The sequence below is a fragment of the Zonotrichia leucophrys genome, chromosome 1 (genome assembly GCF_028769735.1).
Source record: "Zonotrichia leucophrys gambelii isolate GWCS_2022_RI chromosome 1, RI_Zleu_2.0, whole genome shotgun sequence".
NCBI classification, from domain to species: Eukaryota; Metazoa; Chordata; class Aves; order Passeriformes; family Passerellidae; genus Zonotrichia; species Zonotrichia leucophrys.
In genome coordinates this window covers 82,755,696-82,817,004 of record NC_088169.1, presented here as the reverse complement: position 1 = coordinate 82,817,004, position 61,309 = coordinate 82,755,696, and the positions used below count along the sequence as shown (strand labels likewise).

General features: G+C 42.2%; 1 long non-coding RNA gene across 1 annotated transcript; it reads right to left on the bottom strand.

The window, feature by feature from the left end:
• Positions 1 to 28,483: 28,483 nt before the first annotated feature.
• Positions 28,484 to 50,208, bottom strand: LOC135441621 (uncharacterized). Its single transcript, XR_010438513.1, has 3 exons — positions 50,143 to 50,208; positions 32,805 to 32,880; positions 28,484 to 31,936 (listed from the first exon to the last, which is right to left on the bottom strand). It is a non-coding gene; the product is annotated as an uncharacterized LOC135441621 (long non-coding RNA).
• Between the last annotated feature and the right edge of the window lie 11,101 nt (positions 50,209 to 61,309).

The following is a 61,309-nucleotide window of genomic DNA, read 5'->3' as shown; positions in this document are numbered from 1 at the left end:
AGTAGCAGTATGGGGACACTGCTTTTGACACAGACAGCACTATCTGCCATCTGCAGAGGACCACGGAGCCTCCGTATGGCTCCGGGAGCCACAACTGAGACTGCAGGGAAAAAACTCTGTCCGTAGGGCTTTACATGTGTGATCACAGGGATGGCTAATCATCTAAACATTCATTGCGATATTTTAGATTTCTCCAGCAGATTCAAAAGAGGGAGAGAATCCAAACAATTGACATTGAGCAGGATCTGTTATTAAAGTACTTCATCCTCTCTCTAGATCAACCCGAGCCAATTCCTGAGACTACATTCCACAGAAACAAGAGAAACTTAGAAAACAATCTTTGTAAAGTGGATTGGAGACAGAAAGTACTTAAAATTGTAGGAAGCTAGACATGCTGTGATGGTCAATTCAGACAGTGGTGGCAAACTTTGCCAGCCTTTTGCCTTGGCCAAGCATAGAGTATGTCCCTAATGGTCACATTTTCTCATTTGTCCCACTGCCTTTTAATGGTTCCTTCACACAGACAGCCAAGTATCTGGATCCAGTTGTCCATTCACGTCCTGTGGTTTGAAAGACACTATCTCCCAGTTTGGACAATTATCTGGGACCAAAGTTACAAGGCAGGTGAGCAGTACAGATACTTCTGCTGTACAGATACCTCCCAGTGCCAAATCCATTTTAAGGAAGTCACTTCACCATGATTTTCAGAAGAATTTAGGTATCTATCTAGCATAAGCAAGTTATTCATTTCACTTTAATTAGAGCACTTTAAAGCTGGCACAATGCAAGGCAATGACATCTAAAGCACCTGAGGGAAAGCAGGGAAATGGTGATGCAGTTCCACAGAGCAGATCCTCTTCCCCATGAGAAATCTGTACCAAAATCTTTATTATTGAAAATTCCATCCTTGAAAGTATTCAAGGTTGGATGGGGCTCTCAACAACCTGGTCTAGTGGAAGGATTCCCTGCCGCCTATGGCAGTGGGATTGGAACTGGAGGATCTTAAAGTCCCTTCCATTCCAAACCATTCCATGATTCTATTGGACAACTGAGGAAGACCTACCAGAGTAGCCCTGCCAGAGCAGGACTCACTAAAATCACGATCACAACCCATCACTGCAAGGAAGGTGACACCACGGCTGCAGAGCATGGACTGCTTGGGTTGGCTGGCTGGGCGTGTCACCACTAAAAGAGCTGAACTGGTCTGCAGATCAGTGTGGAAAGCTGTGGACAAAAAAGCACAGCTCCCCTGCTCAGTGGAGGAGGGCAGTTCTGGACAGCACCCACTGCTCCAGGCTCTTTCTGATGGAGATGGATCCTGCCTGACCCAATGGAGAGCTGATGGTGCCAAATATCCCAGGGAGGGAGAGTGTCGTGCCCAGAAGAAATAAGTCATTTTAGTCAGTGAAAAATTTAATTGCTTGCTGCAGAAGCTCATTAACTACTGTCAACTACTCATTAGTGCTTGATCTAAGCAGAACCAGGTGGTGGCAACCAGGGAAAATTAATTAGGTCTAACATATTATAACAGTGATAGGGTTGTTCCAGCATCAGTAGAAGGCCAATACACAGCTGGCCCCTGCACTATACCAACTGATTAACTAGTGTCTCAGGGCAGGCAAATAGCCTGAGGGCTTCCTCTGGAATGTATGGACAAAGAGCTTTCCCTGCAGCCTCTTCTGGCTTCCCTTCTGATAGGGACTCACTGACACTGCCAAAGGCTTTGCCTTGCAGTAAAATAAAGGAATTAAATGGGGCATCAGCTATAAATAGCAATTTGAAGATGTCTTTAAGCTGCAAAACTCTGGGATGGGCTTTAAATATGTAAGAGAAGTATGAAATGCTGGGAATCTGGAGTAAAATCCATTCCTAACAGCTCATATGAAGTCCCAGTCTGAAGCAGAAACTCATCCGTGGCACCACCAAACCCTGTTTGACCTCTGCCTGACTTGCCTGCTCCAGAAGAACTGTTCTGAGCAAAACTCATGCTGGACTCCAAGGAAACATTTTCTTTAAGGTCTTCTTGCTTCTTTCTTTTTCCCAAGAAAGGATGTTGCCACTGTGCCATCTGCAGTTAAAGCTTATCAGGGCCTGCTCATTACCTTCAAATCAAAGCACAGGGCAAAATTGTACCAGTCATCAGCATATTTAACTACTCCAAGGATCAAACCTATGTCAAACATCCATTCCTTTCTCTTATTTTTTAACACACAGTGTTTTGAACACTGTCAGCCTGATGACTCTCAGAAAAAATCTGAAGGGTCTGAGGGCAAATGCTTGTCTTACACTCCTGTCATCTGAAATGGAGGTTTTGGACAGGAGTTGTAGGATGCAGGAGTCACCAAAGCACCATTTTTCCTCCACTGATGGTGTATTTATTGGCTGTGCTCTGCTTGCCTGGATGTGATTCGCTGGGAGTCAGTTGCTCATTAATGGCAATACATCTCCAGTAAAATATTAGGCAAATATTTTCTAAGCTATTAACTCCTCATCAAGCATATAATCCTTCTTTAACAGCACTGGCATTTGCTGTAGGTAAGTATGCTCATCAGCTTACAATGAAATCTCACAGGCAGCACATCCAGAGCCTCTTTTCTCAACAGACACCTCATCACCCTATTTTAGAGATACCAAATGAGAAAGAAGACACTATTCTGACACTGTGTCTGCTAAACAGGGAAAAGCCCTGCTGATCCCCAACTCCAAAGCAGAAGGCCATTTCCAATTAATTGAGCTTAGATGTTTGCCTGAGCATAGTCCATGGGGAAACTGGATTTGGGGAACAGGTACAGTCTGTAGATGTGAGGCAAATGGATCATGCCTTACTCAGCTGGCTGGATTTGGGGTGGAAAAGGGGTGGTCATTTAGACAGCTGTAGCAGGTGTGTAAGTGAGGCCATGGGCCCAAGACAGAGCTAATGGAGAGGTGTGGGAGTGGGAAGGTCTCGCATTGTTTAGTGCCTGCTTCACTCCATTAACCAGCAGAGTTACAGATGGAGACTAACAGGTCTCTGAGCATAGTTACACAGAGCAAATACCAATTTCAATGCATTGGATAACCTGGAGTAAAACACTAGGGACCAGGAAAGCAGTAAATCATAGCCCTGTAGAAGAAGCCAGTTGCTAATTGAGCCTTTGCTCATGGAGACAAATCCCCAGTGGCCACACATTTCTGCCATAAATACAGCAACTGCCTTCCTTCAAGCAAGAGTTGAGGCACCACAGAGCAATGAGTGCCTGAGAGAGACCCACACAGCCCAAGGCATCATCTCACTGCCCACAAATGCATTCTGAAGGGCCCCTCCACACACGTGTCCCAGCCCATCACCTTAATTCAGCTCCACAGACTCTGCAGAGTAGCTTCAGACTTGTTCTTCCCCACACACACAGACACACACGGGCTCAGACAGAGCACCCAGGGACACAAGTCTCTGACCTGAGCAGCCTGAGAGCCTCAGCATGAGAGAAGCTGCTGTGGCAAGCACTGAGGCAGCAGTGCTGTTATGTCTCTCCCTGGACTGCAAGCGCTGCATTCCCACCTTCAAATCCCTGTGCAGAGCCCAGGAACTGCAATATTGGGTCTCTGATGCTATCACTTAAGATGTTAAACTTTTACAGGGCTGCCCTTCAAGGTCCCTCACATGGGTACTTGGTCAGCAGGCACCCATCACAGTCCAGCCTAGGGCAAGGAATGCATACATTGGATTTTCTATATAGATGCCTTGAGATTCAGTGAGATGAAGCTAGAGTTCCCCTGAACTGCCCAGCCTGGCTGGAAAGCTTTAGAGCAGAAAGGGGAGCATACACACACACTCCATTTCATGGAGGGCCTGCCTTGTTGGCTGGAGCAATGTTGTTGAAGTGCTGTGGAGGTACAGGTTCTTAGGAATTAATTTTCTTTAGAGCAACTAGACCTAAGTCTTCCCAAATTTTTCATAGAAAAATAGCCCAAAAATTTATACTGTCCTTCAGTAACAGTTTCTACCTATTTATGTTATATGATTTGGAAGGTCTCCTCCAACCTGAAGTGATTCTGTGATTCTGTGACTAGGGAATTCTTCTCCATATGATGTGTGCCCACGGAGCAGGGAAGTAATAAGGCCACCTCACACTAACACACTATCTGCACAATCTCTGCTGTGCAAGGACCGTGTAGGCAAGAAATAAACTACAGCACCTTTATTGTTATTTTTTTAGCCAATGGTGCAAGAAGTCCAGGCAGGGAATAGAAAAAAAGTCCCTTATATGTTATGTATCCAAATTCCAGACAATGTTATGGAAACTGGAAGAAAAAAGAAGAGAAAAAGAGCCAACACATCTGGCCTAATTTTGGCCCATCTTAGCATTCTTGAGCTGGAAGGCTGAAAGTTCTTTGGGAATAATTCAGCCTCCATTTCACATGAGTAAAGCTTTACAGGCACTACATTAACAGATTAAATTACAGTCAGAGCAGAATTTGGCCACGACAGTGTGCTAAGCACATCTGCTCTGTCCAACTCTGTCAAGAGATCTCCCTTCTTCCCTCCTTGGCACCTCAGGCTGCTTCCATAGGTTTGCAGTTTCAGTGGCTCGGTGGGTCTTGATGCATTCAAGTTGTCCTGATCAGTCAGGATGAGAGCAGGAGGGGAGAAGTGGTACAAAAATTCAAAGGGTTGGGCTATGAAAAACTGACTTGAAAACAGCATCAAGGCTTCAGTGAGACTTATCCTAAATCCACACCTTTCCCATAACTTACAGAATTTTATCTTTACTGACTACTGACACTGCTGGTCCTGGGACATTTGTAGGAAGCAAACCACACTGACAGAATTAAATAGGAGGAGGATGATAATAACAACAGCAGCAATAACGAGAAAAATTAAGGTTTTCTGCTTAGTTTGAAATTTCATGGGTTTGGCTGCATGCCAAAAGAGATGGCTAGTTGAATGTACTTGAACTTTCCATGAAGAAATAATGCCCCCAAAATGTCAGTACAAAAATATCATGTATTTTGACATTCAGGACTCGGAACAGATCATTTCAGACTGACAGACCACAGCAAACCCATTCTAGCTGCTGGTTATTTTTTAAATGCAAAAACAGCTTTAAAAATATCTGTCTTTAGGTCCAGCTAAGATATTCTGAGATAAAGCAGTGTATAAGGAGAAAAAAAAAGTTTATTCCAGACAGTGTGACCAGCTTTACCCAGACCCCTGAGAGCCTTCCACAGTGGAGATGAATTTTATTATGTGATATGGGCACTCACTTGACAGAGAGAGATTTGTGAGCCATTAGTAAGAGCCCATATCATACACTTAAACAGATCAATTCCCATCCAACAGTGACAGAAGGAGATAAATCAAAAATGTGTTATATAGCAGGGACTGCAGACTTTGACCACTACAATCAAATAATGTTTATTAGACAAGTGAGCTGGAACCAAGTATATCTGAGAAATACTAAGCACCCCAAAATCAAACACCTATAGAGGGTTTTTTCTATTAATTGTATATTTTCAAAGAATCTATATTTATACCAGAAAAACAATAAATCCTGCAGAACTAGAAATGAAGATAGTTCAGGTAAAAATGTTTGGATATGTTCCAAGTTGCAGGAAAACAAACTTAAGGTGACAAAACAGAGGGGCACGTAGAAACCAGCCATTCATGGTGATGGGCCATGTGAGACATGCAGAATGAATTATGAGACAGCAAAGAGGAGTCAGATTAAGGGGAGACAAACAGTAAAATAAAATCTGTAAAATAAGGCTGAGGTCAATTCGTTAGAAACCAGCCCAGTCACAAGAGGAAGGAGTTAGGAGCAGAGAACGAGGCTGCCTAGAAATGGATCTGTTTGAAGAATAACCCCCTAGACAAAGGCAACCAGAACCTTGCTGGGCTGAGAGGACTGGCTGTCAGTATACTGTGAATGCAATCAGTGCCTTCAAAACCTCAGAGGACCCCACACCTGACTGCCCTGCTGTCTAGCAAACAGTGCAAAAATTGTTTCAGAGCTATGAACCTTCACTTGCCCATTTTTTTCTGCTCAAGAATCCAACAGACCTTCCCATAGGCCTAATTCAACAGGCAGTATGCCTAATATCTTGCTACAGATACCACAGTCTGACCCACTTGAAGACACTTACAGCAGCCAAATCTCATTGTTTTGCTTCTGCCTCTTCCCAGCTAAGCCTCTGGCCTCTTACTAATCCTCCTATTTAACATTCACTATTTGCATATTCAGCCCAAAGCTAAAATTTCTTCCAAAATGGGTAAAGGAGCTGTGCAATAGATGCCAAAATATTCATCCCTACCACTTCAATCATTGACAATGACCACTAGCACTAAGCATTAATCACAGATAGCTAAATCAAGGGATTTTTTTTTGTCCATGGTCAAAGCACCCACCACAGGCCCAGTCTCTGCCCTGTCCCATGGCACAAACCCAGGCAGCCACCACAGAGCAGTGGTGACTCTGTGAGGGACTCTGGCTCAACAATTCACCTCAAGGGCATTTAATAAAAATGCGTTTTGTTGGGAAAGGAAACTCAGTGTACACCCCCTCAGCCATCATTGCCTCTGAATTCAGCAGTAAATGTCCTTACACATGAGAGATGTTTCTCCCTGTTCAGCAAAGACTTCCCTTGGGATTTCTCCTCTCTGACTTAAAAACCCATAACTTGAAAACTACACTGCAAAATGGTTCACATTTGCATAACAGCACTAACACAAGCAAATTTGCCTTCCCACACCAAATCCAGGCATGCTCTCTTGGCTGTTTTTTCTTACTCTTGTATTACAGTCATAATAAATAGTAAAAAATAATTGAGAAGACATCTTAAAAATCTAATTTCAAATTTTTTATCCAAGGTCATCCAAGTGGTAATACCAAGGGGAAATACCATAAATTTTGACTTCATAATTTTCCAAACATAAAGACTGGTAAAAGAACGTAAAAGACAACATTATAGTGATATGGTCAGTCAAGCCCTGTAGACTATGAGGTGGTGAGAGATGTCTGATGGGATTTCAGAAGCTTGAAAAACTCTCAAAAAATGTCAGCAAGATGTTTTGAAAGAGAAGAAATTAAAGATGACAGGCATAAAAAATCATAAAAATAAATATCTGTTGAAGTATAAGGTGCCATTTTTCATCAGAGATCAAGTGAAGCTTAGTCTGCAAGTGTTTTTCCTACACCAGTACACTTTTACTGTTTCTCAGTTGGTTTGCAAGTGTAATAGTAAGCTTTTGTTGTTTTCTGCCAAAAATTGCCTGGCAAGCTGCCTTTTCAGCTTGGGAATGCAGCAAAAAACTGTTGTTTACCTATCACACATTTTTAAGATGTGGAATTTTTCGACTGATAATAAAAAGTGTCAATCATATTTTTAGCTGAGGAAACATGGTCCTGATGCATTCAGGTTATGTCTTTTGTCAGTTACTGCTCCCCATCGGTGACATATTAGTGCCAGAGCTGCAGGCACATTTCAAGTTTATTTAAGTTCACCAGTGAAACTTAAGACTAAAAATGGTTGAAATTCAAGTTGCAGGCTAGCAATTCAGGAAATCAATTTTATATTTCTAATTAAATAACTCATTAGTTTAAAGGCAATGCCACTTCAGAAAATCCAAATGCCCCAGTTTGATATGTGATGTCCAAACTCAGTGAGCAGAAGAAAGAGATCTTTCCAGCCATTTATCATAGACTCTATCCTGGCTGGACAGAATCACAGTTCAAGGTGATTCTGTTGATGTTTCTCTCTTGCTTGCTCTTAAAAACATCCAGTCCTAATAAAAAGTCACAAAACACTGGTCAGGTGATGCTGTCACCAGAAAACAAGAGAGGGAAGGTATGTGGTGAGAAGGTAGTGCCTGAAACTCTTTCAGGGATTTATTTGCACTGTACACCGGCAGTGCTGTGTAGTCCAGAGGAATCAATAAACTCAGTGAACAGGAGTGTGCTGGAGCCCCTGGCAGCAATGAGAGGCTATGTGGTTCAGACTTTATCCAGGAGTGTGGCAGCTGCTGTATGCAGAGATACACACTCCCCTGATGAACCAGAATATACTCAGGGGGTTTTGCAGACACCTGCCAGGCAGCCACATAAGCCAGCTTGGCCCCACGGTTCTGGATAATGTGCAGCTGGGCTTGGGACTCCTAGACACTGCCGCAAGCACTCAGCTATGAGTGAGGGGCTAGCAGCTGCATGGCTGAGGGCACAGGGTGAATTAACAATCTGCTGTCACTCATCACACTTTGATTCTATTAACAACAAAACAGGTTATTCCTAAAAAATAGCTGTGACCAGTGTCTCCTCCAAACACCTGCCCAACAGTAAAGATTGCCACCAAACTCCTGGGACTGCCCTTTTGGCAGCAGTGTCAGCTTAATCAGTTGTCTCTCTCAGCCCCTTCTTTTTCTGCCCAGAAGATGGCATTTTGTGTCATTTTTGACATGAAAGGACTCTCTAGAATGGTTCACACCATGAGAAGAAGCTGAGGTAGACTTTATATGGTCTTCAGATAACTACAAGTGGCAAGGAGATCTATCTTTAGACTTAGATATACCAGTGATTCTGAGCATCCAACATTTATGAGTCATTTCCTTCTCTGCAACCCAGACAGACACCCAAACTCACTTTTCTGCAGAAACAAAACATCTGCCCAGAACTTTGTGGATCTCCTCAAAAGCACTTAATCTGCTGTTGTGCTCCAAAAAGTATGAAGACTTATAAAACTAGCCCTAGATGCCCATCTGTTCTTGAACCCCAGGAAAATCAGTTCATCTACAGATCACTAACAAAAGATCCTCTTTGGGGCTGAGCTGGGAATTGAGTCCCATCTGCTGTACCTGATCCTGCAGTTTGGCCAGAAAAGACATCCTTCTGTCTGAGATTTGAGGATGAAGGAAGTTGACCTGATTTCTCATAAATATTCTTTTCCCTCCATTTCCTTTAGAAGATTACACACACCCACTAGTCCTGTGTTTTCCTGCCTGTGCAAGATTTAAGAGAGAAGTGAAAACTCCACCATCTACAAGTTTTTGTATTTATAGGCCACAACATTATTGGAGAAGAGGAGGCATCTAGTCAGAATGAGGAAAAGACATTATACCTATATAAATCAACAGCAATCATAAAACAGCTGATACAAAGAAACTTACTGATGTTTTTGCATGAAATTTCAATATTCCTTCTAACTTCACAAATCTCATTGAATGACATCATACCTGCCAAAGCTGCCTGCTTTCAAAGTGTCTAAAACCCTAATACCTAGTATCTCCATAGGGAGAAAAAGTATTTGAAATTAACAAATGGGTCACAGTCTGCATCTATAGCCTGATCCTGAAAGATGTTTTCATGCAGCATTTGCGCTGATGCAAGTTCTTCTGTAACTTTAGACCCTTCCGTTCATGCAAGCCAACAAACATCCCTGGTCACTTGTTTTCCTAGGACCCCTGGGGCTCTTCATGCAACAGGGTATCTCTTACTGGGTGTTTTCACATGAACAAGACCATGTTCAGTAACTTCATTTCCCAGTGGCCTCAAAAGCTTCTGGCATATCAAGGACTAGTTGACTTTGCAGTCAAGCTACTTTTTTGACCCATCTCTGCAGCAGAGATGTAATTGTGTCCGGCAGGAAATGCATCAGGTAGCATCTTGGTAGGGATGACTCAAAATGCAAAGCACAGGCACTTAGGAAAATAAACAGGATTACAGAAAGCACTTTATGGATCTTGATGAGTCCCAAGAACTTCAGAATTATCTTCATAAAAACATTCATATACAAATTTTCTCAGTTGTTGCAATTGCTATTTCTTGATTCACACAGGTCCTGACCTTGGAAAATTCATATGCATCTTCTCATTGACCTTTTTGGAAGCAGAGCTGATCTGCAGATAGACCATCCAGTGACCAAACCACATTTAATATTAGCTCCACAGAGGTGTCTAAGGTGAAGAAGTAGGTGAGCACTGGTCTGTCCTGCCCAACCCTGGCTGTGCAGTCATCTGTCACCACTGGTTCACCACAAAACTAACAAGCAGCCTGAGGATGGAAAAGATTCAGTGTTGGTGACCCTAACCCATGGCTGTGCCCAAGAATGTGTCAGGGTAGGATTTTATTGGTGTGCTGCTGAGCAGTATGGTCAGAAACAAGGATTTCTTAGGTTTATAGAGCTATTTTTAAAATGGATTAACACAATGCTTCCTGTATTCAGAAGCATTCAAGTTGTCGCTTTTGTTTATTTGTTTGTTTGTCTCACCCAGCGCCCAGAGGATGATGCATCTCCCCTTGGGTGTTTTGGGAACCACTTCTTTTCTCTTGCCTCTGGACATCAATGATCTGATGTTGTTTCCAGCACGGAGTTCTCTTGCTACTGAAAAAGCCCTCTGCCTGACCTGCCTGCCTCCTCCTGTGCTGCTGAAGGCTCAGAGGAGCTAAACCTTCAATCTCCTTAGGCACATGATAAATTGAAACTCGGAATGCCTTGATTCCATTCCAGCTTCTTTCCATGTCTCAGGTTCCTCACTGATATATGATATAGACAAAGGCAAATCCAAAATTATTTCAGGGCTTATTCAGAAGGAATCCTGAGCTTCAAATTCACAGTTTTGTGAGATTATGCTGAGTAAGGACAGACAGTGATTTCTCACCTTCCCTTGGCCTGTGTACCAGACCATGTGCCCCGTGCAACACCCTTGAATGAATACAAACCCAAGTTGCATTTGGTCTCAGTACTTTTCAGGTTTTTATCCAGCACAGAGCAGAGGGTTTTAAAACTGGCTGTCAAAAGCTTATTTTTTGTCCTTCCATGGCGCCATTAACTTACAAAACTAACTCCCACAAAAAATAGTCTCACTCTTCAAACACTAAGCATGTTCTATTTAATATTTATTGGCCAAGCCAACTCAACTGCAACAGATTTGAAATATAATTAACTCTCACCAGATGTAACAATTTTGTTTTCATCTCAGCATCATCCAAAAAAGATAAGAGAATTTTGTCCTTGAAATATTCTGTCCTTGAAATATCACCAAATACAAGCAAAAGCATATGCAAGCTTATTTAATCAATGATAACTCTTCTCATCAGTCTGAGTAGAAGGGGTCGCCTTGGCAAATGTGTGGGGTGGTTTTAGAAAGTAAAAACCTGATTTGAACAGCCAAATAGTTGTTGCAATTGAAGATGAAGTATTAAACACGTTAACACTCACAGTGAGCAGTAAATTTGCAGAGATACAGACACTGAGCAAATAATACACAGCCTGTACACTTTGGGATGCAGAGCAGAACAAAACCAAATGAAATCTTGGGGGAAATTCTCAAGAGCTGAGTCAGCTGGACATTTCCTGCTGCTTTCTCTCAAAAAACTTTTTTTTCCCAAGGAAAATACACAAAGGGGGAAAATAGCAAAGACAGGTGGGAGGGTGTAATATTGCCCTGCTGTGACTTTTTTCCTTATTTGCCTAAGTCCTTATGGAAAAGTTCATGAGAGTCATGCACATTGAGACTGACAGATGATTCAGATCTCTTACTCTACCTGACTAGTAGTTGGGTGCTCATGCTAATTGCACACTTTGGCTCTCATGCTCTTTTCCATTTCCTGCATTGCATTAAGGGAAGCCAAGAGTACATTATGTATGCAAGTGCAATGGCTTCCAGCCTTGGAAGAGCAATGGATATTGCTGTTCCTGTTGGCTGGTGAGCAGGGTGAGCAATTCAGAGGCTTCTGCAGCCTCCCAGCATCTCCTCCCAGGGTGCCATTGAGGGTCCATGACTGGGTGGCCAAGGCCTTTCTGCACTCAGTTTTCACAGCATGTTGGAGACCTCCCATGAAGCTACACATTTATCCAGGTTTGGAAACAAACATGGTGGAGAAGCATACCCAGTGTGCACAGTGTACTGCAGGCTGCAGCGCTGGAATGATGGGACATGGACAAGGAAGTAATGGTAAGGAAGAGGGACAGACCCCCTCCAAAAAACCTATCTTCCCATCATGAGGAATCAATTTCATTTCCATTGTCCAAAGCACTGGAGACACTGAAGCGAGTGAAGAAGGAGGAGCTACTTGGTCATACCTGGGCTCCGCTTGTGCTGGCCTAGGGCAGGAAGTGCCCACAAACTGTCACAGTCCCTCTGACAATAAGATGGACCCTTTAAACTCATTTCCAACCCAAACCACTTGGTGGTGGTGATGATGATGATGATGATGATGATGAGGATGACAATGAGGATGATGATACCCTGAAACCAGACACAGTCAGTGATGATAAAGCAATGAGGATAACTTCTTGCTATCCCAGAAGCCATTTACAACCATGGGAGAAGGACAGAATTAAGATTTTTATAAGCCACAATACCCTGAGATGGCAGTAACAGCCTCACTGCTGACCTGTTATTACTGTTGATCAGCTTTGTGCTTTCTCAGGTACTGATGTGAATCTTGCAGGACTGTTGCTCATGTACATGGGTACAATCAGCAGCAATCAACACTTGCCAGAAGTATCTGATAGGGAGGTTACAGCTATTTTCCAATATTAATCTCCTATGTGCTGTAATGCTTCTATTGATTGCTACCTCATTAGCAGAAGGCAAGCCACAAGATGAGCAAAGACTTGTAACTAGGAAATGGGCGATGTGCAAGCTGGGTTATCTATCTGTAATTCTGCTGTGCATCCCAGAGACACCGATCCTTTACAGAAACACTTTCAATATTTATAGTTCTCATTTCAACATCTAGTTTATTACACATGTGAAAGCTCAAAATGCTATAAGTAAGGCAATGTGACATTTTTATTTTAAAATGTGGTTTCTGTAATTTCATACTGTGCTTACTGACTTTTAAAACCTTTCTTACACAGGTAGAATTTGTGCATTTAATTCCATGTCACTGATTTTATTTTTGAAACAAATCATGACTTGCCCATCTTCCCTTGGGTCTTGCTCTTCGCCACTACCTACCTATGTGTGGCCATCAGCCTGGTTGCATTTCGTTCCTAAGATGAAGTTTAAGGGGGCTTTAGGGCACTTGGTAACATTGTCTGTGCTTTATTTCCTCCACCTCCTCCCTATAAATTGGTGACAGCAATACTAACTTTCCTCATCTCTTTATGTTTAGTTTTCTTATGTAAGTGCACAAACACTGTGAAACAGAGATAAACTTTTAGCACATGTGTTTGTAGCTCCAAGCAGATGCGGCCCTGATCTCTACTGGGGCCAGGAGACAGCACAGAAATGATGTTACAGAAATTATAATGTTAATGCACTGCCTATGGGGGTGTTTTCTCTCCCTGAGAGAGAAAAGGCTTATGAAAACTGGCTGAATTATTATTGCTTTCTTTTCATGTTGCAGCACTGCCTCTATGCTTCGTATAAATGCAGTGGCAAAGGAACATACCCAAGCAGAAGTAACTGGTAAATTACACCAACTTCTTAACCTCAGTTCTGCATCTATGCTTATCTCCTCAACATTTGTCATTCCTAAAGGCTTTTTAGGACACCTGCTCCTCTCAAAGCAATTCCCACCAGTCCATCTCTGATTAAACCCATGCTGCTGGGCTCCTGTGAAGCAGGGAAATTGGTGATAGCTGAGAAGCAACAAGAGGAAATTTCAGTTGTATAATGAGTTTCTTTGAGTTGATTCAATTTCCAGAGTAGTATTGTAGATCAATTGCTTGATTTATTTAAAAAGTGGATTGGATAAAGTAGTGGAAAATGTATCAGAAAAGAATTCTGTTCCTGAAGGATAGACTAAGGAAACTATGAAGCTTGCTTGAACTCTGATGCTTTCTGTTCATTTTCTTATCTTCTTTTCCATCTAAGTAGAGCACTGTTGCTACACTTCTTCAGATGAAGACAAAGAATGAAGAATGCATAAGAAGCACTGAAATCTCTTTTTACTCTGACAATAAAAGCTTCCTAGTGGCCAACCTGGAAAAAGGGAGAGCTTCTGAAAGTGACATGAGCAATAATAAGATTGTATCTGCTGGCCTCATCCAGCACATTAACCTAGTTCTGATTTCCCTGGCTGCCATGGAGTTGTTCCTGATTTAATTCCAGCATAACTAAAATGACTCAGGAGTAAAGGTGATGTATCTTGAATACTTCTTTTACCTGCTCAGAATCCATATGCCATTTCTTTATATTATTGCTCACACTTGGCTATATACATAAAAACAGTGAGGGGAGTCCAGACTGGACTCTATTTGAAACAAAAATATTTGTATTCTTACACTGATATCTCTGTATTCTTACACTGATATCTTTGTCTGGTGATACAAATTAAGTCATCTTTTCAGTCTGATAGCCTGTTCTACATGAGCAGGGAGAGCAAAGGTTTTCAAGCAGATTAATGCTGTGCAAATTGACCTGTGCTGCTCCTCAGCTGAAGACCAATGAGGTCACTGGGGTGATTTTGCACATCTGGTGACAGCCCCACTCAAGCAGCAGCTCCAGAGAAGCACAAGGGCCAAGCAAGATCCCTGTTCCCTGATGTATCCTATAGTGCCTCTCTGGGAGGAAGGGGGTGGTTGGATCACAGAATCATCGTATAGTTTGGTTTGGAGGAGACCGTTAAAGGCCACCTATTCCAGTCCTCCTACCATGGGCAGGGATCTTCAACCAGACCAGGTTGCTCAGAGCCCCATGCAACCTGGCCCTGAATGCTTCCAGGGATGGATCATCCACAGCTTCACTGAGTAACCTGTGGCAATGTCTCACCACATTTATTGTAAACAATTTATCTTATATCTAATCTGAACCTACTACCTTTTAGTTTAAAACCATTGTCCTATGTCCTATACTACAGGCCCTACCAAAAAAAGCAGTCTGTCCCCATCTTTCTTTTGAGCCTCGTTCAGATATTGCAAGGTGCTAAAATTCCTTCTCAGAGCCTTCTACTCTCCACACTGAACAGTCTCAGACCTCTCAGCCTTTCCTTGGAGAAGAGGTGCTCCATCCCTCTGACCACTTCTGTGGCCCTGCTCTGGACCCTCTCCAACAGATCCATGTCTTTCCCATACTGAGGAAATGAGACCTCATTCACCTAAGGCTTAACTCAGCTCAGGACATTGCTTAGGCACACATTCAGCTGCAAACATTCAGCACACATTAGGGGCTTGCAGTAGTGCAACCAGAGAACTTGTAACTGGTGCCAAGGAATGCTGGAGTGAAGAAGGCTCCTAATCCAAAGCTAACCCTACTTCCATTTAGGTACCAGAGAAGAGAGGGGTTAAAAGGGCCAGGCCAGAAGTTTTCACTTCTCTCTGAAATGAAATCCTGTAAATTAGAGTTTGTCCTCTTGCAGTCATGGAGCATGGCAAAGATTTTACCCAAGCAGCTCTGCAGCGCTTCCCACGTGTGGGTGGTAGAGGAAGCTCCTGCTCCTATCACGAGCTCGGAATGACAACCACAGTTCTCAACCTTCAGTTTGTGTACAAGAAGTGAAGAGTAGGTGACGATAAGCAGAATTGCCTGTCAACCCCTTTTACAAGGACATTTCCTTAAATAGGGTTTCTTTTCGGAAATAAAAGGTTCCTCAGAAAGCAGAACGCTTTTGTTTGAAGACAGTTTTGAAAAACACTAAAGCTGTAAGGAAAAATGCCTTGAGGGCAGGAAATTCCAATATTTTTTGATTCAGCAAGCAGAAGTAATTCTATTCTTGCAGATCTTACTGCTATCTCCAGCTACCTAATATAAAATTGTAGGGAAGATGAAGACAGGCTCTTCCAGGAGATGCACAATGATATGTAAAAAGGCAATGAATACAAGTTGCATCACAAAAATCTCCAATTAGATATGTGATTTTTTTTTTAGCACAAAGGTAGTGAAACAGTGTAACTGGGACACAAATAAGACTGAATTTGACAAAGCTACCTGCTCCTCAGGGACTCTTTCTGAGTAGGAGATCAAATCATATGGTGTCCAGAGCTCCCTTCCCACCTAAATTATTCCATGATCCTGTGAGCCTTAAAGTCACATACATTGAAGATATGGGCTCAGTTTATACTTTTTCTTACAGGAATGTAACATGAGGTTCAGGTTCTTGTTTTGCAACTCAAAATTTGATTTTTTTAGCTACCTTTTGCAAGGAACTGTGGAAGCACCTACTTAATCTCTATTGGAGCACTAGCAATTATTTATGTGCATCATTACAGGACTGTTCTATTCTGTATTGCTGTGTAAAGTCTGGGGAAATACATTTCTACCCTGAATTATTTCTATTTTAAGTAGAGAAAGAGAACAAGGAAGAGCCCAAGTAAATTGTAATATGCAGTGTGCAAATGGGGCTACAATCTCAGTGTACAATATCTGTCAGACAAGAATTGGTTCTCTGTGCTTGGCAGCAGACGAGGACCTGAATCACCCAGGGCACATCAAGGAGCCAACACAGCTGCTTGTTGTGACTTTTAAAGCCTCAGGTTTCCCAGAACAAGGCCATCAGCTTTAGAGTGAGACTTTAGTAGGACTGGTTCCTAGGCAGTGGGCAACAGGATCAGATAAGAGATGGACCTGGATCCCCATCCATTGTACTGCTTTTCTTTTTCTGGCATCCAAGTGAGGACTGGGAACACTGAATGGTATCCAAACTGTCTACATTGGTTTCTAAGATTTAGGTGGAGTTTATTGCCTAAATCCAAGAGTGCTTCTTAAATTTATGGCTGCCTGGAGCCCTTCTGACTTATACAGCACATAAAAATCTAATGGCACCCTGGTGCTAATGCAGTACTCATTAAGCACCTGAAGACACCTAATCAGCTAAGTGGGAACCTCCCACCAGAAATCTGCAGCTTCTCAGAGAAAGAAGTGAGCACCTGAGGCCCTTCATCCATTTGGTACATCCAAAGGACTCTTGGTGCACTTGAGCTGCTTTGGCCAAAGGAGGCCACCTCTCCCAGAGCAGCTCAAGGACAAAAATCATTGATGAATTTGAACTTCCAACAAATCAAAAAAACGCTGAAGAAAATGAGTCCTTTTATAAACACCAATGCACTTATTCACTATCAATCACAATACTACATTAGGAGAATGAGAAGATTTGTACCTATTAACTGTGAAAATTACTTATGCAAACATTTCTTTGCTTTATTGTCTTGTTATGAAAAATTCAGCTAAATAAGGAGAAATCTGTTACTGGCAACTTAGCTTCCTTCAGGAAGTGCTTAGAATGGGTCAGGGTATTCCCAGTGCTTGTTCCAGCAAGAAAACAGTTTTGCAGGTGTATGGAATTACATAACTTAGTGGTACTAAGTCAGACAACTGTGGTAAAATTTTACTATAGAATATTTCTGATTAATAAGTAAATCACAATTAAAAATTATCTAATTAGAAGACCTTTAATATAACTTTGGGAATTTAGGACTGGGCTGAACAACAGCAAAATTATGATTCTGACACCCTATCACTACTCCATCTGAAAACAGTAAAAAATGCTGTCTTTGGCTTTCCAGGGAACAGAGCAGGTTCAGAATACTGTCACATGCTAATCTCCTTGACTACATAGAAATCCCAGCCTCTTACCAGCTTCTGGCAAAGAGAAGATTCAATTCATAATGGTCAGGAATCAGTTCTGGGAAATGCTCCAGTCCTATCTTATGCTTGCTTCCACAAATAGATTTTTGAGAGGACTGGGGAACTTTCTGACCAGTAATGTTTAACATGTGGTAAGATAAAGACAGTCAAATCTCTTCCTCCAGGCTATTTGTCTTGGAGTCAAGAAAAAAAAACTCTTCCCACTCATCACTGCACAGCTGGCACATTAAGGATATTTTCCACTATTTAGAAGCATCATTTACTGCTAGGTTTGATAAACTAGTAAAAGATTCAAATTTATTCTCTCATTCACCAGCATATACTGCTGTTAAGCGGTGCAAGAATTCTTCTGTATTGGTAGATAAGAAAAATTAAAAAGACAATGCAACCTTACCAGGGAAGACATCCCTGGTGTCACCTCCTGAGGGATAGGCCCTCATTTCACCCTGATAATGCAAAACTTTACCTTATCTCTTGTGAACAGAGATTGCAGAGATGCTTTCTGGCAGCACAGAGCAAAGCATCGCCATCACCTGCGTCATTCAGAAGCAAAAAAGAGTCTGACTGGCAGCAAAGGAAGTTTCCTTTGTCTACTAATGAAACCTTCTGCCATGACATTTGCAGTAAGTTGCTGTACTATGAAAGCAAAAATTACTTTCTACTCATGATTAACAAAATAGCACACCTGGTATTTTGCTTTACAAACTGCCAATTACATGATTCACGAGGAATCATTGTATATTGCACTGTCTTTCCATTCTGTATAAAGCAGGCTTTCATTCAGTGCTTCTTTCCAGATTCCACACATTGTGACTGTGTCTGCCATCAGATCACAGGATCACAGGATCATTAAGGTTGGAAAAGACCCCTGAGATCACCGAGTCCAACCTTTGGCCAATCACCACCTTATCAACTATACCATGGGATTAAATATCACATCCAGCCATGTCTTCAACACCTTCAGGGATGGTGACTCTACCCCTTCCTTAGGCAGTCCACTTCAATGTTTAACAACTGGTTCCATAAAAAAATTCCTGATGATACCCAGCATATCCAGCAGACATTCCCCACTACTACGTAATGCCTTATAAGCTCTCTGTTCTACGTCCTAAAATTCATTTACAATTTGAACAAAATTTGAAATTCAGCGTCTCAGCGACTTGTGCAACAGAGTTAGAGTTGGAAACAGTCCTTGACCTCCTCTGGGAACATGGAGATTTCCACACACACTATTAGCACACTTTTGCCTCTGAGTAATCTGGGCTGTATGAGACTTTGAGCTGAACCTAGCTTCTAAAGGAGGTTGGGGCAGAAGTTTAGATGTCCACATGGGGGTGGAAGGGTGAGAAGGTGACATTTAAATCAACTACTTACAGCAAAATTTAGGACTCCTCATTAACAGAAAACCACAAAATGTCATGAAAGCTCTATATCATGGGAAACATAGTAAAAATGGTCTGGCAGGGCAATATCTATAGTGAGATCCACACTGGCTCTGAATCACATCATTAGTATGGTAACACAGTTTGCAGCTTCCACACCATGGTAACTCTTCTTCTCAGGAGAGCAGTAGGGAATTGCTGTCAAAATATTTTTGATTAAGAAAAAAATCAGTTTCTGTATAATCTAAGTTTTTGGTGAGATTTTCTTTTCTCACTGGGACCATTAATGCTGAAGAAGTTTTAAAATCTTTAACTGCCTGAGCTGCTGCAGTATCTCTTAAAGACAGTGCAGCTGATTTACCCTGTGGGCTCGATTAACACATTCATAATTCAGCAATGCCTCAGCTCATGCTGCAGCACAATAGCACATCCCAGGACATGGATCCAACAGAATCAAACCCTCTACAACCACCTTTTCTCCCTTGGAAAGTCTTCATTTGTTGAAAACCGGTGAAAGCAAATGTTAAATAATCAAATACTGATATCGATAACAAAATTTCAAATAAAAAAATATCAAATTATTTGCATTTCAAATTCATAATGAAGTAATTTGAATAAAACCTTGAAAACAAAGCTGGGCTTTCCTGAGGGACCAAACCAAAAAAAGCAAGTCAAAATGCTACAAATATTCAAACACAACTCATAAACAAACTATTTCACTGCAGGAGGCTGTGGCAGGTAAGTGTATACTATGGCCAGCTGTACATTTTTCACCAAAATTACTGCACCAAAGGATGAGATGCTGTGGTTGAGTGGAAAATTACAAAGATAATGTGGTAGAGGGGAGACTGAGGCAGCCACTTCTTTTTTCAATATCCAAACTATGATCAAAGACTTTTCCTTGGGAGGTGATGAAATAAAATTGAGTGAGTCTGAAAGAAGGGAGAAAGTTGGCAGATTGGCAGCAAATCAAGACTAGGCAGTAACCACAAATGGTCACAGGAGATAATGGCACAGTCAGTGAGCTTTACTCCCATTCAAGCAAATGTTTGATGCATTGTCACTTCCTCTGACAGATCCAAGGGTGTTTTCTTCCTACATTTTAGCAAAACTTTTGTCACTAACCATCTCAAAAATATTAAGGAGTTGGCAATAACTGAATCTTTCTGATTTTTCTCATGAACCATCACAACAATCTATTTGTCATATTTATTTTTACAAACTTTATTGGCTTGAGTCACAGAGCAAACCACAGTAAATATTTCTGAGAAAACAGTGAATATTTCTGCTTTCATTCCACAAGGGAGTAACTAGGGCTGAGTGCAGGACAAACGATGTTTTCCAGCTACAGTGGTTGTAAGGGAATTTGATCAGGCTCTGGGTTGGTTTTAGGCAGCAGAAGTCAGCTAGGATGAATCTCACTCCATGGAAATAGTAGCACTTTAACCACAACCACAACCCTGAGGATATTTTTCTCTCTTGGGATGAAATGCAAATATGTGAGGAAGTTTGGGCTCCAGCAGCTAAGACATGGGGTTTCCATATGTCTAAAGTGTTTAAAAACAAAACAGTGCTCTTTTTTTGACTTGCACAAACAACTGTGTGTCTGAGAATTGCTGTATCAAATTAATCCCTGCCCACTCGTTGCTCATGTAAAAATGTTGCACGTCTCTGAGTGTAACTGTACTTGAGATTGCAGTGAATTGACTCTTCCTTAGTGGTAGCTAAGGAGGCCCAGCAGACTTAGACCCCTTTGGAAAGGCAGTCTCCACACTGAGAAGCATGGCAGAGAATTTGGCAGACAGACATCAAAGCACTCTGCCTCCACCGTGGTATCATCCTTCTCTTGCCATCATCAATATGATGAGGCTGAAAGGCCTCAGTGAGGAGCAATTTTGTCACTAAAAGATGCTCAGTAGAAAGAAGGAAAGAAGAAAGAGAGATTTGTCTTAAAGAAAAGGACTTAACTGGACACTCACCCATCTCCATTTAGGTGGCTCTACTTTTGGTGGCAGTTTCTCACAGAGAGTTGTCTAGAGTTATTTGACAGTCAGTTATGGTACCTGCTGGCTTCCATATGCTCTGAGTCATGTTATCCAATTCCATGCAGATGTCTCAGACACCCTAGAGTCCCTCAGAGACCAGCAGTATCTACACGTGGGCAACTGAGCTGAGACCTTTAAATTCCCTGGCAATCAAAGAACAGTGATTCCATACAGCCAAGGGCCCCTGAGGAGCGATTCAGATGACCAGATACCAAGTATCTGCTTTGAGATGATTCCTGGAGGAATCCACTGACTGTGTTAGGATTCACTCACTGTATTAACCAGGGCCAGTGTTCAAATCTGCAGGATGCCCTCTGTTACTTCTTACACCCTAGGGTGTCTGAGACATGAAGTAATATGCTGCAGCATTTACACATTTTTGGAACAGCAGCTGGAGGCCAGGTGGGAACTAGTGGGACAACTGAAATGGAGGTGCTGCACACCTATGGATGAGCTGCTGCAATGAGCTCTTGTCACAGAATCACAGAACACTTCAAGTTGAAAGGGACCTTAAAAGGTTCTTCAGTTCTAATCCCCCCTGCCATGGGCAGGATCACCTTCCACAAGACCAGGTTGCTCAAAATCCTTTAAAGGCTTTTTAACCTGGCCTTTAACACTTTCAAGGATAGAGCGTACACTTCTCTGGAAATTTGTTCCAGGGCCTCTTCACCCTCATAGTAAAAGTTTATTTCTAATATCTGTTCTAGCCTCTTTCAATTTGAAGTCATTACCCTATGTCACAGGTTCTTGTGCAAAGTCCCTCTCCAGCCCTCTTGTAGCCCACTTTAGGTACTGGAAAGCTGCTCTGAAGTTGTCCTGGGAGCCTTCTCTTCTACAGGCTGAACAACCCCAGCTCTCTCAGCCTGTCTTCACAGAAGAGTTGCTCCATCCCTCTTATCATCTTTTGACTCTCCTCAGCACACACTCCAACAGGTCCATGTCCTTACACTGTGGATCCCAGAGCTGCACACAGTAATCCTCCACCCTGAATGCTTAGAGACTGAGTCCTCCTGAAGACACAGAAGTGCCTTAGGCAGGAGCTGTGCCCCACCCAAAGGGCCTTACTCAGTTTCCAGCAATCAGCATTTTGTGCCATTTGAGAACCTGGCCTCCAGCTGCAGCTGCCACTCTTGCAGGACATGTGCCTCCTCCCATCCCCATGTCAGGCCTGCCAACCCCATGCAGGTGTCTCAGCATCTCACTTTACAATAACAGCCCCCATCTGGTTAGCTGAGCCATGGAAATATCAGTAATACGCTTGCCTGTACTAACTAAGCTAATGATCTGAGATTTCCTTTATAACCAGGAGGAAAATCGGTGTTTAGGATATATTTCTGGTGGCCTATTTCAGGGATTTATTTTAGAATGAGACATACTGCATCCGGGGGAGCCAATTTCTCTCCATTCTTAATAAACAGAAGGAAGCCAGCTCAGAAGTACAGGCATGCAGCTGAATCCCAGCCCTCAGGAGTTACCCAGACCACAAAGGGAGATCCAACATGAATTCGAATCCACCTCAGAGACACAGAGAATTTACCAAGGCTTGATGGACCACAGTGACATCAGTCAAGAAGCACAACTGGGCTGGGCATTAGTTAAGATGCAAGTTCAGGTTAAAGTCACAGTGCAAGAGGTTTAAGATGATCGGCTGTAACATGCATTTGTGATGAAGCAAGAAAACCATCACAGCCATGCCCACTTCAGCAAGCAGCCAGCTGAGGCACAGCCACTGTGTGCCTGATCCCAGAGCTGCAGTTCTTGCTTTAACCCATCACCACTGTTCTTCTGCTAATATTGCTAAGCTTCTCCAAGAGGTGCCATGGTAACAAGCACCTTGGAACTGCTTCCCAGATTATACAGCACGTTATGCAAAGTGGCCTGGCAGGTTTTCCACTTTTAATATTCAAAGGATTACCTTTGAGGTAGCCTATCAAATCCCTAAATCCCTTGACACCTGGACACATCATATGTAGCCCTAAACATAGCACAATTTTGCTCCCAGATTTCAGAAAATTATTTAAAAGTAGAGCAAGCATGAGCAGCACAAGGTACATCCATCTGACAGAAAGGTTGCAAGAGGCAAACAAATGAAGACAACAGGAAGGAAAATATGGCATACCTACCCAAGAGAAAGGGTCTGGCTAAAGTAAGGCATCAAGTCAGCATCAAAAATCCACCTGTTGCATTCCACAGCAACAGATAACCATTGTTTACCTTCTTTTTCTAGGGCCTCAGCTTCCCAGAAGGGAAAATCCTAAATCCTAAAGAAAGTGAAAAAGATATCTGTGACAGTAATTAGCACTGTGAGAGAAGGAAAAAAACCCAAAAAATAATAGTTTTTCTTCTTTTTTATCTGATTGGTGAATTCTCTAGGGAATGTGGATTTTTTGCATATGCATATACCATATGGACAGGAAAGGACAGAGGCACGGTCTTTCTGAAATCCCTCATGCTCACCTGAATTATGAGCAGTATGGAAATTCAGAACAATTTCAGCCAGTCTCACTCCCAGCTTTATTAAGAGTCACAAAGAGAGTTCTTGAGTGACAGGCAGATTTTCTGCACCAAATGCATTCAGTTGCCCAGATCTGCAAGAGCAAATACTCTAAGAGTAAATACTCTAATTTGTTCAGCCTTCTGTCACTGCCTTTTCCCTCATCCCTGACAATTACATTATCCTCACCACTGGCTCATTGCCTCTTCTTCCCATTATCACTTAATCTACCCATCCTTCTGCATCAACAGCTTAGAATCACCTCCCAGATCTTTTTATCGATCCTCCACACCTCTGCTACTTAAATCCCTCCCAAGGAAGCAGCTTGGACATCTTCTACCTATAAAACTTAAGCTGTTCTCATCCAAATTCCAACAGCTTTCTCCACAAGCTTCATCCACAAGCTTTTTCCACTGCCTTACTTTGCTCCAACACTGGCTTTTCCTCTCCTAAGTGTTCTCATGGAGAGAATAAAAGTTGTTTCAGTGGCCTATTTTGCTTCTGCATGGAGCCTCCTTCCTTCCCCTTTCGGTAAGGGACACTGGGCTCTTTAGTGTTTGGACTGTGTTTGGTGGGCACAGAGAGCAGATGACAACAGCGTTAGTTGTAAACCACCAGTACAGTGTCTTCTCCCTCTAGAGAAAATGCATTTCTAGTGTATCCATGCAAAGGCCCTGGATGATAAAGGATGAAAACCTATGGTTTGGACCTGGATATGTGACAAGGGCTAGCTGAAGAGGCTCTCCAGGGAAATGGCACAATACTAATCCTGCCAGTCCAAGAAGTCCAGTGCTCTCAGGCACATGGTGTGCTTCCCTGGGCTGTCCTGTGCAGGATCAGGAGCTGCACTCTGATGATCCTTGTGGGTCCTTTCCAACTCAAGATATTCTACAATTCTGTGAACACACCTGGCTTGCTGCAATGCTTTTGCTGTTCCCACAACAGAGGGGACGCATCTTTGGGAGACAAATGAAGAACCCATTCCTGACTGCAACTGAAAAACATTAAATTCTCAGGCCAAGTAGCACATGAAATAGCCAAGTGATAAATAATCAAATAAAAGATGTGATGTTTCATTGTGTTGCCTAACATTAAAAAACAAAAACTTTTGCAACAGTGTTAAAATAGTAAACCTAAAAGCAGACATTTATTGGAATCTCCCAGGTGTCCTGGTGGTCATAGGGATGCCCAGCAGCAGATTTCAACCATTTTTATAAGTTTAACAAATTAGCATATCTAATAAATATTGTTCAATTAGAACAGTAGTTGGTTATGTAATTTTCCCTGGGTTCTGCTCCACTGGAGTTGTTCCAGGGGCTTCTTTGCTCCATTTTTTGTTGCATCTCCTCAGATTTTGTTTGGAAAGCAAAATGTCCTTGTCTGGCTTCTATTCTTGAAAAGAAGATTAAACAGTATTTCAGGAATGTGTCAGAAGGTTAACTTATTATTCTAAAATCTAAGAGAAATGATAAGAAAAATACTAGGAGCTATATGTGATAGTAGTCTACAGAGATTCAAATATATGAAAATATATATAAAAATCAAAAATCTTTAGAATCAAATGGGTGTATTTTTTTCAATCCTTAGGGAAAACTGCTTTGGAAAAGAATGAGCAGGTGAATTTCACCAAATGGGACTGTGGGATCTGAAAAAGGAAAATGAAGATGGAGATGCACAAGATATTTTATGAAGACAATATTCTCACTCTTTTTCTCGGACCTACACATCTCAGCCATTGATTGTCCCACCCCTTAATCTCCCCAGGCAACTCTAAATCATGATCCCTATTCTAGACCAAGCCTAGAAACTGCCCACAGCTGATGAACTGTCTTGCAGCTGTTAGTCTCTTCTCCCTGCCATACAGTAATGCAACAATAATAGTTAAATAGAGTCATAGAATCATAGAATTATTGAGTTTGGAAAAGACCACTGGGATTATCAAATCCAACCACTAACACAGCTCCGACAGGCCCACCAATAAACCATGTTCCTAAGCACTACTCTTTTTGAATACAGACCAAGACATCTTGCAGGATAGACAGGTTGGATCCAAATGCTTTTTTTTTTTTAAGAGATTGTGATTTCTTCATGCCCATTTTCTACATGTAAGTATTCTTACAAAGCATGACTTCAATTTTCAATTTTCACAGCATTGATAAGTAGTTTCTCAAATCCCACATTACGCACAGTCCATGCACAAATTATTCTGGTAATAGCAAAGAGATAATATAAAAAATGTAAAAGACTGAGTAAACAAGTAGCTCCTAGTTAAAAATCTGAACTTCTCTTTGGCTTTAGTGCAAACTTTTTCTCCTTGAGTGTGCATCCAATTGAATCATTTGCCTCTCTGAGGAAGTGGTTTTTTACAGTGAAATGGTCCTCAGAAGCACAGAACAAGACAGTGATTTAGAGATGCATGCCTGGGTATCTCTCTGGCCATCACCTATGCATATTTACTTTTTGGTGATAGAGTCAGAGCAGTTCCCAAGGCCTTGTCCAGATGTGGTTTTCTGTTCAAAGAGGCCAATCAGGAACCAGTTTTGGAGGCTCTGAGTATCTCCTCCTGCCACTCCAAAAACAGCTTGCTTAGAGCAACTCTTCTGAAAATCCTGTTCTTTAGGTTTATCTCCCCCAAGAGAAGTGCAATGGTTTACATTAAAGCCATTTAAAAACAACTTAGTGCTCTAATTTTTTGCTAGGCAGTAGGCTATATGGTTTTAATTGGAGTTAGTAAAAAATTGACTGAAATCAGCATGAGCTGTTCTACTGTACAAAAAGCTCATTCCTAATAAAAACATGCCTTTATTAGGTTTATGGCTGTTTCTTATATAAATCAGACCTCAGAGCCTCTAAAGGGCCTTAAGATGCACAAAGGAAATATGGTGCTTATCTTTATTTTCACTTTTTACTGCACTAAGCTATCAAAAAACACATTGACCTATCTTACATAGTGCTATTTATTCCGTTTTTGGGCATCTCTCAATGCACCCGGGAAGCAGAGAACAATTTTCTTCCCAACTCACCTACAAGACAGGATGCTGGAGAGCAGTCCTGAGCTCTAATCACACATGAGCTGGATTCTGAGTTCAGCTCACCAGGCACTAATCCATGAACTGCTCTGTAACTGCTCTCCTGTAACTCTCTCTCTGGGCCTATATGCACCTGGCTTAGGCCTAAAGATGACACAAAGTCTCTGAGAAAACCAAACATCCAGGACACCCATATATCCCATCTCCCCTCTGAGACTGAGGACAGACCAGAGCATCTCCTGCTTCCTCCATCCACCAGGGTTTCCTTCCAAAGCAGAGAGATGGCATCCGTGGGTCTTAGCCTGACTTTCAGTTTGAAGACCACCCAAGGACCCTGAAGCAGAGAAGAGCTCTTGGGCACCGACAGCTTAAATATAACTTAGAACCACTTGCAAAAAACCCTATTTTTGGCCAACAGCTTCCTGCCATTTTCTTCAATGTGCTTCATTAAGTCAGATGCATTAAAGTCAGTGGTTGATGTTTCAAGAGGCTTAAGTGCCAACATAGTCTGAGCTGCAGGAAGTTCCTCCTGTGGCTGCCAAAGAGGTTTTGTGAAAGATCATCACAGCAGATATGCATTTAGTGCAGCAGAGAGCAGGAAAGACAAATAGATACTTGAAGAAGAGAGGAAACTCTCAAAACCTTAAAACCAGATTTTAAACCGCACACCATGGCTTTTGCTCTCCTTTCTTAGGCAAAACTCAAAACCAACTCTAGTGCTGGTGTTTCAGGAAGCCTGGAAAAGAGACTTGGTGGTATAAGCACTCAGCAATCTGGTCTCCTTTCCTTTTGGTAGGACTGGAGATCTTCCCAAAGAAAATCACACTCAATTTTTTGTGAAGAAAATTATTATACGTGAAAGGAGGTATGACCCACTTAATTTTATAAAGCTCCAAAGCCACACATATTACGTATATATGCATTGTATGTTAAGGAGACCTCTTGCTGGCAGAAAAAGCCCTGTAATAATGTGAAGCACTAAAACTCTCATCTGGAGATGCAGTGAGGAGAGAAAATGAAGAGGGGGAATCTGTAGGCAGATTTTTGACAAAAACTGCTGGTTATATCCAGGCGAGGCTAGGAGACAAGTGCCAGTATTCCTGCAAGTTTTTTCAAACTTGGTGCCCGCAGTATGGGTTCCAAATCCATCATTTGGCACCTCTTTGGAAGTGCAGAGAGCCGTGGCCATTCTCCTCAGGATGTGCAGGGATGCAGCATGTTGGCACTGCAGGGTCTGTGCTGGAACCCTCAGCAGCCCTGCACATCCCTCTGTCTAACACAGATGTGTTGTGTTCGGAAGTGGGGGCCGATGGCATGAATTCATTTATTTCTACTGCACAAACACAAAGCAAAAACTAAAACAGGAGCTGCAAGAAGAGGCTGTACTCTGCATCCCGATCCCAATATCCTCACAAATGCAGCTCAGACCTGCAGGATGCTACCAGATGGAGACTATGGTAATTTTAAAGAAAAAAAAATACAAATACCATTTTGCAAGGTGGGGGCTGTACACTTAAGTTTGCATTTGGCAGAGCAACAGACCTTATCTGTCTGAAATGCACCACTTAGAGTGGCACTCCACAAAAATAAGCCTTTGCTTCCACCGCCCCCACTGCCCACTCTTTCATTGGAGCTCAGAGCTTGCTTAGGGTTTGGGGTGGTGGAGCCAGCCCCCTCCTGTAGCATCCAGAAGAGAAGAGCAATTTTTCTGCCAGAAAGAGGAAATTCAAGGAGGCTGACAGGAACCCAGGTGCAGAAGTGAGCACCCATCATTTTATGCAAAATATCAAAGATCAGTCAATCACTAGTGGGTGGGGCAACATTTTAAGCCACATTTTAAAGCCAATGCCTGACTTCACCCTGGCCCTGTGCAGGATTTACAACTCTGAGTCACAGTCTCACCCAGCTAACCCGCTGTTTTTCTTGGTTGTCCCACCCCAATGCTGACCAGCCCTGGAACTATTGAACCACTCATAAAAATCTTCATCCATCTAAAATAGAAGACAAAGCTCTCCTGTTACCAGCTCTTCCTGATTGAGTTTTCACACTGGATTATATCTAAACTCTAAACCCCACAAGAACCAAACAAGGTTGTACTGTCAATCTTACAGATTGTGCCCAGTGTGACAGTCATGTGGCTGGGTCTATCTGACAGGCTGTACTGCAGTTTTCATTGTATTCAGCATTAATCCAGACCTCTGACGGCACCTGGACATAACAGGCATGACAAAGGGTGTTGCCTGCATGTATGCACCAGCTTCTGCAGCCTTCTGAAAAAAGAAACTGCTGCCTTCAAATAGGAAATTGCCCAAGATCTGACCTTGAGCCTCTGGCAGCATGATTGTACAGGGTAACATTCTGATCTGAAGTGTAAAGATGCCCAATTCAATGATTTTTCATCTTAGATGAGAAATGCTGAGGTGCCTTCATTCACAGATGATGCTTCATAGTAAGACAGAGAGGGGTGTTGATATGGCAACAGTGAAAAGCTCTTCTCTGTCAGAGACTCCACAGAGCCCACAGCCACTTCTTCCTTCCTCCCCTACGTGAGGAACCTTCCCCGAGGCAGTAAGGGCATTACACCAGGGTTGTGGAAGAGAGATACTCTGAGCTGCATGGCTTTCAGGGGGGCACGCAGAAACCCAACTGCCTGGAGAAAGAGATTTGCAAAGCTGGGATTTGCAGAAATAATCCACCTAATAACACCAAGGTTTTGCGTTCAATCCTTGCACGGGCCGTTCACTTGAGAGCTGGACTTCATGATCCTTGTGGGTCCCTTCCAGCTCAGAATAGTCTGTGATTCTGTGATTTATGGAGCACCTCAGAGAATGAGATGGAAAAGATGTTATCAGACTGAAACAAAAGCAATCTCACTATGGGATGTCTCACTCTCTTCACTGGGTTCCCCCAGCATTTCAATTTGTACCCAAGCACCCCAGCAGGTCCCTATTGTGTGCATGGGTCTTCTCCAAAGCGCTCTGGGCAGGTAATGGGGTCTTACCAAAAAAAGGTGTTTTGTTGAACAAGATCATAAAGAACAGTCCTATTTACAATGTGTGTAGGAGAAATGTTACGATTCCTCACATGGAAGAGCAAAGGGTTCATTCAGATTTTTTTCTCAAAGTATGACGTTGTTCTTGTATGTGGTTACCAGGGAGAACATTAGCTGCTAAGCTGCTGTGAGTTTATGAGACTGTGAGATGATAATGAAGCTGTACTGATTTCAGCACTTCAAAGTGCATTTCCTGTTGCTGCTCCTGATTTGGGCTGCTGCTTTCTCATGGATGTCTTCACCAAATGCTACACTTTTAGACATCTCATGTCAAAAATTCTTATTTTCTCCCTATATGTGTTTTCCTTCCATCATATTTCTGGGCTCTAAATGAAGCTGTCTTACACACCTTAAAAGCAGTAAGTAATGTCAAAAAGGAGTAGCTGTCTCTTCCATATCCATCTCCAGGCATTATCTCTGACCTGCTTGCCCTTGCCTCCACTGCACATATTCACTCTTATTTTCCTCCTCAGCTGGGAGAAAAACCTTATTTTATTGCTATCAGTCTCACTCTTCAAGCAGGACAGAAGAGCTATGTGTGTCTGTATTTTCTGTGTTCATCTAAGTGCAGTCAAGGAGCACTCTGTCTTTTAGGTAAGGATTCAGATGGCAAACTGACTCCTCCAGTTAATGGCAAAAAACTCACAGCAGAGGAGATGCCACAAAGCATTTCCCTCTACACTGAAATCACAATCTATCTGTACTAGAAGAAACTTTTTTAAGAGTCAAAAAAAACTTTCTTTTGCTACCTTTTGAAAACTAGATGCATTTTTCTGCCATTTTTGTCCAATTGTATTATCTTATTGTAATTCTTGAGGCTTGTAGATTACTAAGTGTAGGAGTCTGCTTTTTGGCTCTGCATGAAAACAAATATAGATATGGACAGTTCTAAAGTAGTGTTTCTGTGTTAATGCTTTCACCTAACCATTTTTCACCCCAGAGGAAAATGTTTCTAAGCAAAGAGTATTACAGCATGAGACACAAGCTGTGATCTCTGGAATGAAATGTTACATTTTATTAACCTCAAATATAAAGCCTCTCTGTTCTGGCAAAGAAATTGTATTGCCCTAACCAAGATTTTTTTTAATAATTATTGTCAGAGAGGCAGTAGCTGTGGAAAGTGAAATAACCTCCAAGTAAAAGCCTACTGATGTTAACAAATTGTAAATTAGATGCTGTGAGCACCTGCCCACTGCTATAAATTGTTTGCTTTTGAGAGAGTCTGAATCTTCTTCTGCACAAAAGGATAATGCACAAAAGGATAATGAGACTTGATGTTATAGTCTCATTACAAGAAAAAAGGAGGATCTAATAGAAAATTGCATGTAATTGGAGATGAATGTCATGGCAATGGCCATGAGCTGAGAACCTGGAAGGTACTGTCAGATGGTTATGGGTTACCTTCAGTCTTCTATAAGAAAAGGCCATATGGTTTGTAGACATGAGCCTGCAATAGGATGAAATTAAGTTCTTCCACCCAACGTTGGGGAGTGGCTGAACAGCAAACTGTTCATACAGAAGGAAGCAGAGAGCACAAAAACTCCCACCAGATGTGGAGGACAGTCTTGGGGACAGGAACCAGCAGGCCAAGGAGCAAAGTCTCATTGAATCACAGAATGGTTTGGGTTAGAAATTATCTTTAAGTTCACTCAGTTTTGATCCCCCTGCCATGGGCAGGGACACCTTGAACTAGACCAGGCTGCTCAGAGCCCCATCCAACTTAGTCTTGTACAATTCCAGGGATGTGGTCTCTGGGCAACTTGTGCCACTGGCCCATCACCCTTCTAGTCAAGAATTCCTTTCTAATATCCAATCTAATGTCTTTAAACTCTCTCATTTAAGGCCATTATTCCTTGCTCTACTACTGCATGTCCTTGTGGAAAGTCTCTCTCCAGCTCTCTGGTAGCACATTTGGGTACTGGAAGGGGCTCTAAGGTCTCTCTGAAGCCTCCTCTTCTCCGGGCTGAACAGCACCAGCTCTCTCAGCCTGTCTGCATAGAAGAGGTGTTCCAGCCCTGTGATCACACTATGGCCCTGCCCTGGACTGACTCCAACTCATGGCAAGTCTATGTTTTATGCCTTTCCTTCTCTGAGGGCTCCAGAAGTGGATGCAGTGCTCCAGGTGGGGTCTCATGAGAGCAGAGCAGCAGAATCCCCCCCTCATCCTGCTGCCTAAGATGCAGCCCAGTTGGCTTTAGGGACTGCAAGTGTACCTTGCCAGGACACGTTGAGCTTTCCATACTTTAAAATCTCCAAGTTTCTCACATCCTGCTGAATGGACAGACAGGGAGTGATGAGAAGAGGAAAAGTGCAGTGCTAACAAAGGTCAGGGCCTTCACCAGCCAATGTGTACTGCTGGGTTATTACTCTGCCACGTCTCCAGTTCCACTTGAAAGTACACCAAAGCAACTGCAGCTTCTTTGCCTAGTACCTAGGAGTAGAGAGAGAGAGAAAGAGAGAGAGAGAAAATAAAAGAAAAAGCCAACAAATTATTCAGCTTAGAAAACAAAATAGGAGAAAAATACATAAGTTCCTTTACATTCCTCACTTGAAACACTCTGCTCTTGTCCAGTTCTGCTATTGCAAAGAATGCAGTGGAAAGCAGAGCAATTGGGGATAAGCAATGCAAATATTTAACAGCACATAGCTGAGAAGACTGGGATGGCTGGGTTAGGGAGAAGAGAGTGTGTGTACACGTGATGTAGTTGAAATGATGACTCAGACCTCAGCAGGTAAATTTAACTCCAGAGTGCCATAAACCAGAACAAGGGGATATCTGATGACATTTGTGGAGCACATCTGAGGAATGAGCAGTTAGTGGCACAAAACAAAATTAGTTAAAGCTAAAAATCCCAAGAGAAACAGCTTATCAGGATTTTTTTATATGCCATCAGCCACAATACTTACACTTATATCAAATTATGAATAGGCTAGAAGTTTAAAATAGAAACTTTTTAAATAAAATTAAAAGCTAAAATAAGCAATAAAATAAAAATAGGATATTAAAAAAATCTTCCCAATTAAGGTAAGACAAGTGTCGCTCAGGATGAAAAGATCCAGTGGAAATCAGGGTTTTGAGCAATTACTTTCATGTTTTCTGATAATAAATTTTAGTGATAAACTTAAGAACTTTTCTTCCAGAAGAAAGTAATTACAATGTTCAGGGCTAGTACTATCGAAATAGACCATTAAACCTGGCTGTGGAAGAGAATGCTGGGTAGTAAACTGTGGTGCCATTTGATACGTGGCCTTTGCAAATGCAGCTATTGGTATATGAAAGTGCAAGCAGCAACACTCACCAAAGCAAAAGCAACTGAGGTCAAAGGATCTTGCTTCTCGTGACTCAGCCATAGGCTGATGGATGGCTCTCAGCCCCTTAAAAAAAATATGTAGCTAAAAGTGGTTGTTTCAATCCCTCTGAAAGTGTTTTCTTGCATAAAAGCAGGTTTGTGCTAATAGAATTTATTTCACATTTGCAGTGGCCTGAGAATACATATTTACTGCAGCTTATCAGATGAGTAAAACCTTGGCAAGTCAGTCACCCAGTGCTTTGTGACTGTTCAGACACACTGTGCAGATCCAGACCTGGCTCTGGGTTTTGGACATCACAAAGTCCCTTGAAGGCTCACTCTACTTTTTGTCACTACTTCCAACCCAGAATCAAGCAGAACTCAATTCTGATTTCCACTAACACTCCTCTCTTACTGCCTTTGGACATGTTCAGATCCAGGTGTGTTTGGGAGAAAACATAAGGAAGACTTTATCTAGAGCTGCTTATCAGAGGAACTGGCAGCAGGACTGGCAGGACCCCTCTACTGTCACTAGGCTTTGACAAGCTGGTAGGAAGCAAGCGTAGCTGTGATCAAATGACAAAACACAGAAGCTCCTTATTTCTTGTAATTGCTGAATTTCATTTTGGGTGCCTGAAAGGCAGCAAAAATAGAGTTTCCCTCTGAAGGGCACGGCTTCACTGGCTCCTGCAGCTCTGCGCCAGCAGAGGTTGCCAGAGGCAGAAAAGTCCCATCCTACCAGCCTTGGTAGTCCCTTGCCACAGGGATTCCAGGAATGCAGGGTGCATGAATGTTTGGAGGTCAACCCCCTTGGCCATGAACCCCAAACCTGGTCTTTCTGAGACAGGGCAAGCAAAGGGTAAGAAAAATACTGTCCTGGTTTGTCTTTAAATAAATTACATCTGCCATTCAGCATCAGTTGCAAAACACAACAGATTTATGAGTTACATACATTTCTCCATTTCTTCAAAGTTAGTCACCAGCTGTGCAAAAAGGTACTTCAGAATTCATTATTTTTTCAAAGAATACTAATAATTGGATTGTTCCAAGTATTAATTACTCACTAAAAGGTTCCCTCCCTTGCATGAGAGTACATTTTTCTTTTGCTCTCTGCCAATAAATAAGCCTCAGGAAAACATATGAATCTTCAAGGGAGTGAAGGAAAATATAAAAGAAGCTCTAGCCAGCTAGTTTTGGATCCAGACTTGAAACAGCCTGAAATACAAGCATGTTTAAATTCAGGATTTTGTGCTCAACCACTATAGGCAGTATTCTTTTATTTTAAAGAGAATAGAAGCAATCTGAACGAGAAAAAAAAAAAGCCTTCTTTAAAACTATTTTTAAAATGACCCTTGAGGAAGAGTGAACTCATGCTGTGCAATTTGCAAGATAAGTGCATTTGGAGCAATTCACTGATAAAACAGCATGATGAAAGGTGGCGGGGAGTGATTGACTTCACACGAGCCTGCAAGGGCAGCGGCAGCTCAGGTAACTATAAACATATGAATTTAGAAAATTAAATACATTAAATATAATTGCCTCTGCAGTTAATTTGTAGAGACACTATTGTTTCTCCAATTGCACACAGGCACACATTGCTGAGAAATGCTGGAAACAAAGAGTCAGGAGGAAAGAGCTCCCCCAGGGACTGTTCCAAAAATCTTGCCCAAGCCATCTTGCCACAGGCAAGGTCAGAGCAGTCAATGAAGAGATTGCAGGAGACCAACCAAAAAAAAAAGGCTGGTGCATGTGGCTTCACATATTCCAGCTCACGCCATCACTACCATGGGTGGCCTCCAGCCTCACAAGCAGCATTTCGGACAGAGCAGCTTCACACCTGGACAGGTGACCCTGGTTACAAATGCTATCAAAAATGGCACAAGATTTATCGATCATTCTTCTGTGTAAGAAACTGGTGGAGTCCACTTGTGGAAGATTTCTGTAAGCAGAGCCATGGCTGCCTCTGTCAGCGAGCGAGGGAGTGCTGCTGCTCTCTGGCTGCTGCAGCTGGGATAGCACCAAAATAGGAGGAGACCAGCTCATGACACTCTCTTAAAACCAGAAAGCCACTTATCTAAATAAAAATTTCAATGGGGAGTGACTCCATCTATTTGGGGATTTGTTTAGCTGTATACCACTTGCCAGGTGAGTGCCTTGAAGCGTTAATCATTCCATGATCTGCAGAGATGTCCGAGCACATTAACTCAGATCTAAAAAGCTGGGACACAGGATGGTCCCATCTTTCACAAATGGAAGCTGAGGCTACAACTTGTCTGCTATTGCATAAGAAGACCCAGATTTGAGGTGTTTAACTTTGATGCCTTGTTCACAAAGTCACTGTTTCTTCTGACTCAGTGAATTTCTGGAGCCAATTGATTTTTCTAAAGTGCAGCCTTGCACTAAGTGGTTTGGTTTGATTTTGTTTATTTGGGACTTCTTTTCCTATTTTGGGAGTTGCATAAATTCAAGCTGTATCCTGGTGAGATTTAAAACCCCACATGCTATGCAGAATGAGATATTTGGTTTTCCTCTCAATGCCTTCTTGAGACAGTACCAGGTCGTTTTTTACCTCAGTCATTGCAGTTCTAAGCAGAGTCTGCCCCTGACTGCTCATTCATGTCCCCAAAACACTCCTTCGTTTGTGGCAATGCACCTAACATGGGCTGCTATGGGAAAACCAGTTTGTGAGATGAACTTCCACCCCTGAAGTTTTGTGGTCCCACAAACATGCACCAGTATGGTGCAGAGGTAAGGCTGAGGGAAGGAGCTCTTCCAGCAAGCATTGCAGCTCAGAAATCTGTAGTAGCAATGGAACCTGCAGGGTCAAAAGTCGGTATTCATCAAAGCAAGGAAATATCACACACTGTCCTTTCTATGCCACACCTAATTGCAACATACCATCCCATCAAGCAGTTGGACCCCAATGAACTTGAATTTTTAATCCACCAAGGAATATGCTGCTGAGTTGCCACATTATTAAGCCCAAACTGTTTGTCAAATTTCAGTCTTGACAGAGAGATTATCAAATTTCAATTCCTTGGAGCTTCAGCCCAGCATAGGAGGTATAAGGGCAACAGACAGCCCTGTGCATCAAGTAGAGCTCTGCAGTATGCCATAGACATGGGAAAAAGTCCCCCACATCCAAAAGATTAAGGAAGTTCTTTGCAGACAGTCCCAAAATTGTCATACAATTTAGAGGAACCTTTCTACTCGACTCATTTCCAGAATTAGAAAGCAAGAATCTGATTCCACCCTGGAGGATTTGTTCAAAAGACAAAGAATGTCAAAATCAAACTGATTTACTGGATAAGAGATTAATGGGCAAAGACCACAGATAACAGATAGAGGAGTTCATTGATCAGACAAGGGGAAAGAAGGCACTGCTGAAGGAATCCTTTCTTGTGCTGAGGACAGGAAGAAAGACAGACCTTAGAGCTATTATTCTTTCCTTTAAGTACAAATACTTCAGCGTCAAGATATGTGAGCAGGATATTTTTTAGGCTTGGGCCTCTCCAGAGAACTGAAAGCAGTTGTTAGGAGATGACTTTCAGGCTCCCCCTTGAGTTTATCTAATACAACAGAAGATAGAACAAATAGAGCCAGGTAAATTTAAGCAGGAGAGTAGCTATATATAGCACCTTATAGCCCTTCCTGTGCGTCAGCAATTTTTCTCTTACAAATTCCTACTTTCAAACTCTTCCCATGACTATTTAGTATTTTTACAACCCATGGGTTTGCAGATTTGTGTGTTTGGATTCCCCTTTATGTATATATATGTGCTTATATGCATAAAGAAATTTTGTGACAGAATAGTAACAAATGCATCATATTTCTGGAAACAGCTCCCAAACACACATATGAATGAAAATGTGATTATAGGAGTAGTCAGCCTGGATTTAGGAAGAATAAGTCATGCTTTGCAAATCTGACAGCCTTAATTGATGACATTACTCTCTTGGTGGATGGTGTGAAGAAGTTGACACTGTTTAATCTTGACTCATCTTTAACTCTTGACTTGAGTTAGATTTTCAACAATTGCCCTCATGACATCTTCATAGGCAAACCAGTGAAGGACAGGCTAGATAAATGAGCAATGAGGTGGGCTGAAAACTGGCTGAACTGGGCTCAGGTGGTTCTGACAAGCACCACTAAGCCCAGCTGGAGAGCAGGCATAGGGGTGTACCCCAGGGATGGACACTGGGGACAGTGCTGTTTCACGTGTTCATCAGTGACCTGGATGATGGGACAGGCTGCACCCTGAGCAAACTGCAGATAAAGCGGGAGGAGCTGCTGCTAACACCAGCAGTTACACTGCCATTTATAGAAGGATCTTGTAAGGCTGGGGAAATGGGACAACAGACACCTCAAAGTTTAACAAAAGAAACAAAGTCCTGTCCCTCGTGCGGGATGGTGCCAGGCACCAGCGCATCTTGTGGGCCACCTTTCTGGAAAGCACAACAGCCTTGAAAGGTGACTACATACTATGCCCATAGTAAAGCTTGAAAAGCTGAAGCAGAACAAGGACAGCAAAAAGGGACCTGGAGACTCCAAAACAAGAGTACTGCTTCAACACATAGACCATTTCTTTCCATTCATTGGGTACCAAACAGAATTCTATGACAAGGACTACTTAAAAATTCTAAAACAGATTTGTAGGAATGAGAGGGCAACATGACCTGAATTTCTGCTGAATCTATTGGTCTGTCAGTGAGCCTTAATTCAGTATTGCCTCTCTTGCCATTAATTAGACTTTTGCTATTGACCCTGTTCTGACCAGGCCACTTTAATTAGGAAATAAATCTTTTCTTCTTTCCTTTCCTGCCGACAAAGACTGGGATATATCAGAAAGGGTATTTCACAAGGACATGAAAACCATTCAGATTAATAATTTCATTTCTGTTAATAAGAATAACTGCCTTGGAACTGGAACAGTGTAATATGCAAGATAGATTGGAAAGCATTTGGGTTTGCTTGTTATGATATCGAGTTTCTTAGGGGATTGCAATTATGGGTTAGATTAGAGAAATGTTAACAGAGCTGAAACTGCCCAGATGGCTAATTTCTTTTTGATATAACAATTGATATTTCTTGAACTATCAGTAATCTGGTTGTAATTCACATGTTGCTAATATTGTTTGCACCTCAGAGGGAGCTGAAGCAAATCTTTGAGGAGTTGGCTGGAAGTCTTTCTTAAACACAAAAAATAAGCACAGAAAACTTTCCAAAAGATAAAATATACACAAATTCAAACACTTGACTTTTACTTGTGGAGGGACCAATATAATAGTGATTTTGCAAATTTCCCAGAAGCTGGTGTATGTGCTGGTGTAAACCCAAAATTAATGGGGTGTCTTTTATTTGCTGCACATTTGAGAGAACAGCATGACCAAGAGGCAGAATACTAACACTCACAGATGGCTTTAACAGCTTTCCTGTTGTGGTCCTCTGAGCTTTGTTTGTTATGATTCTGCACACTTTCTTATTTTCATTGCTCTGAGTTCCAGGAGAATCCACATTCCTCTATGAAAAAGCACAATGCTTAGGCACTGGAGCCAGAGGCAATGCTAGGTTAGCGCTTCAATTCACATCTTTGCCAGAATATGGAACTTACTGGTTTGCACAACTCTTTACCCAAAGCCCTCGCAGTCTGATGCTGCACTCAATCACAGAGGGCTCAGCCTTCAGACCACAGGGCTCGAGAGGTCCTTCAAGCCATGAGTGAAGCAGACATTTAAGAATGGAGGTGATGGAAGAAGCAGTATCTATCCAAGAAAGTCAGAAGTTCTTCCTCTACAAAGGAAGATCTCTGACCAAGTCAGACCTGGCTGCTAAGGATTACAAATGGAGGTACTGCTTTTCTAGGGATCTTCAGATCATCCAGCATTTTGGTTCCTGGTCTGATTAGGATTTTTATGATCATAAAATGTTGTAGCTGTTTGCAGTGTAAGAATTAGTATGAACATGTCACTCCATTAAATGTTATTGTATTCTCATGTCTTTTATTTGGGATGCAACTGAAGTGTGAAATTCCTTAAGAGTCCTTTAGTGACCTACCCTTGCCGGTTTTGCAAATAAGTACAATGAGAAATTTCATGCAACTCTTTTGCATGCAGCTTTTTCTAAATAATTTTATATGGCAAATTAATTTTTAAAGCAGCTACTAATAGAGCTTGCCTGCAAGCTAGATATTAGTCGTAGGGGAATAAATAGTGACAGATTTTTTTTTCTCAATTAACCCAAGAGCAACACAGCAATTAGTACATCAGAATTTGCTGTTGTATTGTGCATCCTCTGATGTCTGAATCACTCTGATGTTTTTCAGTTTGGATGTCTGCAAAAGATCTCTAAGCACTCACTGCTCTACATAATAAACAGGACATTATCTTGGAAGGAAAAAAAATTATTTCATTCAAGGTCCCATGTCTGTTCTCTTGTGCTGTGAGGCTGTTCTTTCAGTTTCCAAATCTACAGCACACTCATGAACATTATTATCTGCTGGCATTTCTGAGTAAGAAGAATTTTTTAGTATAAAAGGGTTATTACAGTAAGAGCAGGAAATCATATCAATTAACATTACTTTCAATCAATCCAAGAATGAGGGTTCTAGTAAGAAAGCTACTAAGAAATTTAACCAATCCTCAATACTATTCCCACCAGTATGACTGCAAAAGAACTTGCTTATTTAGGGGCCTATCTGTTCAGAAGAAATAAAAAGAGCCAAATTCTGATCTTGATCAGGTTTGTATGGACATAATTCTTCCAATTCCACTCTTGTTACCCTTTACTTAGCGTGCACTAGCACCAAACAAATTATGAAGAGATGTCATCTGCCATCTCTCATATTGTCCTGTGAATACTTCTGAATCACAGAGAAGAAGGTGGAGAAAATATGTCTATCAATGGCATTTAGCCTGAGTTTCAAGCACTACAATGAATACAGTAGCTATTACAGGGAATGCATGGTGGAGAGGTCAATTATAAGCCATTATAGCCATTAGTACAGTGGTATTATGAAACTTTTGTGCTCATAGTATTTTAAACTTTTTTGCCTCCCTTTGTGAAAAGTTCATGACCATATATAATAAAAAAAAAAAGAAATAAACTTAGCAGTAAATCAGTAAATCTCATTTCCAAAGGTCTTGCTGAGCATTGCCAGAACAGGTCCAAGGATCTTAATCTAGCCTTAAACATCCATAGTATCAATATCTGTATCTGAAATACTCCCCATTTGCTCTCTTTTTACTCTACAGGGGGAAACATTCACTTATAAGTTGTGACACATCTGGCAGATTTTCAGTATCTATTTTGGCATGAGCTGAAGAGCCCATTACGCTCCCATTGATCACTAAAGTAGACGAGATGAGATCATACGTGTAGGTGTTTCCATTTGGTCAGATGAGACTCACCTTTTTAAAGTATTTTTGAACAGGGAGTGTGGGGAAATAAAGGTACCAAACTTGTTTGAATCTAAGCACTGAGTAACTCATTAGCATAGGGATCAATCTAAGTTGTCCTTCACCAGGGGATATCCATCAAAACACTTCTCTGTACAAATACAAGAAGTTTTGAGCAGTCTGTTCCAGTAACCCACCATTCGATTTCTCCAGGCATACATATCTCACTTCTCACCTCTAAAACACAGGTGGCAAAATGCTAATAGGAGATGCAAGGGAAGTTTATTTCCTCTGTCATGGTTTGAGCCTGGCACAGAGCCAGTGCCCCCCATGAAAATGCCCTCACCCTGGTGTCTGCTGTGAGATGTGACCAGGAATAAGCAAAACAGGCTCCAGCTTAAACATAAAGAACACTTTATTACCTAAACTACAGGAAAATAGGGAAAAACTATAAGGAAAAGAAAAAAAAATTGAAAACCTTACAAAAACCACTTTCCTCCTCCCCACTACCTGACTTTCCCAATCCGATACATTCTCCCAAATCACTGCCCAGCCTGGCACCACCCTTTAGTATACTCAAACTGCAGTTCATGAAGAGGAAAGGAGTCCTTCTTGTTCCATAGGCTTCCCCTGGAAACACACTGAAACCTCGTGTGCTTCCCTGTCACTTCGGCACCGCCCGGAAAAAAAAGTCCTTTTGCCGCTTGTGACATCTTCCTTCCATGCCCAGTGCTCTCACCACCGTGCATGGCCAGAGCTGCTCTTAGGGTTGTCTTTCAAGGATGCCTTGTCTCACTCCAAAAAGGCACAGTCTCTGCTTTGGGACATCTGTCCCCCCCATATTTTTCCAACCCCCTGGGGCCGGGGGGTCCTCACGATGAACCCTCCTGGTTCTGAGCCACTGCTTCCCCCTAAGTGCAGTCTCTGTGTCACAGGAACAACTGAGTCCATGGCCACAAGAAAAGTCCAGCCAAAAGGCCACTCCAAATCATCTCTCCCCATTCAATCATCTCCACGTTCTTCGGGCCAGGTCCTTGTCTCATCTCATCTCTTATCTCCCTTCTTATTCAGCTTCGAGGAGGATTAGCATTTTTGCAAGGCCCCAATCATGAAAGAAAGGGGTTAAAACTTTCAGTCTCTGTCCCGGAGCTGCGGCACTCCCACACACGCTGCCGCTCTGGCCGGGCACTCTTCCCCCCCCCTTCTCCTCCTGGGCCGGCTGCTATCACATTCGGTGTCGCCGGCTCTCTCTCTCTCTCTCTCTCCCTCCTGGGGGGGGGAGGGGGAATGGCTGCCCGAGGGCTGACTCTCTGGGATCTTTCCACCCTTCCATCCTCGAAAGCCTCCTCACCTCCCATCTCTGTCCAGGCCCAGGGCCTACCACGTGGCTGCCCCTCCCCCGCCCAGCAGCAGCGGCTGGGCGGGGGAGAGATCTGACCTCTTCGCCGCGACGTCCCAAGAGAGCCTGCCAGGGGCAGTGCCCTGCTTTTTAACCCCTGTGTATTCTCGGAGGTGTGTCCAAACCCCACTGGCTACACCAGGTGCCAGTCTCAAACTCAAAACCTTCATTGGTTTGACCACAGCTTCCCAGAATTCCCACTTCTTCCTGGTCAAACCACCACAATTCTACTCAATTCTGCTCAGGAATTTTCCAAGAATAGTCAAGGCCACAGAATTACAAATTCTACAAAGTTCAGAAATGTAACGAAGTGGATAAGAGACAGTGATGGGCATGTAGATTCATGTACTTTTCATGCATATGGAAACACTCTCTCAGGATTTTGATGGTCACCATCTAAAACTATTGAGTAGCCCCAAACATCCAGCCCAACCACCTCTCCCATTGACCTGGAAACAATGGAGGTAGGAAAAACTCCTGCATCAGTGACAACAAAAGGTTTAACATCTTGTGTTTCTACTCAACTAGGAAAATGAGATTTCACCTCTCCAACAAGGAATTGATGGAATCTTTTTAAATTTTTGACATTAAAAAAAGGGACATTGTAGATGGAATTCTATTTTAGGTCTTTTTTAATAGGTTTCTATAATGTGTTAGTTATAAATTATCACTCCCTGAAGGGCTTGCACAGCTTGACTAACAGCAATTAAAGGCAATTGTATCAGCAGCAAACAAAATCTTACAACTATTAGAAATTTTCTGTAGGCATTCTCTGTTCCAATATACGGCACAGCATGGCATGCTCAGAGTAATCCCAGAGTTTCATCTCTTCTTCCTACTCTCCAGCTAAGAGCTAGAGATGAGAAAGGACAAAAGAAAACTCACCCCAGGCTTGGCACAGGACCACCAGCCTACAGCCTGGCCCTTGCAGTGCTGTTGAAGAGCATCCAGCAGACCCAAGGAATGGTAAGCTCAACATACTCAGAGCAGTCCCACTCCTGCTAACAATGTTCATCTCTTGATGGGAATGGTGCTCCCTTATCTTAACCAGATGCCTATGCTTTATTCAGATAAGATTTAGGGTAAAAGAAGGCATCTTATTCTATTACTCAAAAGATTAAAATGGAATAAAATTGTGCTAATTGGAAGAGTTATACAGGAAAAGTCCTGCATGACCTACATGGAAGGTTCTTACATGTTTTGCTTTTGCTGTCATTTGGATCTCCCTTATCCTGGGGTATTGTGGAGCTAGACACCAAGATTTTCAACTGCTTGTCTTGGCAGAGGTCTGGTACTTCCAATAATTTTCCTTTCTAAAATGTCCGAACTATTGTTTTTCCTCAGAAAATACAACATGGGAATAAGCATTATGGGAGATTGGCTCTTTACTTCACCTAAAGTTTTTGGTTCAGTTTTATTTTTTTGCACTTCATGAGGAAAAAGTGGTATAAATTTGCATTTCAAGGAATAGATCTGTATATACCTACTGGAGGCAGGAAATAAAATGCTTCTGTTCAGTCCCAGTTCCTACCTTTATCTCCCTCTAGAGCGTAATTAACCCAAGGGTGGGAGGGAAGATTGAGAATAATATGGAGCTGATTCACCTTCTACACTCACTAGCAAAAATAGAGATTATTACTGCATGCATCAGTGGAATTGAAGAAGAAATTAGTCTGAGATCACTTGTAAACAGATGCAGTCAGACATGACTGTTGCATGAATGGGAATGCATAAATTAAGCTTTACCAAAGGTTACTAGTAATTTATAGTTTTGGCTTTTAGGAAGCTCCAAGCACGACGCTACGTACTTGCATTGTATATTGAACAAGTATATTCACCAGGGAAGTCACAGCATCTAAATGCTACCTTGTCTCTTGAGAATATCTTGCTTGATGAACAAGTCTGTGGTGTCATAGGCCAAACAATGCCTTTGAAGTTGGAAAACATCAGTTGATTGATGCTTGTCTGAAGAGCTGTCACAGTGAACATGGAAGAAAGACTGATTGTCATAACACACCTAATGCTGAAAATTGATGTGTCTCTTTTTCATCATTTCCAAACCAGTAAACTGAAAATTGCTTGATGACAAAGCATTAAAATAGGGATTTTTTTTCAACATGTTTGCAGAAATAACTAATGACTTTAATATAAAGAACACTAAGTAAAAGAACTAAAAGAGGTGCAAAATAAATATCTTTGGATCCCCTTGACCCCTGGCAGTCAATGGGAAATTCCATAATTCTGCTCTGTGAGGGGTGCTGATCAAGTGAGCACCTCAAATCACTCCTTGACTATGAAGCCATACCAGGAGCTGGACAGAAGACCTAGCTAGTGGAAGCAGTAGTTTCAATTAAAAAGATTACATTCTTCCCTCACACCTACGAATGCCTCAGCTTTGTGCTGAGGAGGTTTTGCTGCCTTCTTAGAGATGGGGAGAAAAACTGTGATCATGTGTTAACCCCATCATGATCAGCACTCTTCACCTTTGAGCAATTACACTGATTGCATTTCAGCAAGATGTGAAGCCTGTCTCTGAACATCCCCTCTGATCTCCGTTTCCTCTCTTCAGACACCTCCTTCCTGTCCCTCATTTGCCATACTCCCAATTTGATGGTCTTCAAGCCATAAGCTTGGCTGCCTCATTATTTGCTTTGACTTCACTTAGTTGTGAACTCCATTGATAGAGCTGAGTTTGCACTGAACTCTCTCCATCCTTATTTTCTGACTCCTGTAACACCAAATTTAAATACTTTCTCCTTATCTGTAGTCACAGCTTGGGATAAATTGGTTCTCTACTACAGTAATCTCATCTCCTATCTGAAACAGGGGGGTTTGCATTTCATGTACAGCTGAAAAGACCCACGAGTGAAGTCACTCAACTTGCAGCTATGTGGGGGCAGGGTAAGATGAAGGAGAGCATCAGCTCCCATGGTGGGGCAGCACAAGGAAAAGCATGAGGGAGATATGCTGGCAAAGCAGATACCATTGTCAAAGCAAATGAAGGTCCTTCACACAAGTGAGAGGAAGGAGACGTGGCAGTAGGCCAACTGTGTGGAAGTCTCTCATCTATGCAGCCAAATTAAACCCTGTAAGAAAGGTTTTCTAGAGCATGAAGTTTTGCCTAAAGAGACTGCATGTCCATCATCCCACAGCATTTCTACAGCATTTACCAGCACTGGCTGGAGGTTACATAGATCAGGCACTTTCACTGCTCCTGTCACAGCTGCTGCCACATTACAGAACACATCAGCAGCAAATGGAAGACAAAAACGATGTGCTGATTTATGTAAAGTTTGTTGCCTTTTGCTAGATGAGGGCATGCCTTTGATGTGCTCATCTCCTCTGTCTTCTTTAACAACAGAAGAAACATGCTGCTGGAAACACTGTCATAAATCTTACTGCAGTTGTTGAGGAATGAGAGCTGATGTCATGTTGAGCTGAATTTTTACAGCCACATAAACAACAGCAGGAAATCTTATCTCACAGCAATGAGTTCAATTCATCCCTGACACACATAGTGGCAACTCAGCTAATGAGTTTTTAAGGTATTTAGATAATGACAGATGGATAGACACACTTCATACTATACTCAGTAGCACTGAGCTAGGTTGTTGAGAACCCCATTTGACATGAGTCTACACATGTAGGCTGATGGAGAGACTACACCAGCAGACAGTGGGAGAGCTACAGACCCCAAGGCTCTGGATTTCTGTGAGGCCTTTGACAACATTCTTCCTCTCTAAATTGGAGGGACATGGATTTGATGGGAGGACTGTTTGGTGGGTGAGGGTAATGGTCAACAGCTCAGAGTCCCAATGGACCCCAGTGATGAGTGGTGTCCCTCAAGGGTCCCTATTGGGACCATCTTCAATATCTTCATCATTGACATTAACAGTGGGATCGAGGGTACCCTTAGCAAGTCTGCAGACAACACCAAGCTGAGTGGTGAGGCTGACATGCCTGAGGGATGAGATATCATCCAGAGGGAGCTGGAAAAGCTCAAGACATGGACCCATAGGATCCTCATGAGGTTCAACATGGCAAATTGCAAGGTCTGGCATTCACTGGGCTGTCCTGAAATCAGCAGACTGAAGTACACTGAAGCACAGGCTGGCTACCAGCACTCACAACATCAGGTGTGGCTGGTACAATGATTAATGGGAATTAGGAGCAGGAGAAATGACAGCTACATTATATTATCTGCAAGAGAGCTGGGGAAGCAGACACAGTGCATGACATGGCTCTGCAGCCCCAATCTTTGCACTTAGACCTTCTTTCTCATTTACCACTGCTTTGCTCTCCCAGCAGCTACCCAAAAGCATGGATAGCCACAGACCCTGGATAAGAGACAGCTGATTCAGTTCATGTCCTGCATGATGCAAGTTTCTGGTGCTGTCATTCTGAGTCTGCTCTACAGGAGGAAGCTCAGGTAGAGAGAAAAAAGACCCCAAAAATAAAATTTGAGGTTTCCATGTTGTCCTGGGCTTTGGCATTGGCACTCTAATTTTTAATAAATTGGCAAGCCTACAAGTCAGGTATTATTGACTGATTTGCACCATGTATGGACAAGAGTGTGTGTGAAGGAAACGGGCAGAAATGGAGGCAGGGAGGCTATGAAGAGTTCAAGGGAAAACCAGTTCCTCTACTCCACCTGCAATTTCATCAACCTGACATTGGCAAAGTTACTTGGACAGGAGGCACATCCTGCCCTCTAAAAAGAATTGAAATGTTGTCTCATCTTTCCTACTTTATTATTTAAAAAGCCAAAAATGTTCATTTCTTCCACCCTGGAGGTGTCCACAAGCTTTCCCTCAGCTGGTTTCTCAGTGCACAGAAGGATGCAAAATAACAGCTCAGAGATCAGCTAGGAGGAGCTTCTTTCCCAATGGTTTTTGACTGTTCCAAAAATAGCAGCCACAAGCTGTGTATTCTCCCAGGAGGCATTTCTGCCAGCACACCACTCAGCACTCACTGCACTAATACAGGGCAGCCTGGGAGTCTTAAAGTACATTTTCTAAAATAAAGCTTTTTCTGCAGTTTCCCCAGCACACCTTGGTGCCCACAAGGCGTGGATGCAAGGTCAGCTCCCATTGCCAGCAAACTCCCTTCTTCCTCCTGTGCAAGAGGCAGGAAGGGCAGAGCCTTGATGCCCTCTCTGGGAGACTTTGTCTGTCATTGGCCCCTTTCCTTTAACCAGACGGGAGCTGCACATCACAAAAAGCTGATTTTTAAGCCTGACCAAGAAGTCCCAGCCCATCTGAAGGGAAAGTAACAGAAAACTTGAAATCAGGGGGCTATTTATCCATAGCCTTTTGATAGTCACTTTTGATCACAGATGACACATCCCCACTGACATGGGTATTTCCCACTGTAGCTAAGATTCAGAGGACTCCACCATAACCTTTAAATTAAATGCAGTTTTTATACTGGAACACAATTATCCTATTAAATGCATCCAATGAAAGAATAAGCCAACCACATGCCATACACATCTGTTTAAACTCATCCATCAGTCACATCCAGGAGGCACAATGAGCTCTTTGCTAACTAATTAGAGACCAAATATCACTCTGGAATTATTCATCTATGGATTTTAAATACTGAATGACAACTGGGAAAATGGTTAACAACCAGCACCACTGGTTAAAACCAGTAAAGTCCACTGAAAAATCATTCCCTATTCATTTTTTGCTCAACATTATTAGAGCACCAGGGACAAGTAGTGGGAAAATGGAAATAACTAGTAGAGGAACTTTACCATAAAATATTTTTTTACCTGAACCCGATTTTGGAATTTCTTAACCATGGGTCTATCCAAGGAGCAGACCTTGCTAAGTACACTCTGTAAGAACTTTGATTTTTATGACATTCTAATGTGAATTTAAAGCTCATTAAAGCAGCTCCTTTTGTGCTGGCAGCAACAAAAGCCTTGATGTTAAGTGCCCCCTGGAGTCCACAGCTCAGATAAGTGCTGTTGTTTTTCACTAAGCTCAGCCTCTTCAGCTACCAGCTGACAGAATAAAACAGAAGCTTGCACCCAGCAGCAACCTGGAGGACAGGTTTCAGGATAATGTAGTTGCAGTAAAGATATGGTCCTTTTTGAGCAAAAATTGTTTCAAAATTAAAAAGCAGAAATTAAGCAGCTGTGTTGCATGCTGCCCAGAGTGTAACACAGAATATGTGCTGGGCATTTCTTAAAATCCCTTCTTCCCTCCTTTATTTACCAAGAATTCAGGGCAGAAATAGTCAGGTAGTTATATCTGCTTGTTTATTTGCAGTGCAGGGAGGATGACTGCATGCTTTAAAAGCATTATTAAATTTGAAATATAACTCCTCTTTTTAAAAAGCCCAAGCCTTGGAGTCTCTGTACTTGATCAATGACTCCACATCAATTCTGCCCAATTTGCAAGTAAAATCGATTTGGTCTTATTCCTAACTGACAGCATATTCAGCAGAGGATTGGGAAGTCAAGTTGGTTGTGTTTTATTGACTTGCAAAGCATCCACTAGTAAAAACAGTTTTGTGATGCAAAAGCTAACATAGATTGCAAAGCATTCTCCTGTAGTATATGAGTTTTCCACAAATATTAACAGAATTAAACTTCAGGAGCTGCTTTACCGATTTAAATTATGTCAGTATAGGTAGGCAGATCAGTTGAGTCAGCAAGGGAGTGAGTTAGGGTTTCTCTATCCATAACTGCACTAAAATGAATAACTGCAAATTTAAATATTGTATAAACTAGTGCGCAAATAGCGATTTTGCATTTTAGTTAAAACATTGTGAATGCCTGAAAAATAAATTCAGCCAACATTTAAGGAGATAATTTTCACAGATCAAGCTGTAAATCCCTACAGCTCTCACTCTCAGTGAAAATTAGATATTGGCACCGCTTTATCCTGTAATTCTGTAAAATATGTCATCTTGCCCTTACTATTAGACCTGGCAGCCAGTAGCACTCAACTTTTGTAGGTGTAAAGTACTGCTTGAGTCAGCAAAAACCTTTAACGGGCACAACGAAAGCTTTCATTGCACATGCTGCAAAATGGAAAAGGTGCCCTTACTCCAAAAGTGGGAGTTATTTTTGCTTTCACCTCAGGCAAACTGTGGTGGAAGCACCCCTGTGACATGCAGACAACTTGGCTACCCTGGCAGGGTTACTCAGTTCTGTGTGAGCTCTGGTGTGGTCCCAGAGTCAGGACAATTCTGCTCATCTTTAAAACTTCTGCATAGGGGAAACCACATAGGCTGTGGGCAATGCAATGACACCGCCTGCACATGTTGGCACAGCTCTAGGCTTGCTTTTGACCATGGCCAAGAGGTGCTCTCATGCAGTTTCTTGATCACTTCATAGAAGAGAAATCACTTTGGATTTCATCTTAGAAAGGGAGCACATAGGAGACAACACATTTGTCATATTTAGAAGGTACCCAGCTAAGGCCTGGCCACTGGTGTAGAACATCCCTTCAGCAGCATTTCCCCTAAAAAGTAAGTGGCCCTCTTCAGGAAATTAATAGCTGCAGAAAGCTGTGATGATTTATGGGCTGTGCACAGCAGTGAGAAAATATTTTAGTTTGAAGAATAGTTTTGGAGCATCCATTCCCATCCATCATACCAGACTCCCTTAAGATTCTATAAATCACTTCAAAGACCATGATGCCATGGGATCCTGGACATCTGACTGACTCCAGTCCATACAAATATGTGTCAAAACAACACTCATATCCTCTGACTGTATGCTGTGATACCAGGCAACCCCCAGGAGCTGGATTTGGGAGCTCCCTGTCACCAGAGCCACTCCAAGGAAAACCTTTTGTACAACGCAGTCTTTAACAGGCATCTGGAGTACAGATGTAACAGGATTCTCTTCTCAGGATTGCTCTTGACAGCCCTCAAAATGTTCAGAGGAGACCAAGCCATATCTTTTTCCATCAACTATTGGACAGTAAACTTGTTCTTGCTCTCTGGTTCACCCTTCAGAGTTATGGTCCCAGAGGCATTTAGATGTCTCCCAAGCAAAGAACATTCCAGTTAAATTTCATAAATGCAAGTACCAATGTTTCTGCAGTCAGCAATATTGCACAGTAACTATTCCCACTATAAAGCTAAAGTGATAAACAGTTTACAGCCAGCCACAGTGCTGGCTTACCCAAGAATTATCTTACAACTCCCAACAGGGCAGCTCTTATTATAGCTGAATTGGAGAGATGCAGCTCACCTGGTCTGTTTGGATTGCAAAGTTCCCCAGTTGCACAGAATTCTGCACATTTCCCCTCTCATTACAGTGGCACCTGTTTTTACTCAAGCCAGACACAAAAATTAAGCAAAGAAGCACACAGACCCCTGAGATACCTGATCAGATCAGCACATCTTTGTACAGAGTACCTAACAGGCCAAAAGCCTACTCACAAAATATAGGGGTAAGTGCTTAAAACACAGTCAGAAAGAGAAACCTATCAGTGTGTCCCAGCATATGCTACAGCTGAGAGGGCCACCACACACAGAGTACCACCATACAACTGCAGAAGGCTTCAACCCGTGCGAAGTAACACCATACCTCATCAGAAGGCTTCAGGCATCTCCTCATACAGAGCAACACCACCCCAGAAGGCTGCAAACAGCTGCCCTTCTTGTTCTTTAGCCCAGCCTTTTATACCCTGCCTGTTCATGCATTGCACCTGTGGGCCCTCTGTGATTGGCCAGAGCACCAGGTCTTGTTACCTCCAGTGCTGCTCACCTGCCCTGCACAGCTGCACCCACTGGGGATCAGGATCAGTGCACTCCATGTTTCATTACCTCCAGTGCTGCTCACCTGCCCTGCACAGCTGCACCCACTGGAGATCAGGATCAGTGCACTCCATGTTTCATTACCTCCAATGCTGCTCACCTGCCCTGCACAGCTGCACCCACTGGGGATCAGGATCAGTGCACTCCGTGTTTCATTACCTCCAATGCTGCTCACCTGCTTTTCACACCTGTACCCATTGGGGATGAGGCTCAGTGCCTGGGCACTCCAGGTCTCATTGCTTTCAATGCTGTTCACCTGCCCTGCACAGCTGTAGCCATTGGGGATGAGGCTTGGCTGCAGACCCACTCCCAATTACCACAAACTCTGTGCCTACATCAGCGTATCACATCTTATACAGCAGCCCCATGGTATTGTACTGGATGAGAGATTCCAAAATGCCTGTCTTGATTAGGCTGTGAAAACCATCCTCTCATGAGGTCTGTTTCTTTGGCTGACCTGAATACAGACCTACTACGAGCTCATTAACCCTTTACCTATGCTAAAAGCAATCATCACTATCTCCTCTGCAAAAGGACTTGTTCTTTTCCTGCTACTGATTATGGGGGGGATACATCACATGCACAAAACTTCAGCAGAACAGAAATAAATGTAAGACCTTGAACTTAAGGGCAGAATGAGAAAACATTTATTTTTCTTAATTGAATAATAGGGCCATTAGCATTAAAGCAGCATTACTGTAGACATTAATACATTAAGGTTTAAAATATCTCTGTAACAAATCACAAGAGTATTTTAGCTAAAATGTGCTCACAGCCAGTAAATCTTAGAACTACTTGCTCTAGTGACTGGTGCCATGGATTGTAAAAGAGGATGAATGTAAGTGTACTAATAGCTATTGCAAAACACTAAGCAGAGAACAGACTACACCATACAGTACAGCATGTAACTATTGCCTGTAATCTGCAAACTTAGATGGAAAATGTATGGTTCCGTGAAAAAACATTATTCTTAAAAGCTTAGAAAGAACACAAGAACCTTATTTTTTTTTTGTTTTTTCTTTTAAATCACAGATTCCAAATCCTCCCCCTTGAAGGATGAGCTTGGAGCCCTGCCAAGCGGCCACACATGCACTGGTGTGGGAAGGAGGGAGGGAGCATGGAGGGGGGGAGTTGCCAGAGGCCTGGGAGGGCATGGCTGACTAGAGAAGGACTAGAAGGCAGTGGGGCTGGCTTCTGTGGAAGGGGAGGAATGCTGAGTTCTTTCTGTCACTCTAGCATGTCCACAAAATGCCTGCATGACGCACTTCACCTTTCTTGTGCACTGGGTAGGCTTCAGCCCCATAGGCCTGGCTGCAGGAATGTGCTCCTCTCTCTCAAAAAAAAAATGCACCAGGGAAGAAGGTTTGGATTGGAAGACTGGATTTTAAGAAAAAATTCTTTATTGAAAGAGTGATCAGGCACTGGAATAGACTGATCAGGAAAAGTGGTGGCATCACCATCCCTGAAAAAAAGTTCATGGTTGGACTCAACTATCTTAGGCGTCTTTTCCAACCATAATGATTCTAGTTGCTGTTCCTGGACTTTTTAAAAATCCTTTTGTTTTCCCATCACATCTTCTTCCATTCCAGTTTCAAACTGAGTATACAGTACCAACCATTTAGTGAGGCAAATTTGTTTCACGTCTATAAACTTTACCAAGAGTCAGAATAATTTGAATAGAAATACAATGGTTATTTACAAAATAAATGCACTATCTGCCATTATGCCTAGCTCTGTATTTGTATAGGTATTTCAATTATGCAGCAATTATAATTAGAATCTCTTGTGTGTGCATATCAACTCATCAATTTAGTGGTCTTTAGCATTGATGCTTCCAGTTTATGAGCAATATACACATTTGCAAGGGAATAGTTAGAACCACAGTTAAAAGTTATGGATGGTAGATGAACCATAGTTACTCTTGCATTGGAATTCCCTGCATAAACTGTATTAGCAACACCTGCAAGTAGGGGAATATATAGGAATATATTATATACACATAGGAATATATCCTTCTCTTCTTTATTTGCATTTAAGGCTGACTTAAATCACATCACACTCACAGCTTCATAATGTGGAGGGGAAGAAACCTGGTTTCTATATTGAATGATAACACATTATTTCACAATGTTCCCTGCAAGGAAGAAGAAATATTCCTGTCAAGGCTTACAAAGGCTGCTGAGCAGCTCCTGATGAAAACCACTGGGCGAGCTAATGAGGAAATCAGCTGATCTAAAGAGCTGCTCCTTGACAGCCCTTGATGCAATCAGTACATAGGCTTAAGCTGTGCTTCCCCCTGCATCATCCAGCTGTGCTGATGGCCACAAGCTGTACCTACAGTCAAGAAGCAGAAAGTATGAGTGTGGTGTCACTTCAACTCCACAGGTTCAAAGGAGGCAGAGGGAGCCTCCAGGCTCAATCTTGTCCTTCATTCTGAGGCCATACCATGAAAATGGAATAAATTTCTCTTTTGTAATCCTACAGTTGTGGACCAGACAAGCACCCAGTTAATTTACCAAAGGCTGAAAATGCCTACAAATCGCAGCACCCAGTATCTCCAAAGAAGCCAAACCTTTGGAGGGAGTGCAGGGATGCAGGGAGCACAAATGTGCAAAAGTAGCCAGGCTGTTGTGCTGGGATGTGAGGATAGTCTGGCGTCCTTTCTGAGCCAGACACACAGCTCCTATGCTCAAGTCTTCTGAGCAGATTAATTCTACATTAAAATGTATGGTTTACTGTTTCTATCTCTATTCAGAAATAATTCCAAGCCACCAAATATTTGAAGTACCTGAGCCTGCCTGTCCCTTTTGAATTCTAAGGATTTTAATTTGGTTATTTATCCTGATAAAAGTAGGTCTGAGCTCATGGGAATAGAGAAGAGCTCTTGTTTGGCAACACTTTGTTCCAATGGAAAGAAATAGATCTTCTGTTCAAGGAGCATGGTATTTTTCCTCTCATGTGCACCTGGATTGGAACTCTTTGTGAATGGATATTACTGATTCTTACCAAGCCTGCACTCATTTGTCACAGAGTGATGGCATTGAAAAAAAGATGCAACCCGTTCCCTCCTGCAAAATGCTGGTGTTTCCCATTTTAGGAGCGGAAAACTGTTATGCCATAATTTATCTCATCAAGTGTGACTGAGTTCCATTCATTCTAGACACCACCCATGTCACAGCCAGTTTGGAGCAGCAGCTGCCTGAGTTCAGACATCCCAAGAATGAGATGATTAGTAGGCACCAGGATATTGTCACAGAAGAGCAATTGCATGCTTGTGTTAGGCTGTTAAAATTAGCTAGACTTAAGGCTTTTGAAGTCAGAACTCCCTGCCTTTATTTGGTTGACCAGCTCAATGTAATTCTATATCAAAGAGCACCAGAAACATCAATGTCATCAAACTGGTTTGCATTCAATTAAAGCTTTCTTAAATTTTGCATCCTTTTTTCCTGTCCATAGATTCATTGTTGCTTACTTACTGAAGTGGAGCTTACTGATCCGTTTCCACCTGAATTACACTTTTTAAGTAAATGCTTCTTGATTTTATCCCCAAAAGAAACCTCTGCAGCTCAAGGAACAAAAGGGAGAAGTAGAAACATCTCCATTTCTTCATCTGCCTTCTCTTTCCACCACAGTGGGAACAAAATCAAAATGAAGGACTGCTGCTCTGAGGTACCTAGAGAGGCTGGAGAAAGGCAACAACAGGAACCTCCTGAAATTCAGCAGAGTCCTGCTTGCTGGAAGGAAGAGCCCTTGTCAAGCACACAGGCAGAGAACTGGCAGAGCCCTCCACTGCAGTCACCTGGCTCATGGCAGGGGTTCCTGCAGCACCACACATGCTGAAGGTGCAGCACAGCACGAGTCACAGCTCTCCACACCCAGGAGAGCTCCTCCATCCACATCGGCTCACTATAAACACACAGGTAGAACCTGACAACCCCGGGACAGACTTGCTCTTCATGACTACCCACGTCACAAGGAAAGCACCAGGTTGCCAGTGCTCATTCATCTTTTATGGGCCTGTCTCCTCTGTACTGCTGCTTCCACCTTCATGGAAATGGTTTGGTTTTTTTTTGTCATTTGAGGTGGAAGGATTGTTTAGCAGTCCCTACTCTGGCATACAGAAACCTGTCCCTGTGCAGCTTGTAGCTCCACTACAGACTTTCCTGAGTTCATGCAAAGTGGCATGAAATGTTTTGATCAGACAGTTTTTCACAAATTCAGATGCTCTCAGCAACTACAAGTGTCAAATCCTGTTTCCACCTTTTTTTAAATGGAACACTTGGAATTTTTTTTACAGAAAAAAATCTTCTTAGCCCCTTCCTAAATATATTTCCTCAACTGTTAAAAAAAATTTTAACTGTTCCAATTTATATGAAAGCTATTTGGTTTTACTGTTAGGTTGTTGTTTGTCTTTTTGCTCTCGATCAAACCCAAATAAATTAATTTTAGTGATTTTTCACTTAGGCTGTGAATACAGAAAAACAGCTGTTTCCACAGTTCTGCCCCTCAGGACAATGAGAACAGTTTCCTTCTATAGCAGGAATTGACCACCAAATTTTAACACTCCAGTTCACTTCCACCAGAGTTAAATGAAAATTGATTTTTCTCTCACTCCACTGGCTTGCCATGTTACCTTCCTGGATTTGCTTGGCAGCATAAAGAAGCTGCTCAAATTTATTTGCTATCGGTGACTTAGGAAATCCAGTTCAAGCCTGTTACCTACCTGGACTTCATATCTGACAAGCCAGAACACTCATAATTGTTTTTTGGTTGATATAAATTCAAGTAACATCAGATCTGTTGGTCAAGCAGACAGGGCTCTGCTGATGTCCTCTTAGAGACCAGAAGGTACCAGGAACTCCTTGGTTAGGAATACTTCTGAATTTTTTTCAGACAGATTCATGGGAAAATTGAAGTTTTTAATCAGTTTTCCCCATGTTACATCTACTATTCAAACCTATTATCTATGCCTAACATAGGAGCAGGTGAAGAATGTTTGACTCTACAAGAGCAGCAGGAAGTTCATCACACGCCTTTGAACTGCTCACTGTCTCCCAGAGCTGCCTCCTTGCTGCTGCTGATCCCAGGCAGGAACTGACCTGTCTGTGTGGCTGATGTGCCCAAGGACAAGGCAGTGGTCATCATGTCCAGCCTCACAAACCCATTCCTAGAGACAACAGTGGCCACATGCTTGTTCTAGTGTGCCCAGTGTGAAAAGGCTTCAGAAGAAAGCAGATGATAATTTCAGCCTACAAAGGGAGAGGCCCTTCATTTCCTCACAAAAAGAGAAACTAGAGAAGAAGGAAGCTATAACTGTTTTTATTCTATGCTCCTTTGCATCACCAACCCAGTTTCAAGGAAACAAAAAATCATGGGTTTAAGCTAATAAAAACTATAGCAGCTTCAACTCATACACCTGCCATTGAATAAATTGATTCTTGGCCCTGGTGAATAAAATCCCGCTTATTCAAAAGCCATATCTGGTTAAGATACTGGCACAGGTTTTAAAACTGAGCCTTACTGACTACCTCAGCCCACGCTCTCCTCGAACCCAAATAGCTTCAATATGAAATTCACTCTCAGTTACAAAAAAAAAAAGCTTTGCCTGGTCTACTTATGCATGAAGGTCCATGGTCATCCTTCCTCATCATTTAGGTGCCCCAGCTTTTATGTGAGATGCAGGCTGCCAAGCTATCCATATGCAAAGCAGACAGTATGGTGAGTGAGTAAGTGAGGATGCACCCTGTATTTTATCTTGCTCTCCAGGCATTTCTGAGGACAAAAGGAAGTCTGCAAGCCTAGTCTTTAGCTCCTCTATGGATAAAGTTGGCAGACAGGAAGGAAATATCCCATGTACTGCCAGCTGGGTACAATTCTGATTTAGGACTCCCAATCCTAGACCAAGATTAACCTTTTCCTAAGTATTTTGTCAACTATAGGAACTTCTGTAATGGAAATTTATTCCTGTCTCTCAAGAATATGAGAACAGCCAGTTTTAAAGTCTTTAAGAGACTTTTTTTTTTCAGCTGAATCATCCACACCCATCATCCTTTTCTGGTTTTCTAGGAAGCAATACACAAATAACTAAAGGTATTCCAAAGGCATTTAAAATAATTTAAAAGGATTTGCCTATGTTGAAAGCAGGTTTACAGAACAGCCTGAAATACTCAGGTGTCTAGGACCTCTTGCTTTGCAAATGTGAGTGATTCACATGAACATTTGGAGTTCATGTGAATCATTGAAGTTAAAAGAGTCCACCCTCTCATTCAACTCAGAATCATTTTGTTAAGAATCAACAACAAGAGAGGCCCACCTTTTCTCCAGAGAGTGATTTATAAAAGTAGACTTGCAAAAGTTTTTGTTCTTTTTAATTGTTTTTTTCATGCTAAATTACATGAGCCTGCAAAGAAGATAGAAATCATTAAAACTCTGAGATGGAGAAGGGGCATTAGATTTAATTCCTTCTCTTATCAAACTTCTGCACTGTATATTTCCTAAGTGATTCAGTGTCAGGTGATAAGCTTTACTTGTCAGGTGGAGTCTCATCATCAGGAAATTTACTATTGAAACTTCATTTTCCATTCCTTAGCTTAATCCTATTACTCTTTAATTTAATCCTATTACAACCAGGATTGTTGCTGCTAGCCATGTCCACATATCAGCACTGAGATGAAGAGTTACTTTAGAATGTAGAAACTCAAATAATTTTATTACAACTCTCAGAGCAGCACAATTTCTAGGTTGGGTCTGTTCCAGGGGGTGATTCATCTCATGCATGGAGAGATTGGCACACTAATTCTAGTTTACCTATGCCTGTTAATTGGTGTTCATCAATTAGGACTGTTTAAGTAATTTTTCTGAGCCTACAGGAGGGACCAGATCTGGCACAGAACATCTAAAATCATTGCAAATAAAGCAAAATTGCTTCTTTGCACTCCTTTTGAACATTTCAGAAATTCCCTATAGGCTTGCTTTAGCTCTAAGGTATGATCTTGGTTTAATAATTTTGATTAAGGCAAAGGAAGAAAAGGAAAGAGGAATCAGAAGAGAAATAACATCTCAGATCAAAACAATCCATTCCACAGCTTTATTTCACTGTTCTGTGTAATTCCCAGTTGCTACTGAAACAGAGGTTGGCTGGTTTTCCATAGCAAACCCTAAACATATATACAGCGTACATAGACACAGACAGATAAATATACATTACACACAGGCTATTAAACCTGAAAATCCAAGCATATGCAAGTACTATAATGCCAGATTTAAGGTTACCCTGCTCATGCTGTGCATGTGTTATGAGTCAGCTCCAAACAACAAGATCACATGGTATTTTCCTAAAGATCTGTGATCATTCAGTGCTTAGGTCTATATCTCTGTGGTTCACAGAAGTGTGGGTTAACCCCTCCACTTGCAGAACTGTAATGAACTTGTAGGTTCTTCTAAATTCCTTGTTATAAAATCTGAAGGTGAAAGCACAGGATTTGACCCAAGTAAATGCCCTGCCAAAATTCCTATGTTGTTTCAAGGTGTGGGAGCACCAGAGCTGCCTGCTCAGAAAAATCTGAACCATTCTGCCTTAAGTTTTCAAATTCAGCCATGAACAGATTTTCCAACTTGGAATACTTCAGCCCAAATGATTTAACTAGTAGTAAGGAAAAAGATGTTATACCATGAAATGACTACAATCTGGCACAGGACCCAGAATGCCTCTGTGCTACTCTCATCTTTGCCACAGAGCAATTACAGAGCTCCGGGCAGAGTTGTGCCCTTGTTTCCTCAGTTGTTCTCTCTGTGAATGGTACAAGCAGGCAGCATTTCCATTCCACTCCTGACAACAGACCTCATCTATTTCACAGAGCCATGCCAAAAAACTCTGGTTTTATGCAAAGGAGTCCGAACTCCACCTCAAGGCTGCTTCAAATCAGTTTTCTTTTGGCATCGCCTTATACAATTTTTTTCACTTTTGATCTTGAGCGTCACACTCTCTCTCATACACTAGAAATTATGATCTACAAAACATTTATTCAGAAGTAATCCTCTTGGCCCATCAGACCTGAGAGATTTATCATTAAACCACAAAATTATTTCAGTTGAAAGAGACCTTTAAAGACCACCTAGTCCAAATCCTCTGCCATGGGCAGGGACACCTTTCATTAGACGAGGTTGCTCAAAGCCCCATCCAGCCTCAACTCCATTATTTCCAACGATGAACACCTTGAGCATCTTAGGTAAGTCTTAATTAGATTTGTCTACTGGGGTAGAGAGATTTTAGTTTTGAACATTACTTACAGATACTGATAATAATTTAATTTTGGGAAAAACAGAGTCTGAATCTCTGATGCAGCTCTGACCATGAAGTGGTGGCTGAGAGACCATTTCTTCATGGCTGGATGTGTTCCTCATGTCCTTGGCCATACATAGGTGGTGTTGACAGGAATTTGTTGTGCACCTCTCTCAGAATAGCTTCTTCATGTATCCTGTAAATTGAAGCAGTAGTTCCTAGGTGCTTCATAGCTTCAAGCTCTTCCACAACTCCAAAACCTGTATTTTTTTTCATTTTAGAAGGAGTTGAGATTGCAAACCAGAATGGGCAGATGAGTGTACATTTGAATTTCTAATACCCAAACTTCCATTTGGCCTGGACAGGGAAGATGAAATAGCCAAAACCAGTTACTAAAAATAATTATAACTTGCTCCTACAAATCTTATCCTTTGTTGGGACAAATCTCTTGTCCTCAGTGTGACAAATAGCATAACAACCTTGTCAAGGAAAGGAATTCCATATCTGTTACCTAAAGTCAGTAAAACTATTGAAAAGGAATATTATAGCCTTAAAATAGATTGATTGCTGAGAAATCAGGATAACATTGAAGTGAGGAATTTCTGCTCTTTTAGTAGAATAAAATCCAAATCTTTAGCATCTGTTTATTCATACCCATTTACAATTCCTATAGCAACAAAGCTGGAGGTCACCAGTGCAGAAAGCCTTTGTTCACCTGGTTTGTGAGCTTGTGGCCAGGAACGAAAGAACTTTTATTCATTCAAGGTAACAGAGGGGACAAATTTCTTGTCAGGGAAAACAATCAGAACTTGAATGACATCAGCAGAGATTGGATTTCAACTGAATTTCAACTAGCATAAAGCATTTTGGAAATCAGAGCCAAACAAGTCTGACAGTGTTGCAGTGAACCCATTCCTAATTTATAGCCATGCTAATGGGAACTGAATTTACCTAAATGTGTGTGTGTGTGTGTGTGTGTGTGTGTGTGTGTGTGTGCGTGTGTGTGTATTTTGTAAACTCAGAAACTCTGTCATTCAGCTACCTACTGAGCAAAAATGTCTCCTGGGGACTGAAGGTCAGGCGTGGGCTCTCTTACTCTGGCAGTTTAGACACTTCCTGTTTAATTAACTTTTGGGCGAGATGACAGAGCTCCTCAATGCAAACTGCAGTACCTGGAACAGGGGAGAAAAATGACCTCATCTGACTCCATTATGCAACGGCCCATATGACTCTGCATTCATTTCTGATGGTCTGTGGCATTTAGCAGTTGGCTGCAGCATGTCTAACCATTACAGAATTGCTGAGAAGACAAATGTCCTTACAGGCAAATGCAGTTAACAGCACAACGGGTTGCGGGGCAGATGGATGAAATGAGCATCTAGAAATGAGCAGCTGCTACAGTGACACATCTCCCTTGACACAACCTCGCCAAGCCAGGATGATGGTACCCTCTGCGTGTGAGGGAGCTCTAAGTGGGGATGTTGCCATGTCTCCACTTGTCTTGAAGCAAGCAGCGTACCTTTCTGAAGCTCATCTGTTAAATTTTTTAAGATCCTAGCTGGATTTACATTAACCTGCAAAGAAATATATTTGCTCTGTTTCCTGGCTCATAAACACTTGATCACTTTGTGAAAAGCTCTTAGTTCTAGTATAACATATTCAAGCAAGATCTCTGAAAACAAAGGTCTGCAAGCTGTTCCCGTGATACAGAGCACTGGGGTTGAGTGGGTGCTGTTCGTGCCTACGTGGCAATGCATCAATGTCTGTGTGGTCTCAAAACACTAAAACACCACTGTGCAATCTTAGTCAAAGCATTTTGGACTCCATCAGAATTTCTGAGCAACATCAGGAGATGTGAAAAACTCCCTGGGAGCCATCAGCCATTTCCATAATAACTTGTAAATAAGATCACAGTGACTTTTATGAACTTGTTTATGAAGTTATGCCAGCTTCTCCAGTACAACTTTGTCCTTCAGGATCTTTGTTAGACAAGTGTACTGGGCCTGGCTGGGATGGAGTTACCTTTTTTTCCTAACAGCCTGTGTGAAGCGATGCTTTGAAGCTGTGGCTGAAATGGTGCTGGTAACACAAGAGTGTTTTGGCTATTGCTGCACAGAGCTTACAAAGCATCTGTGGTTTTCTCTCTTTCCTCCTCTGCCTATCTCAGCCAGCAAGTTGGCTGGAGGTTGGCAAAGGGTTGAAAGGGGACACAGCCAGGACAGTTGATTCTTGCTGAAAAAAGGGATATTTCATGCCATATGAATCATGCTTAGCAGTAAAAGCTCAGGGGAAGGAGGAAGAATGAAGCATGCTAAGAAGAAATTCTTCACTGTGAGGGTGGTAAAGCACTGGAACAGGTTGCCTCATCCCTGGAAGTGTTCAAGGCCAGGCTGGATGGGGCTCTAAGCAACCTACTCTAGTGGAAGGTGTCCCAGCCCATGGCAGGGGTTTGGAACTGGATGGTCTTTAAGGTCCCTCCCAACCCAAGCCAGTCTGTGATCCTGTGATTCTGTGAAGCTATGTTTGGGGTTATGGCATTTGTCTTCTCAACTAAGGCTGAGGTCCTCCTTGCCAAGAAGTAGCAAAACATTTGCCTGCCAGTGGGAAGTAGTAATAAATTCCTTTTTTTCCCCCTGCTTTGCCTGTGCATGCAGCT